Raw genomic sequence first — 69,171 nt, 5'->3', positions numbered from 1 at the left:
ATTTTTGTTTGTAGTTTTTATAAGAACACAGGAGTAGGTGACTGAATTCCAGGTCTGTCATGCCTGTCTGGCCCCATTTATTTAGGGCCCCTGTAACTACACTAACATTTTCTTTTTTTTTTTTTTTGTCTTTTTGCTATTTCTTGGGCCGCTCCCTCAGCATATGGAGGTTCCCAGGCTAGGGGTCGAATCGGAGCTGTAGTCTCCGGCCTACGCCAGAGCCACAGCAACGCGAGATCGGAGCCGCGTCTGCAACCTACACCACAGCTCACGGCAACGCCGGATCGTTAACCCACTGAGCAAGTGCAGGGACCGAACCCGCAACCTCATGGTTCCTAGTCGGATTCGTTAACCACTGCGCCACGACGGGAACTCCAACACTAACATTTTCTATGTTCTTTCCTTAGGAGATTTCGTAGTTTTACTTTCTCTTGAAGGACTGTTTTTATTTATTTTCTTTTCTTTTATTATTTTATTTATTTTACTTTAGTCTTTTTAGGGCTGCACCTGCGGCACGTGGAGGTTCCCAGGCTAGGGGTCTAATTGGAGCTACAGCTGCTGGTCTACACCACAACCACAGCAACGCCAGGCAATGCCAGATCTGAGCTGCATCTGTGACCTACATCACAGCTCATAGCAACGCCGGATCCCTAACCCGAAGAGCGAGGCCAAGGATCGTTTCTGCCGCGCCAAGACAGGAACTCCTCTACTCTCAAAATTTTTTTTTTTTTTTGAATATCCAAGCTATTTTCCATAGTGGCCGCCCCAGGTTACATGTACCCCAACAGTGCATGAGGTTTTCCCTTTCTCCAAATCCTCACCAATGCCTATTGTTTGTTTGTTGTCTTCTTTTTTTTTTTTTGTCTTTTTGCCATTTCTTGGGCCACTCCCGCCGCATATGGAGGTTCCCAGGCTAGGGGTCGAATCGGAGCTGAAGCCGCTGGCCTATACCAGGGCCACAGCAACGCAGGATCCAAGCCGCGTCTGCAACCTACACCACAGCTCATGGCAACGCCAGATCGTTAACCCACTGAGCAAGGGCAGGGATCGAACCCGCAACCTCATGGTTCCTAGTCGGATTCGTTAACCACTGCGCCACGACGGGAACTCCTGTTGTCTTTTTTTTTTAATTTATTTTTATTTTTTTGTTTTTAGGGCGGCACTGGCGGCATATGCCACAGCCACATCAATGCAGATCCGAGCCTTGTTGGCGACCTACACCACAGCTCACGGCAACGCCGGATCCTTAACCCACTGAGTGAATGCCAGGAATTGAACCCGAATCCTCATAGAAACTAGGGGGGTTTCTCCACTGAGCCACACGGGAACTCCCATTCTTTTCTTATTCCTGATCTTAGAGGAAATGCTTTCAGCTTTTCACCATTGAGTATGATTGTAGCTGTGACTTGTTGTATATGGCCTTTATCATGTTGAGTTATGTTCCCTCTTAAGCCCACATTTTTGAGAGATTTTATCATAAACAAATACTCAATTTTGTCAAAAGGTATTTCTGCATCTATGAAATGATCATAGTATTTTATTTTTCAATTAGTTAACAAATAATTTTGTCAAAAGATATTTCTGCATCTATGAAATGATCATATTTTATTTTTCAATTAGTTAATGTGGTGTGTCACAATGATTAATTAACAGATATTGAAACATTCTTGCCTCCCTGGGATAAATTCCACTTGATCATGTTATATGATCTTTAATCATATAATTGTTGAATTAAGTTTGCTAATATTTTGTTGAGCATTTCTCCTGTGTTCATAAGTGACATTAGCTTGTAATTTTTTTGTGTGTGATATCTTTGGTTTGTTTTCAAGGTGATTCTGGCTTTGTAGAATGAGTTTGGAAGCACTCCTCCCACTGCAGTTTTTGGGAACAGTTTGAGAAGTTTAGGGTTTTTTTTTTGTTGTTTTTTGGTCTTTTTGCCTTTTCTAGGGCCGCTCCCTTAGCACATGGAGGTTCCCAGGCTAAGTGTGTAACTGGAGCTGTAGCCACCGGCCTACGCCAGAGCCACAGCAACACGGGATCTGAGCCCTGTCTGCAGCCTACACCACAGCTCACGGCAATGCTGGATCCTTAACCCACTGGTCAAGGCCAGGGATCAAACCCACAACCTCATGGTTCCTAGTCAGATTCCTTAACCACTGAGCCACGACGGGAACTTCTGAGAAGTTTAGGTATTAACTGTTCTCTATTTGGTGGAATTCACTTGTGAAGTTATCTGGTCCTGGGCTTTTGGGCTTTTGTTTGTTGGGATTTTTTTCTATTAATGATTCGGTTTCATTAATGGTATTGGTTTGTTGACACTTTCTATTTTGTTCTATCTCCATCTTGGGATATTGCACATTCCTAGGAATTTGTCCATTTCTTCTAGGTTGACCTTTTAATTGGAGTGTAATTGTTCATAGTACTCCTTATGATCCTTTGTATCTGTGTGGTGTTCATTGTGACTGCTCCGTTTTCAGTTCTGATTTTATTTCTTAGGGCTCTCTCTTTTTTTCCTTGATGAGTCTGGCTCAAGATTTATCAATTTTATCTTTTCAAAGAACCAGCACTTAATTTCACTAGTATTTTCTACTTTTTTTAAGTTTCTATTTAATTAATCTTTCTCTGTTATTTTTTGTCTTTTTGCCTTTTCTTGGGCTGCTCCCGAGGCATATAGAGGTTCCCAGGCTAGGGGGTCTAACTGGAGCCGTAGCCACTGGCCTACACCAGAGCCACAGCAACTCAGGATCCGAGCCACGTCTGCAACCTACACCACAGCTCACGGCAACACCGGATCTTTGAGCAAGGCCAGGGATCGAACCCTCAACCTCATGGTTCCTAGTCGGATTTGTTAACCACTGAGCCACGAAGGGAATTCCTCTTGCTCTGTTATTTATGATTGTTTCCTTCTACTAACTTTGGATTTGTTTGTCTTTTTACTAGTTCCCTTAGGTGTAATTTTAGGTTGTTTATTAGAGATTTTTCTTATTTCCTGAGGTAGGCTTCTATTGCTATAAATTTACCTCTTACAGGAGTTCTGTTGTGGCTCAGTGGTTAATAAATAAGCTTACCTCTTACAACTGCTTCTGCTATGTCCTATAGCTTTTGGATCATTGTGTTTTTGTTTTTTCACTTGTATCCAGATATTTTTTTGATTTGTCAGTGACCCATCAGTTGTTTAGTCTCCATGTAGTTGTCTTTTTTGCAGTTTTTTCCCCTTGTAGTTGAGTTCTAGTCTCATAGTGTTGCGGTCAGAAAAGATGTTTAATACGATTTCAGTCTTTTATTTATTTGTTTATTTATTGTCTTTCTGCCTTTTCTAGGGCCACACCTGTGGCATATGGAGGTTCCCAGGCTAGGGGTCTAATCGGAGCTGTAGCTGCCGGCCTACGCCAGAGCCACAGCAACGCAGCAACGCCGGATCCTTAACCCACTGAGTGTGGTCAGAGGATCGACCTGACAACCTCATGGTTCCTAGTCGGATTTGTTAACCACTGAGCCACGATGGGAACTCCTTGACTACAGTCTTGTAAAATGTACTGAGACTTGTTTTTTGGCCATCCTGTGATCTACCTTGGAGACTGTTCCATGTGCACTTGAAAAGAAATTGTATCCTGTGGTCTTGAATAGAATTTTCTTTATATTTCTATTCAGACCAGCTGCCTAGTATGTTGTTTAAGACCAGTTTTTCCTTATTAATTATCTGTCTGGTCAATCTGGCTAAGAATATGAGTGTGGTATTAAATTCCCCAATATTTTGTGTTCCAGTCAGTTTCTTCCTTTACCTTTGCTAGATTTGCACACCTAATTTTTTCCCCCTACTTCAAACAATATTGCAGCAAACATCATGGTATATATATCCTTATAACTGATTCTTTTTTTTTTTCCTTTTTTGCTGCCCTATGGCATGTGGAATTCCCAGCCAGGGATCAGATTCAGGCTACAGTATCCTGTTGTGCCACACTGGGCACTCCTATAACTGATTCTTTTATTTCTGTAGAGTAGATTTCTAAACACGAGATTTCTTAATTAAATGTTATATATCTCTCCATATGTCTTTTTGTTGTTGTTGTTGTTGTTTTGTCTTTTTGCCATTTCTTGGGCCGCTCCCACGGCATATGGAGGTTCCCAGGCTAGGGGTCTAATCGGAGCTGCAGCCACCGGCCTACGCCAGAGCCACAGCAACACGGGATCTGAGCCATGTCTGCAACCTACACCACAGCTCATGGCAATGCTGGATCCTTAACCCACTGAGCAAGGCCAGGGATCAAACCCGAAACCTCATGGTTCCTAGTCGGATTCGTTAACCACTGAGCCACGACTGGAACTCCTCCATATGTCTTAATAAATGTTTTTAAAAGGTTTTAGCAGGAGTTTCTTGGTGGCCCAGTAGGTTAGAGATCTGGTGTTGACACTGCTTTGGCTCAGGTTGCTGCTGCAGCACAGGTTTGATCCCTGGCCCAGGAACTTCTGTATACCATGGGCATGGCCAAAGAAAAAATAAATACAAGATTTTAGTCATTCACACACCCATCAGCAAAGTTAGTACGTGAGAACTCCATCTGGTCCACCTTATTTTTTTCCTAATTTTAAAAATTTATTTTAATTTTAAATTAATTTTTAATTTTTTATTACACCTTATTTTCTCTTGCATTAAGATGTTATTAGTCTTATTAATTTTTGCCGATATGATCAATGAAAACTGATATCTCCTTGTTTGAATTTGCATTTGTCTGAAGTACTGCTGGAATTGATCATCCCATTATGTGTTGTTGTTGTGATTGTTATTTATTTAAATTGGGTTTTTTATTTTAATTATTTATTTTTGCTTTTTCTTAGGGCCGAACCCACAGCATATGGAGGTTCCCAGACTAGGGGTCTAATCGGAGTTACAGCTGCTGGTCTACACCACAGCCACAGCAACACCAGATCCAAGCTGTGTCTGCAACCTACACCACAGCTCACAGCAGCGCTGGATCCCTTAACCCACTGAGTGAGGCCAGGGATCCGAGCCCGCAACCTCATGGCTCCTAGGTGGATTTGTTTCTGCTGTGCCACTGCGAGAACTCCTGTTGTTTGTTTTTAATCAATGACACTTGCTTTTTCTTTTGTGATTTGTCTTTGCATGTGTTTTGTATTTATATTTAATTGTTCACTTATCCATTTATAGAGCTCTCTGTATATTTGTGATATAAACCATCATCTTATCTGTCATTTTAGTGGTAAATATTCATTCTCGTGCATTATTTTTTTAACTTTTAAAATTCTGTCTCTTGCTATCTGAAAATGTGTTTTATGTAATCAGATATGTTTAATTTTTCTCATGTTGCCTCTGAATTTCCTTTCTTTCCTAAAACAGAATATATGTCATGTAGACTAGAATGAGAATGAAATATGTGGAATTAAGGACATATGAAAATGAATTTCTTCAAGGTAGTTTCAAGGGGAAAAAAACCTAGAGACATGGCAGAATTACCGTTTTGAGTGCTGTCAAAGACAAATCCAGACACCAGCTAAATTTTAACCTTTATCAGAAATTTTAATGGAGAAAAGTCCAATGTGAATAAAAAGTAGAACCCTTATCAATGGTTAAATTTTAGTCAACAAATACACTGTTGTAATAGGGAAAAGTTCATTGTGAACTGTATAAATCAATTTCGATTTGTTCATAGATCACCTCATGTTTCACGGAGAATAACCATGGAATTCTCTTATGGCCCAGCAGGTTAAGGATCTGGCAATTGTCGATGTGTGTCTTGGGTCAGTTCTGTGGTGTGGGTTTGATCCTTGGCCCAGGAACTTCCACATGGTGCAGGCATGGCCATATAAATAAATATATAAATAAAAAGAGAATGATGGAATGGGAGTGGGGAGATGAGCAGGGGCATGGTAGAGTCAGGGAAGTGACAGATTATAGAAATTGAGAAGTAGTGGTCAGGCAAGTGAAACCTCTCTGCTTATCAACTTACAATTTGCTGATTATTGAATTTAGTCTCTTGTCCTCCCACAAAGACTAGGAGGTAGGGACTCTATCTTATTTGTTAGCTGGAATGAACACTAAATTTTTTGACCGCCTTGAGTTTTCTCAGGCACTTTAAGAGAAGCTAGGCTCATTCCAAGGATGCGGCTTTGAGCTGTTGTTAATTATGTTAGTGTTTGTTCAAGTCTTTTTTTTTTTTTTTTGTCTTTTTTAGGGCTGCACCCATGGCATATGGAAGTTCCAAAGCTAGGAGTCCAGTTGGAGCTTTAGCTGCTGGCCTATACCACAGCTCAAGGCAACTCGGGATCCTTAAGTCACTGAGTGAGATCAGGGCTCAAACCCGCATCCTCATTACTAGTTGGGTTTGTTACCTCTGAGCCAAGATGGGAACTCCAGTTCAAGTCTTTATATACTAAAGTTGAGGCCTTGTTGAGAAGAGGACTCAGAGGAACTTGGCTAGAGTTTGGTCAAGGAGAGACTCTTAATCAGTGTTTAGCTTCCTAAAGGGACTGTTTTTATTTAATTTAATTAATTAATTTATTATTTATTTTTATGGCCATAGCTGTGACATATGGGAGTTCTTGGGCTAGAGGTCCAGTCAGAGCTGCAGCTGCAGGCCTATGCCATAGTGATGGCAACACCAGATCTGAGCCACATCTGTGACCTACACCACAGTTTGCAGTAACAGCTGAATCCTTAACACACTGAGCAAGGCTGGGGATAAAACCTGCATCCTCACAGAGACTAAGTTGGGTCCTTGACCTCCGAACCACAATGGGAACTCTGGGAACTGCTTTTTTGAATACTTCTTTGAATAAATGTTTCTTATATTACTTTATTACTACACTTCACATAGATGGCAACATTTCCCCTCAATGATTAAAAAAGGCCCTTTTGACTTTCAGTGATAGTATTCTTTTGAAGAGGCAAGAGTGCAGAATGAGAAAGCCTTCAGTCCCACTCCACTTAGCATAAAGTCTCTTCAGCAAAGGATTTTTCCTTTCAGCAAAATCCTTCCTAATGTTTCAGAAGCGGAAATGAAAGTTTCCACCTATGACACTTTTGTCAGGGTCACTGACATGGTAAATTCTAATTAACCAACATATTTATTGAAAGCCTTTTAGGCTTAATATACTTAGCTATTGTGAAAAGACACACAATTTAGTTCTTTCTTTGTAATTTGTAGAAAAAGGAGACAATATTCATATTTTTATGTTCTTACGTGTTTATTTCTTGTATGACTTGCATCTCGTTCCATTAACACCTCCATTCCCTCTTTCTTGCTGTGCTCCACTGGCCTCCTTGCTTTTCCTCATATATGCCAGGCATTTTCGTTTTTTAGAAAGCTCTTTCTCCAAATATTCACCTGGTCCACTCTCTCAATTATTGCAAGCTTTTGTTCAAGTGCCATCCTGCTCAATGAGGCCTGATCTGACTATCCTATTTAAAATTGCAAGCCATTCTCCATTTTTTTTCCTCCACTCTATATTATGTCATTTGCTTATTTATTCTAATTGTCATTTGTTTCCCTTCACTAGAATGTATACGTCATTAGGATAAATATTTAAAAAATTGTTTTGTTCACTGGTTTTTCTCAAGTACCTATAATAAATAACATTGCCTGCCACGTGGAAGGAGCTCAATAAATAATTGTCCACCAAATAAATCCTTTATTTTGCAGTAGTTTAAACTTTCTTTTTATTTAACTTATTTTCCTTCCATCCATATACTGTTCTTCACATTCACGTACTAGTTTCTCTCCCCCCCTTTTTGATTGGGTGTGATATATGTAGATATAGATATAGATATGTATTTTAAGGGCCACATTTAGAGCATAGGGAAGTTCCCAGGCAAGGGGTCAAATCTAAGCTGCAGCTGCCAGCAACAGCCACAGCCACAGCCTGGCCAGATCTGAGCCCCATCTGTGACGTACAGCACAGTTCAGAGCAACGCTGGATCCTTAACCCATTGAGTGGGGCCAGGAATCAAATCTGAGTCTTCATGGATACTAGTCAGGTTCCTAACCTGCTGAGCCACAATGTGAACTCCCTGGGTGGGATATTTTAATTACAGAAATAGTATCATATGACACCCATCACTTTCTCAACAGCTTTTATGACCGAACAATACTGGGACAATAGATGCAAAGCCTGCAGTCTTTTAAATGTTTGCCTAATGTTCCATATGATACGAGTACACACACGACTTTCTTTTATATCTGTTACTATTTTTCCACTTCCTTCAGTTTGGACCACCCCATCCCTGGTCTCTGTCATTTTCCCTTTCACCTAGCACCCTTTACCCAGTCATCTTGTACACAACAAATCTCGAACATAGTGAACACGGTGATCACTCAGTAAGTATTTGGGGCACCCTTGTCCGTTTCTAACAGTGGTTTGCTGTGTGCATTCTTTGAGCCTGAGCGATTGAATCGACAGAAGAGGGCAGTATTGATGAAATTAAAAGCTGGGGTGAGCCTCCTCTGGGGCCTTTGGCAACTCCCTGAAGCAGCCTGGGCTTCAGAGGTGCAAGGAGGACTTGGGGGACCGAGAGGATTGCGTTGTAGCTTCTGGAGGAAGGGTGGCCTTGGGGTATCAGGTGCCTGAGCTGGGGACGGGCCTGGGCGCGGCTTGGAGGGGCGAGGCCAGCTAGGGGGCGGGGCGAGCGGAGAGCGCAGGCTCAAATGCGGGCAGAGCGCCGGGCGCTCTAGTACGACTGCAGCACTGGGAGAACCATGAAGCCCCTCGCTGGCGGGCTCCCCTGCTTCTTGACTTTCGGGCTGTGGCTGGGGCTGCTACTTCTGTGCAGCTGGGGGTGCCCCGGGAGCGCCGCGCCGCGGTCCCCGCCAGAGAAGATCGGTAGGCGAGAAGGAGGCGGCGCAGGGCGGAGGTGGCGAGAATAAGCCCGGTGCCTGGCGGCGGCAGCCTGATACACTAGGCCCGGCACCTGTGACACCCGCCGGGCAGCGCCGAATGAACCCTCCGCGCAAGCGGAGCCCTTTCTGGCTAGCGCCCCAGGGACCGCACTTTCTCGAGGGTGAAGACATCTCCGTTTGAGGAGTTGGCTGTAGAGGGGTAGACCTGGGGCGGGGAGCCGGAGCCAAGCGTCCCTGCGGCCCCTGTCTCGGAGGCCTGGGGCTCCGAGGAGGCTGAGGCCCCTCCTGCCGACTTCTCTTGCTGCAGTTGCGGGAGGACAGTCCCCTGGTTGGTCCGGGAGCTACAGGCCGCTTCCGCTCTGCAGCTGAGAGGCCCACGAGGGCACAGCACACCGAGCAGTGCAAACAACCTGACCGCGCTGACCGCGTCTCCTTCCCTTGATGGGCTTGGGCGCCCTCGCCGCCCCGCCCCGCAGCTCTACCCATTCCCCAGCCCGGCCCGGCTGCTCCGCTGAAGTTTGCCTGCTCACAGAGGCCACTGGCTTGCACAGTTTTCTGCCTAGAACGACTACACAGCCGAAGCATTCACTCTTAGTTTCAGTCTTTTTGGTGTTTTGCTCTGTTTTTTTTTTTTTTGCTTTGCTTTTTAAATTCCCCTTAAAGCTGTGTTCTTTGGGATCATTAACCTGTTCACATTAACGAGACAGAGCAAATCTAGGCAAAAATGGCGGCCACTTTATTTAAAATGCGTGCTGGAAGGGCCCACCTCCTCTGTTCCCATGTATTGGTCACAAAGAATGGTGTGCGGGCCATTTGGTGCCTCCGCAAAGAACTGTGAGAATCTTGGGGCATTGGGGGAAAAAAAATTAGTGTCAGTTTGTAAGTTTATCTACTATCACTTTTGCCTGGAGGCAGTGACTGTCCAGATTCAGAGTTCTATCTTAACAGCAGCTGTCACTTGCCTCCCTGTCCCCAGGCTTCCCTAAGTTGTTAATAGCCTAAAGTAACGTCTGTTAACAGTCTTTCAAAAAACGAAACCTACAAAGCTGATAAGAGGGAAAAAACTGTTTCTTTTTTCCCCCTCTAGCGGTCATTGGAGCTGGAATTGGTGGCACTTCAGCAGCCTATTATCTGCGGCAGAAATTTGGGAAAGATGTGAAGATTGATGTTTTTGAAAAAGGAGAGGTGGGCGGCCGTTTGGCGACCCTGACTATGCAGGGGCAAGAATATGAGTCAGGAGGTTCTATCATCCATCCTTTAAATCTGCACATGAAGCGTTTTGTCAAGGACCTGGGTATGTGATTTCTTCTTAGAGCTAAGCAGACTTCAACATCCATGGATGTTGTTATTAGATAGGGATCTGAAACTTTTCTGCCTTGTTAATTGTCTTTTATAGAGAAGCTGGTAAAACTATTTTGCTCACTTTTCTGCTAGCAATTTGTCCTGCCTTAGGAGCTGTTCTGCTGTAATGGGACACTAGTTATCTGTATCTTCAGGTATCTGGAATTACAGCCATGGGGCACAGGGTGGGGATGGTTGCTGTTGCTGGTTTTTAAATCTCTGGGTTCATGTTAAAGAATCAAAGAATAGTTTGAGTTAGGAGAAAACCTAGTGTGCTCATTTTACAGCTGAGGAAATGAGAGTTGAAATATCTAAGGTCATGCACATGTGTCTAGAACTTGGGACATCTGACCATGTCCCTACCAGCAGAAGTGTTGGATAGATCGCAGGGGAAGTCTGGCAGGCCTCTGCAGGATCCTTCCTCAGGGAATATTGTGTAATTTTGGCCTCTTTCCACTTAGCCGAAATATCTAGTTACACAAAGTAGGATTTGCATAGGAATGGGGCTGCCTCCTTTTCCTTAGCTGCTTTCCATGGTTCCTGTGGATGCTTCCTGAGCCTCTTTCCTCCATGAGGGCAAGAGTGTACTGGGAGCAGTTTATCCTGCAAAGATGACTGTCTGACATTTCTGTTTTTAAGTTGAATTCAGCTAGTACTGTGACTTTGTCTTTTGACGTTTTAGTCCTTTGAGATTCAATATAGCCAGTCTAATTTTGAAGTGTCTGCATGACCATCCAACCCATCTTTCAGAGAAGCTGCTTTTGGACAGCGTGGTGAGTGTCTAGTGTAGCACATACTGTTCTAAAGATAGAGTCCCTGTAAGGTGCCTCTTGAGAACTGGAGGAAGCCAGGATTCATTCCCTTTAGAGTGTCCCCAACAGCTTCCGATTACCTTCTTTCATTTGATCACAGAAACCACTGACTTAGCTACCCTTTCTTTGTTTTTGCAGGTCTCTCTGCTGTTCAGAGCCCTAGTGGCCTAGTGGGGGTGTATAATGGAGAGACTCTGGTGTATGAGGAGAGCAGCTGGTTTATAATTAACATGATTAAACTGATTTGGTACTATGGATTTCAGTCCCTCCGAATGCACATGTGGGTAGAGGATATATTAGACAAGTTCATGAGGTAATTTTTTTCTCTTCCATTTAACCTAAGACCTTTGATTAGATGATCTTTAGGAATTGTAGTTTTCTTGGAATAGTTCTCTATCTCTAACCATAAGGCCTATTTGTAAGATCTTTAGGCAAAATGTTTTGTATAAAATATGTAGACCATTTATCCACTCGGAAATTGAAAGGGTAGTTAATTTTTGCTTCTGAAGACATATTGTGCAAATGCTTATTTAGTGTTGGCAGACACTTTTCATGGCTCTATAGATGTTAACTTCTTGAAATCTCATGACAGTTCTCTGAGGTGGGTACTGTTATTAGCTTCTTTTTATAGATGTGGAAGGTGGAGGCATAGAGAGTTTTCATCTGTGCAGATACACCCACCTAGTAAGTGGTGGAGCTGGAGTTCCTACCCAGGCAGTCTGGCTCCAAAGTCCTCACCCTTAATCTCTTATGTGTGTTAGTTTTGTGTGTAGATGAATAAAGTGAAGTGTACAGGAGCTTGTAGAAAGGGTCAGAAAACTTAAATTAGCTTTATTTAACTGTGACATGTTGTTTCAGTGAGCCAGCAGCCTGAAAGAGCATATCAGTTCTGTGCCACAAGAATTTAAGATATTAAATTCCAGTACTGTCCTGGGTAGCGAGAATACAGGTGCCTCTTTTCCGTCTTTGTATTTTTCTATATTTCAACATTTTTTATGTGTATGAATGCGCATTGCTTTGGTAAGTAGGAAAAATAACAAAATAATGAGGCTAACTTTGGAAGATACAACCTATTTTTTTTAAGGCTGTTGGCATGTGCTGATTTTTATGCTGGTTTATAGTTTTAGATGTTGGAGAAATTCATTCAGCTTGTAAATGCCAATAATATTTCATTTCTATGGCTGTTCCAAAGTAATAAAATAATTGCTAAAAAGGTAAAATTACATATCATATGACCAAGTATTGACCAGAACAAATGTAAGAGTTGAGCAGAACAAATATACTCTAGTTTCTGTAACTTATAGCAGTTAGGGATTTCTTTCTTTCTAAAAATCATTCTGAGGTCAATTCCTTGAACACCTTTCCAGTGGATATGTTAAGTTCAGCTATAGTGCAGCTTGTTTTAAAAAAGTCATTCATTTATTTATTAATTCACCAAATACTGAGTACTTTTTTTTTTGGTCTTTTTGCCTTTTCTAGGGCTGCTCCCACAGCATATGGAAGTTCCCAGGCTAGGGGTCTAATTGGAGCTTTAGCTGCCGGCCTACGCCAGAGCCATAGCAACGTGGGATCCGAGCTGTCTGCAACCTACATCACAGCTCATGGCAACGCCGTATCCTTAACCCACTGAGCAAGGCCAGGGATCGAACCCGCTACCCCATGGTTTCTATTCGGATTCATTAACCACTGAGCCACGACGGGAACTTCACCAAATACTGAGTACTTATTATGTGCCAGGCAGTATCCTAAAAATGTGGGACCTAGGACATGTCCCTGCCTTTAAGGGATATATATTCTAGTAGAGAGACAAGTAGTTAACTAAGAAAATAAATAGAATTTGTGGGAGTTCTTGTTGTGGCGCAGCGGAAACAAATCCGACTAGGAACCATGAGGTTGCAGGTTGGATCCCTCGCCTTGCTCTGTGGGTTAAGGATCCGGCGTTGCCATGAGCTGTGGTGTAGGTTGCAGATACAGCTTGGATCTGGCGTTGCTGTGGTGTAGGCGGGCAGCTGTAGCTCCTATGGGACCCCTAGCCTGGGAACCTCCATATGCTATGGGTGCAGCCTTAAAAAGACAAATAAATAAATAAAATGCTCATATCCACTCTCCCCTTTTTTTTTTTTTTTTTTTAAAAAAGAATTTGTGTAGAGACATTCAGTCACATTTTAAAAGAAGATGGCATGTTGCTACATGCTTAACAGGAAAATCAAGTTCCCATAGCATCAGATGCAGCCCTGCCTGTGTGTATCAGTTTTTTGGACATGTAGAGAATTGCCCTTTGAGAAATTAAGAAATCACTTTTGAAGTGAATCCAGGGTATTACGGAACTGTGAAAAAGACCCAGTGAGGAGATACAGAGATTATACTATTTTTGATTTTGGAAAACAATGCCCAGGAGTTCCCGTCGTGGCTCAGTGGTTAACAAACCTGACTAGCATCCATGAGGACTCAGGTTCAATCCCTGACCTCACTCAGTGGGTTGAAGATCCAGCTCCAGATCCAATTCAACCCCCAGCCTTGGAACTTCCATATGTCGTGGGGTGTGGCCCTAAAAAGACAAAAAACAAACAAAAAACCCCAAAATACAAACAATGCCCAAACTTTATGGAATTACTTTCCCTTCCAGTGTATCTTTGATACTGGATTATATAGCACTGACCTTTATGTTGTTTAAAGGCCCATGCATCATACATTTCTATTTCTTTCAATAAATTAAGAATAGGCAAAAAAAAAAAAAAATAGGCCTATCTTATTTTGATAATTTTATCATACCCTATGAGATAGTTGGAGAAAGGGCAGATATTGAGCCAGCATATTACCAGTTGCTTAAGTAGTGAAGTATTGCTAGAATTGTGAAAAAGCTGCCTGCATGTTTTCTCTTTCCCAGGAATCTCCTCTTCTGACCCCAATGGGAGTCTTGACTCAGTTACAGTGCTGTAGTCAGTCTACTTTCTTTTTAATGCTGTACCAGTTGCTAAATAGTTGCAATATCACTGATGTCCCGAAAACCAGGGTTGGGAGACCTACAGAGGTTGTCCAAGAGGAATCTGGAACAGTGAATTCCCCTAGATTTCAGTAAAGCAGAAGTTCTCAACCTTGGCTGCCCATTATATTCACATGGAGATCTTTTAAAAATAAGGATGCTATCTATGTTCTACCCCTAGAGAATTTTGGAGTAGGAATCTGGGCATTATTATGGTCACCTCAAGTAAATCTTACCTATAGTCAGAGTTGAGAACCACTAGGTTAAAATGCACAACTGGAAAATGTTCCTGAGTTTTTTTCTTTCTTTGAATGGTGTAAGAAATCTAATGGTTCAATCCCTGGGCCTTGCTCAACATCTTGTCTCCCTTTTTTTGGATCTGTATGACGGATCCAGTTGTCTCCTTTGGAAAGTGGCTTGTGTGATCTCCTGTAGAAACTTTTTGGGGTGCGTTCCCTTTGTGGCTCAGTGGAAATGAACCCAACTAGTAACCATGAGGATTCAGGTTCCATGAGGACTCAGGTTCAATCCCTGGCCCTGCTCAGTGGGTTAAGGATCTGGTATTGCCCTGAGCTGTGGTGTAGGTTGCAGACATGGCTTGGATCTTGCATTGCTGTGGCTGTGGCATAGGCTGGTAGCTACAGCTCCGATTCAACCCCTAGCCTGGAAACTTCCATATGCCATGGGGACAGCCCTAAAAAACAAAAAAACAAAAAACAAAAACAAAACCAAAACCCAAAAAACAAAGCAAACAAATAAAAAAGGCTTTATAACACCCTCTTTTCCCTAAAACAAAAAAAGTTACTCCTGGCGTCCCCATCATGGCACAGTGGTTAACAAATCTGACTAGGAACCATGAGGTTGCGGGTTGGATCCCTGGCCTTGCTCAGTGGGTTAAGGATCCAGCGTTGCCATGAGCTGTGGTGTAGGTTGCAGATGCAGCTCCGATCCCACATTGCTGTGGCTCTGGTGTAGGCCGGTGGCTACAGCTCCGATTCGACCCCTAGCCTGGGAACCTCCATATGCCGCGGGAGCGGCCCAAGAAATGGCAAAAAGACAAAAAAAAAAAAAAAGTCTAAGAGTCATCACATTACTTCTCTGCTCAGACACTTTCAGTGGCTCTCTATTTCATGCAGAGTAACAGCCAAAATCTGTACCATGGCTTGGAAGACCTGATAGGATGTAGATGATTCCATTCATTATTATTATTATTATTATTATTATTATTTCTGGCTTTGCCTGCATAATGTGGAAGTTCCTCTGCCAGGGATTGAACCCGCATCTCAGCAGTGACAACACTGTATCCTTAACTCACTGAGCCAAAAGGGAATTAATTCCCTATTCATTGTTTTTTTTAATTTCCTGTTATGGGCAGAATTGTGTGCCCCCCTTTTATATGTTGAAGCCCTAAGTAGCCTGTATTTCAGAATGTGACTACTTGCAGATAGGGTTTTTTGTTTTATTTTTCCTCTTTTGGCCACACCCATGGCATGTAGAAGTTCCCTGGCTGGGGATTGAACTGGTGTTGCCACAGAGACAATGCCAGATCTTTAGCTTGCTGCTCCACTAGTGGGAACTCTGAGATTGGGTTTTAATAAGGTAATTAAATTAAAATGAGGCTTTTAGACTGAGTCCTATCCAGTATGACTATTGCCCTTATCAGAAGAGTAGATTGGAACACACAGAAGAGGCAACAGGCATGCATACACACAGAGGAAAGACTAGGGACACAGCAAGAAGGTGGCCATTTGCAAGCCAAGATATAGGAGTTCCTGTTGTGGTACAGTGGGTTAATGGTCTGGCTTGTCTCTGTGGAGGCACCGGTTCAATCCCTGCACCAGTTTGGTGGGCTAAGGATCTGGTGTTGCTGCAACTGTGGCATAGGTCTTAGCTCTAGCTCAGATTTGATCCTTGACCTGGGAACTTTCATTTGCTGCAGCCAAAAAAGAAAAATCAATCAATCAATAATAAAATAAAACATTGGAGTTCCCATCATGACTCAGCAGTTAGCGAACCCGAGTGGCATCCACGAACCTGACTAGTAACCATGAGGATGCGGGTTTGATCTCTGGCCTCTCTCAGTGGGTTAAGGATCTGGCATTGCCGTGAGCTGTGGTGTAGGTCATAGACATGGCTCGGACCTGGTGTTGCTTGCATCCTCACCTTCAGGCGTTTGGTCACATGTCATCTACTCAATGAGGCTTTCCTTGATTACTTTTTGGACCATCTTACTTAGTGTAGCAACCCTGTCATCTGCAAACATTTCCAATCTTGCATTTGATTTACTTTCCTCCTTAATAATTATCATCTTTTAAACTGTTATGTAATTTGCTTGCATTTATTTATTTATATTGCTTGTTTCCCCTAATCCATTAGGGCAGAGTTTTTTTTTTTTCCCCCCTATGTTTTATTGACCTCTGCATCCTCAGCACCTAGAACAGTGTCTGGCTATAAGCTGATGCTCCATATTTATTGAATGAATAAATGAATGAGTGAATAAATGGTTAAAGGTTATATAAATGTAGTTTTAAAAAAAGGCTGTAGGAGTTCTTGTTGTGGCTCAGTGGTAACGGACCCAACTAGCATCCATGAGGATGTGGGTTTGACCCTTAGCCCTGCTTAGTGGGTTAAGGATCTGCCATTTCCTTGAGCTGTGGTGTAGGTCGCAGACACAGCTAGGATCCCACCTGGCTGTGGTGTAGCTTGGCAGCTGCAGCTCTAATTCAACCCCTAGCCTGGGAACTTCCATATGTTGCAGCTTAGGCCCTATAAAGACAGAAAAAACCTAAAAAAGCTTTGGGAAAAAAAAAAAATTGGAGTTCCCGTTGCTGTGGCTGTGGTGTAGGCCAGCAGCTGTAGCTCCAATTTGACCTCTAGCCTGGGAACTTGCATATGCCATGAGTGAGGCAAAAAAACAAACAAACAAAAAAAAAACTGTATAAATAATCTGATTACCAGAAACTACTTGCTACATCTTTTTAGTAAATATATATTCTAGTGCAACTAGTGTTGTAAAACAGTTGTATTGTCTCACATCACCCTTGAAGAGACCTTTACTTAGGAGGCTTGCTTGAGTGGGGTTGGGGCTCAGTGGGAGGAGGCAGGGAGTAATTGCTTTATAACATCATATATAAGTTGTGTGATTGGCTGCTACTATGCCATGTTGATCATTAGCAAAAGATTACCCATCAGTGTATGAAGTATTCAATGTATTATTTTCCTAAGAACTCAGTGTTTTCATCCTACTTTTTCCAACTTCCTAGGGATTGGAAGCCAAATGATATGGTTAGAAGGAATTATTTTAATTTCTCAGTTTGGGCACTGAGAATTTTCCCACAATTTATTCAACATTGTTAGACAGTGGGCAATATTGAAATGGATATGACATTATCCATTTAATGTCACTTTTAAAAAATTACAGCTTGAGAGAAGAAAGTTGATGTAAAAACTCTTCTCTGATCACTGAGAGAGATTTTTCTTTGGCACTTATTTCTTCCTCTGTTTCATACTTATCTATGCATGTGCCTTATTACCTGTCCCTAACTGTAAGTTCCTTGAGAGAAGGGAACTATGTCTTTCTCCTTTTTGTATCACTTGCAATCTGAAAAAATACATATTGAACTATTGTATGAACTAATTTATGTGGACAGTTTTTCAAGTCCATGAAGTGCAGAGAAATATCAGGTGATATTTTCTAAAAAATAAAAAATACAAAGCAGAATCTAAATGCGAAGCATGAGTGCTAACTTTTATGGGACTTTTGGAGATGATGACATCACTGGGGATTAGAAAGTTGGGCAAGACTTTGCAAAGGAAGTGGGGTTCAAGCTCTGAAGGAAGTGTAGCTAGCTGTTCCATGATTAGGAATGGGAAGTGTATTCCAGGTAAAGAGAAAAGTTGGGAGCAATATATAGAGCATGCTTAGAGACAAGTGAGTGGATTCAGCTTCAGGTGTGTGTGTGTGTGTGTGTGTGTGTGTGTGTGTGTGTGTGCGCGTGTGTGCGCGCGCGCCAGGGGTAGGAGTAATTCAGGGGCAGAGGGGAAATGTGACTCTTGAGCCCTCTCCTGGCCATGTGACTTTCAGACAAGTTCTTTAACTTCTACTTTGTTTCTTTATCTATGCTTAGAGCAAAGGAGTTAGACATTTTGAGTTTGGCTCTAAAAATCCCTGACTTAAAAAAAAAAAAAAAAGTCAGACCCTTATTTTGTGGAGTAACAAGCAAGATGTTTTTCGAGTAAGTAGATCAATGACAAATTAAAAAGGGTATTTTAGGGCTTCTGAGCGATTCATAAATGTTTCAAGGAAGAGAAACTAGAGGTAAATAAGTTATTCATTTTAGTAATTTGAGTATAAATCCTGACTTAAGGTCAGAGAGATGAGAATGAAGTAACAAGAGAGATATTAGATTAATAAGGTTTTCTTCTTAGGTGGGAGAAGCAGAAAGGAGAAATGAAATGTTTAAATTTGAAACTAAATGAACTGAGGATGACATGTAGGATATTAGGAATGAACCGTTAGTTTTGGTTGGGCTGGGGGTAGGAGGAGAGGATCAAGCCTAGTGGAAAGGTAAAATTTAATTTTATTTATTTATTTATTTTTGGTTGTTGTTGCTGTTGTTGTTGCTATTTCTTCGGCCGCTCCCGCGGCATATGGAGGTTCCCAGGCTAGGGGTGGAATTGGAGCTGTAGCCACCGGCCTACGCCAGAGCCACAGCAACTCGGGATCCGAGCCGCGTCTGCAACCTACACCATAGCTCACGGCAACGCCGGATCGTTAACCCACTGAGCAAGGGCAGGGACCGAACCCGCAACCTCATGGTTCCTAGTCGGATTCGTTAACCACTGCGCCATGACGGGAACTCCAAATTTAATTTTAGATATGTCTAAGTGTGCTGGAAGATAAGAATGAGAACAAGATATACCCACTTCTTTAAAGGTGCTCCCAGGGGGTTCCCACTGTGGCTCAGCAGTAATGAATACAACTAGTATCTATGAGGATATGAGTTCCATCCCTGTCCTTGCTCAATGGGCTAATAAGGATCTGGGATTGCTGTGGCTGTGGTGTAGGCCAGCAACTGCAGCTCTAATTCGACCCTTAGCCTGGGAACCTCCATATGCTGCGTGTGCAGCCCTAAAAAGCAAAAACAAACAAACAAAAAGGTCCTCCTAGTGACCATATTAATGCAGAAGCGGGTATGCAAAGAACAGTGGGCTTCCAGAGGAGGCAGAGTGAGACGGAGGGCCAGGAGCTTCTTCGGTACCTGGTGAAGGTGGTGACTGAGGTGCATCTCTAGGAATAGGTAGGGACTCGTCAGAAGGAAACATGAAAGTCAGTTTAAGTCTTTTTGAGTCTTAGGATGCTGTTTAGGATGCTATTTTCCTTCTTTAGGTACACCCTTCTCCCCATATTGTTTGATTTTTTTTTTTTTCTTTTTGGTCTTTTTAGCCTATGGAAGTTCCCAGGCTAGGGGTCGAATCAGAGCTGTAGCTGCCACCCTATACCACAGCCACAGCAACTTGGGATCTGAGCCATGTCTGTGACCTACACTGCAGCTCAGGGCAATGCTGGATCCTTAACCCATTGAGCAAGGCCAGGGATCAGACCTGTGTTCTCATGGATAACGAGTTGGATTTGTCACTGCTAAGCCACGATGGGAACTCCTGATGTTTTTTTTTTCCTTTTTTCTTTTTGTTTGTTTGTTTTTCCCTTCTTAAAAATCTTGTTTAGTGTTTAATGGCTGTTTCTCTTCTATTCAAAAGGATCTACCGCTACCAATCTCATGACTATGCCTTCAGTAGTGTAGAAAAGTTACTGCATTCCCTAGGAGGGGACGACTTCCTTGGATTATTTAACCGATCACTTCTTGAAACCTTGCAGAAAGCAGGCTTCTCTGAGAAATTCCTAGATGAAATTATAACGCCTGTCATGAGGGTCAATTATGGCCAAACCATGAACATCAATGGCTTTGTGGGTAAGTCAGGGCTTGAAATAGTTATGGACATTAGTTCACAGGGTGGTTTACTTGATACTGTGGTGGCTTCTTCCTTTAGTCTATGATTTGGAGACTATCTTTCTTTATGAAACCTCAGACGCAGTAAAAATGTTGGCGAAATCGTGTATATGTAGATGTGCATTTTAATGAGAACAGAGTCTTTAGCTTTCATGAGTTGAATGGTTCTCTACTGGGGGAGATTTTGCTTGGGGCCATTCGGCAATGTCTAGAGACATTTGGAGCAGGGCTCAGCTAATTGGGGATGGGCAAAGGGTGGATAGAGGGCCTCTGTATTACCCAGTCAGGATTAAAACATTTTTTCTCCTACTGCTGACAGGAGCCGTGTCAATGTCCTGTACTGATCCTGGCCTTTGGGCAGTAAAAGGTGGCAATAAACTTGTTTGCTCACGGCTCCTCCAGGCTTCCAAAAGCAATCTTATATCAGGCTCAGTAATGTCCATAGAGGAGAAAACGAGGACCAAGCAGACAGGTGAGCTTGAACTTCTATTGTATTGTTCCTCATTTCCCCTGTAGAAGATAATTGCTCAGGGAGGAAAAACTTCTTTCACCATCTCTCTCAGTTTCAAATGATGGAATTTTATTTATTTATTCATTTTTTCACTTTTTAAAAAAATTGTGTTTTTTAAAAATTTTGGGATAGGAGTTCCCGTTGTGGCTCAGTGGTTAACAAATCTGACTAGGAACCATGAGGTTGCGGGTTTGATCCCTGGCCTTGCTCAGTGAGTTAAGGATCCAGCATTGCTGAGAGCTGTGGTGTAGGTTGCAGACACGGCTGAGACCTGGTGTTGCTGTGGCTTTGGTGTAGGCCGGCGGCTACAGCTCCGATTAGACCCCTAGCCTGGGAACCTCCATACGCTGCTAAAGTGGCCCAAGAAATGGAAAAGACAAAAAAAAAAAAGTTTGGGATTCCTATCATGACTCAGCAGTCACGAACCTGACTAGTAACCATGAAGATGCGAGTTTGATCTCTGGCCTCACTCAGTGGGTTAAGGATCTGGTGTTGCTGTGAGCTGCAGTATAGGCCACAGACAAGGCTCAGATCTGGCATTGCTGTGGCTATGGCTGGCAGCTGCAGTTTTGATTCAACCCCTAGCCTGGAAACTTCTATATATAGCCCTTGTGGCCCTAAAAAGCAAAAAAAAAAAAAAAAAAATTTGTTAGTGTATAGTTGATTCATATGATGGAATTTTAAATTGGATATGTTGTTATGTAGAAGTATTCACAAAAGTGTTTGAGTATAGTGGCATGACTCCTTGGATTTTAAAAAAACAATCTTGGGAGTTCCTGTCATGGCACAGTGGAAACCATCGGACTAGGAACCGTGAGGTGGCAGGTTCAATCCCTGGCCTTGCTCAGTGGGTTAAGGATCTGGTGTTGCTGTGAGCTGTGGTGTAAGCCAGCGGCTACAGCTCCGATTAGACCCTTAGAACCTCCATATGCCATGGGTGCTGCCCTAAAAAGACAAAAACAAACAAACAATCTTGGAATTGTTGCTGTGGTTCAGTGGGTTAACGATCTGGCTTGTCTCTGTAGAGGCGCTGGTTTGATCCCTGGCCTAAGAACTTCTATATACCATAGGTGTGGTCATAAAAAAGAAAAAAGATAAAACTTCTTTCTAGAGAAACTGCTAAGAAGGTATAGAATTATTTTTAGAAGCTAATAAAGTATAGTATGTTAGAAATACTAAGAAATGTATGGTTCCTTATTTCCTCTAGGAAATCCTACAAAGGTGTATGAAGTGGTCTACCAAACCGGACCTGAGATCCATTCGGACTTCTATGACATCGTCCTAGTGGCCACTCCACTGAATCAAAAAATGTCCAATATAACTTTTCTTAACTTTGATCCCCCAATTGAGGAATTCCATCAATACTATGAACCTTTAGTGACAACTTTAATTAAGGGGCAATTGAATTCAACTGTCTTTAGCTCTAGACCCTTAGATGAGTTTGATCTCAGTACAATCTTAACCACTGATAATCCAGATTTGTTCATTAACAGCATTGGGCTTGTGTCCTCTGTAGAAGAAAGTAATAATCCTCAACCAAAAGCGGAGAGGGCACACGTTTGGAAGGTCTTTTCAGCAGGACCTCTTACTAAAGAACAAATTTTAAAGCTCTTTGTGTCCTATGATTATGCTGTGAAGCAGTCATGGCTTGCATACCCTCATTATACGCCTCCAGAGAAATGCCCCTCCATCATACTTCATGATCAACTTTACTACCTCAACGGCATCGAGTTTGCAGCAAGTGCCATGGAAATGAGTGCCGTTGCAGGTTACAATGCTGCTCTTCTTGCCTATCACCGCTGGAATGGACATACACACATGATTGATCAAGAGGACTTATATGAGAAACTTAAAACTGAGCTATGAAATGCGGTTATCTTTTTTTACCCCCTCTCCTGGTTCCAAGTGGAATATCACTGGCAAAAATAAGAACATAACCTGAGCAGATAATTTTGAATCAATATATTTTGCCATTATCATTAACAAAAGTAATCCCAGTGAGACATAAGAAAATGCAAGGTTCTAATTAAGCGTGAAGGCATAATTATGCCATCTCCAATATTTCTTAACTCCTTTTTAATATCCATCAGCAGTGTTTTGCAAACTTGTCTGATCATAAGAATCATCTGAAGTTTATTAAACATGGATTCTGTAGCTCCTCTGGAGATTCTGGTTTAATAGGTCTGGGTTGGGGCCCTTGGGTTTTGATTAAAACCTTGGAGCATTATAAGCTGAGCACTTGAAGACATCTTTTTGTTGGGGCTAGTTCATTTGTGCTTCACAGCTGGATGTGATCTGCAGTCAGATAGATAAAACTATGGGAGCTGGTACCCTATACCTGCCTTTAGTAATTTTATATTTTTCAAAGTAAATAAGCCCAGGCCTGAAGCCTTGATTTTCAGAATGTTCTTTTGATTGCTTCTGTTCTCATTTGTATTAGGGCTGAAATTCAGAAGTCTAGTAGTATAAACTTAAGATGTCATACAAAAATTTCAAGTAAAATGAAAAGCAGACTATTGATTTAAGGGAAATTGACGTTCCATTTTCAAACCCTCACACGAGGAGCTTTTAAAAATGCTGATAAAATACTGACAGAGCCCCACAACAGAAATTCTGATTTAATGGATTGAGGATAGGAACTCAGCTTTTTGTAGCTTTTCGTAAGGTGCAGCCTGGGTTGAGAATCACTGATTTGGGGGTATATGAAGTCTCCAAAGGGTTTTCAGTGCCTTAAAGATCCCAAGAAACCCAATCCATTATCAAAGCAGATCCATATTGCAAAGCATTTTCTCTCTCGAAAACTCTAGTATTAATCTTGATAGTAAAAGTATTGACAGTCTAGAGGCAACCACATTTAGAGAACCATTTCTATAATTCAGCTCTACATAGTTGCAAAAAACATGAGCTTGTCAAAGTTGGTGATTTAAAAAGAGCTACTGGAGGAAAATGAACAAAAATGTATTCACGTCAACTCTAGTTAATTTGATCTCTCCTGCTACTCTTTTGCTGTAAACATTTCCTAGGAATAGGAAATAACATTCTGCCATCCATTTTGTTCTATTTTACAAGTACTTCACGTATACATTGTATACCATTCTCTACACTTCTAGAGAAAATACAACTTGTAGGCATTTTACCAGACCACAAAAATAAGCTTTAGCATTTGCCTGATAGGTTTCTTAAAGTTGGGTCTATGATACGATCACCTGTTCGCTCTCATATAAATTTGCGCACCACAAAATTTATGAACAAGGTGAATATATTATGGGCAGCATTATCACTATCCTCTACTCCACAAAGACCACAATCATTGCAATGTTTTTCTCCAAAATTACATTTCTACCCTTGTATTCAAAAATGTGCCTCACTTCTGTTCAAAATAAAACAATGACATTATTACTTTCTGTGTTTTATTTGTTATACTACATGGTTGAGCCTTCAACAATGTGAGCCTTAAACAAAAGTCTGCATATAACTCTAGCAGGCCTCTGCATATGTGGTTCCTCTAGCCAGTTCTGAATCCATGGAGTCAACCAACCATGGATGGTGCAGTACTGCAGTATTTACAATTGGAAAAAAATCTAAGTGGACCTGCGCAGTTCAGTGTTGAATGTAACCATACTAGGAATGTCGATGTACTTGGAAAAGTCAGAGTACATCAAAGTTACAAGAATTTTGAAAATTCCAGTTAATGTTTCAGAAGAAACCCACCCAGGTCTGTAGCTTATCTCTGTTCAGTGATATAAGACAGAGAAAAAGAGTATCCTTACCATGTTTCACATTTAGGAAGATTCTTCTATTTTATTTTTATTTTTTGTCTTTTTGCCTTTTCTTGAGCCACTCCCATGGCATATGGAGGTTCCCAGGCTAGGGGTCGAATTGGAGCTGTAGACACTGGCCTCCGCCAGAGCCACAGCAACTTGGGATTGGAGCCGCATCTGCGACCTACACCACAGCTCACGGCAACACTGGATCCTTAACACACTGAGCAAGGCCAGGGATTGAACCCGCAACCTCATGGTTCCTAGTTGGATTCGTTAACCACTGCGCCACGACAGGAACTCCAGATTCTTCTATTTTAATGCATAAAAACCTTTGAACAAATCAGTCTCGACAAGGAACAGGTCGTGATAGAAAAAGTCAGAATAAGAGCTATTTTCCATGTTCAGAACATCTAAGAAATCATTTTTGATTATTACAAAAGTTTATTTAACAAAAGAATTCAGTAAGAAAATGTATAAGACTTGGCTTTCATTGCAACAAATGCCGGAGAGAGGGGAGAATGTGGAAGCAGTTGATTTCTCTGGTGAGCAGAGCCACTGTTCATACTCGTTCCAAGGCTTCTAACATGATGATACTGTTTCCTCGTATTACCTAAGAAAGTGAATTTGAAAAGAACAAATTCATATTTAACAGACATAACAGTGATGATTAAAGAATCTTCACCAAATCTTTAATGGTTTTTCAGTTATTAAATGTTTGTGAAGCCTTTTTTCCCTAGCCACAGAAACACGAAATAATCTGTCTTTTAATAATAACATGAAGCCACTAAGCTCTTCATAATCAGATGCACATTGATTGAAGGCTTTTTGAGATGCCAAGTTTCCAGTGGCCCATTTCACCTAAATGGCAAGACTCAAATGAACATGCCCATTCCTGCCCACTAAGGGATCCATAAGTTGATAGGAAAAATAAATACGTAGGATATGTCTATCAGTTTAGGGGTGTAAGACCACTTCAACCAGGATGGAAGTTGGAAAGAAGCAGACTTTCTGAAGATGACATTTTAGCTGAGTCTTGAAAATTGGGTAGAATTTTGTTAGGAAGATAGGAATTTCTAGACAACTGAGATTAAAAGGTGTTAAGGGGATAAGGAAAGAACCTAATTTGAATAGAGTTAAAGGTTACGAAAGGAAGCGGGGAACAAAGTTTGCACCTGATCTTATAAGGCTTCAAACACCAATCTTAGTGTTTGGAAAGCATCATGAAACCAACAATGAGCCAGTGACAGTTTTACAGTTGGGAGGAGGACCACTGTTTTGGCAAAAGCATATATAACAGAACGGGGAGGGGGAAACCTAGAGGCAGGAAGAGAAGTTATAAAAAAATGGCCCCAGGAGCCCAGTGCCTGACACAGTGGCCCTTTCATAAAAGATAAGCGAGGGTACTCATGAAAGCATAGGTGAAATGCTAGTAATGAGCTCAAGAGGGATAGAAAAGGAGTTCCCGTCGTGGCGCAGTGGTTAACGAATCCGACTAGGAACCATGAGGTTGCGGGTTCGGTCCCTGCCCTTGCTCAGTGGGTTAACGATCTGGCGTTGCCGTGAGCTGTGGTGTAGGTTGCAGACGCGGCTCGGCTCGGATCCCGCGTTGCTGTGGCTCTGGTGTAGGCCGGTGGCTACAGCTCCGATTCAACCCCTAGCCTGGGAACCTCCATATGCCGCGGGAGCGGCCCAAGAAATAGCAGCAACAACAACAACAAAAAGACAAAAAAAAAAAAGAGGGATAGAAAAGACAAAAGACCAAAAAAAGAATACAAATTTAAAATGGAGCTATAGAAGCACAGAACCAGCAAGAAAACCCAAATCCTAAAATATGCAGCAACATAAAGTACACAATTTTTACTACATTCTTAGGGGAACCCTGGGGTGGAGTGGAGTCTTAAGAAAATAAGATGAGGTGGGGCTACTGACAACTCTGAGGATGTCTCAGAAGAGGCTAGTTGAGACATCATTAGGTAAATAGCCACTGGACAGATCTCTGAAACAAATTATCTAGACTTCAGAACACATTCTTTTTTTTTTTTGTATTTTTAGGGCCACACCCTGGGGCACATGGAGGTTCCCAGGATAGGGGTTGAATTGGAGCTACAGCTGCCAGCCTATGCCACAGCCACAGCCACAGCCACATCAGATCCGAGCCGTGTCTATGACCTACACCACAGCCACGGCAACGCTGGATCCTTAACCCACTGAGCGAGGCCAGGGATCAAACCCACAACCTCATGGTTCCTAGTTGGATCCATTTCCGCTGCGACATGATAGGAACTCCAGAACACACATCTTAATACTGTCCTTAGAGTATTAAATAATTTCGATGGCCTCAATGAGTCACTGAATTGGACAAGGGAATAATGAAGCCAATGTAACCTGTCTCCATAGCCAAGTAACCCATGAAAAGGCAAAACCATAACTTATCTACTTTCCCTTAGAAAAGCCACTCTTTTATTTTCTTTAGAATTAAAAAAAATTAAATAAAGACAATTGATATATTATCATTATTTCATTTTCTAAGTGTTAACTCAGGTGTAAGAATTAGTACCTACTAATACAAACTTTAATTTCTAGTCACACAACAAGCACCAGAACTGGAACAGCAGACTGTCTACCAACAAGTGCTCATAATTTGGTACTACTTTTAACCAATTTCCATGTAAAGAAAATGGAAAAATTTAAGCCTGTCAAAATTTAAGGGGGAAATGACACAATCCATGATCTAGGCTTAATTCCTTCTCTGATAAAATTCTGAGAAGTGCCGCACAATTCTCTAAAAAGTTATCTTTCTAAATTAGAACTGACTTTTAGATGTCAAATCCTTCTTGAATCTTTTTTTTTTTTTTTTTAGCAAATCTGTTGATATGAAATCAAATCCTAATCTACCCTCTATGAGAATGAAGATTTCCTAATCTGCAAGAGGAAAGGCTAGAGAGAAATCGTAGGGTATGAAAAAACTGTTTTTTATTTATTTATTTTTTTGTCTTTTTGCTATTTCTTTGGGCCGCTCCTGCAGCATATGGAGGTTCCCAGGCTAGGGGTCCAATTGGAGCTGTAGCCACTGGCCTACGCTGGAGCCACAGCAACTTGGGATTGGAGCCGTGTCTGCAACCTACACCACAGCTCACGGCAACGCCGGATCGTTAACCCACTGAGCAAGTGCAGGGACCGAACCCGCAACCTCATGGTTCCTAGTCGGATTCGTTAACCACTGCGCCACGACGGGAACTCCTGAAAAAACTGTTTTTATAAGAAATACTGCTAATGATTTGCCCATAGTTTTTTTTTTTTTTCTCTTTTCTTTTTTGGCCGCCATGGGGCACATGGAGTTCCCTGGCCAGGGATCAGATCTGAGCTGTAGTCTTGACCTAAGCCGCAGATGCCACAGCTCTTTCTCTTTAAGCTGGGTCCTTAACCCACTGTGCCAGGCCAGGGATCAAACCTGGATTTGCCCATAGTTTTAATCACTTTCAACAGAAGCCTAAGGAGCTTGATTTACATGAAATGTGTAGGGACAGGCAAGGAGCCTCATATTTAGAGACTCTAAGCTGGCTTTTCCAACCCTGACCACTGATTTGCTTTTCAAAATGCAGTAACAGAAATACACTTGAAACAAGCAATAACACAAACCTTGGAAAGGGTGATTAAAAAATTACACCTCTCCACTGAACGAACTTAATGAAATAATAGCATTTGTAGCAAAATGGATAGACCTATAGTTTACCATACATACTAAGTGAAGCAAGCCAAAGACAAATACCATATGATATCACTTATATGTGGAATCTAAAATAAGATACAAAAGAACTTTATAAGGCATAAACAGACTCAGACATGGACCACAAATTTGTGATTGTGGGGGGACATTCAATTTTAATGTATATCATTGGAGACAAACTGGGAGTTTGGGATTGGCAGATGCAGGTTATTACGTGTAGAGCAGATGAGTTACAGATGGGGTCCTGCTGTATAGCACAGAGAATTGTATTCAATATCCTGTAATAAACCATAAGGGAGAAGAGGAAAAAGAATATATACATATATCTGAATCATATATATATATATTCTTTTTCATATAAGTACTCTGGATCAGTGATTAATCTCTGCCTTTTGTTAGAATCACCTGGGAACGTTAAAACCTCTATGCTGCATCCCAGACTAATCTGATTCTAAAATATGGCTAAGACTGAGAAATACTGCTTTAATGAAGGAACAAGTATGGGCCTCTATTATAGAATAAAGCTCAAAAATGATTTTCAACAGCTCTTTCAAGCCCAATGACCTCAGTGGGTTCTGTGTAAGATTCAGATCTAATCTACAGATAATTGCGATATTATCCACAGTTGAATAACTGCCATATGTTAAACTCAAAAGGAGATGGAATGTCTAATCTTACCTGTAATTTACCTAGCTTCAATTTAATCCAAGAGTTTGGTAGAAGGGAAGCTAATACTTACTCCAAAAGAAAAATCTCTAAGAGAAATTTTACTATCTCTACTCACCACCATTCCAATATTATTCTGTTGACCACTTGTTGCCATCTCCACACATTCATCTATCACAAGGTTCATAAAGGGGTCAAATCCTCGCAATATTCCTTGGACATGTCTGCCACCATTTAATTTCACTATATGAAAGGAAAAAGAAACTTTAATAAAATAACCATTAACTATCAACTAAATGATTCATTAAAAATTAGGTGAGATAAAGCGCAAGTATCTGAGATGTATAATCTATCCTTACTATATGCCAGGCACTGGGCTAAACATTTTCCATTTATTTCCATATTTAAACTTATTAGAACCCTATGAAGTAGAATTATCCTAACTTTTTATGAGGGAACTGAAATACAAAGCTTTTAAGTAACTGGTTCAAGATTATAGAGTTACTGTACAGCAGAGCTGGAATTCAAACTGAAGACTGCTTAAAGGAAAAAACTTAAATTTACAAATATCATAAAATGGGAAATCCTGTTCATTTGTTAAGGTGAGAGGGCTCATATGAAATAATGAAAAATCTAAAGTATTGCAAAACTTACTAAATATAAGAAGTAAATAAAGTTGTTTAGATAGGATTTTGATACACCTGCTTAATTAATGGATGTGAATTAGAGGTTCTGTGCACTTTGAACTTTTATAAAGTTGCTCCAAATACTATATACTGTCAAGAGACATGTAAAAAGCAATTTAATAATAAAAAAACACCCCAAAATAAAAAACCAAAAAAACTTACATGATAATTTCTTGTCCATAAATCTGAAAAAGCAAAACGGGCAAAGATTATGCAACTGATTTAAAAAATTTAAACATGAGTAAGCACAAAAGTAGGTATAATCAATATAATCTGCTAAAATTTACACAATAGAAATAATGCAATTTAAAAGAGTAAAAACCTTGTAGTGATGTAAAGGATAAGAGAGTGATGGGCTACCTTAGTTAGCACTAACTGACCAATGTGATTTAGGAAGGGGAAGATGATGATTACAAATGGAATAGTTTCAGAATATTTTAATGTAGATTGAGTCTTCATACTGATGTGAGTTATAAAAACATTCTTTTTCTTTTTTTTGTCTTTTTGCCTTTTTTAGGGCCGTTCTCGAGACATATAGAGGTTCCCAGGCTAGGAGTCTAATCCGAGCTGCAGCCACCAGCCTACGCCAGAGCCATAGCAACACGGGATCTGAGCCGCGTCTGCGACCTACACCACAGCTCACGGCAACGCCAGATCCTTAACCCACTGGGTGAGGCCAGGGATCAAACCCGAAACCTCATGGTTCCTAGTCGGATTTGTTAACCACTGCACCACAACGGGAACTCCTAAAAACATTCTTGTTGTTCGATACTGATTCTTTTTCCTTCATCTTCCTTTTTTTTTTTAGGGCCACACCTGTGGTATATGGAAGTTCTGAGGCTAGGGGTCAAATAAGAGCTGTGGCCTTTGGCCTACACCACAGCAATGCCAGATCCAAGCTGCATCTGTGTCCTATGCTGCAGCTTGTGGCAATGCTAGATCCTTAACCCACTGAGTGAGGCCAGGGATCGAACCCACATCCTCATGGATGCTAGTCGGGTTCTAAACCCGCTGAGCCACTATAGGAACTCCCTGACCCAATATTCAATGACAGAATCTTACGACCAAAACAGAAAAACAAAGATTTTGTTATATTTTGGTTATTTTTAAAACCAAACAAAGTTGTGAAGAAATCAGAAGGTAATCAAACCATATCCAATCCAATGGATATTTTATTTTATATTTGAGACAATACATAGTGTTTTATTTAATATTAAGCAACAATCTTAAATGTTCAGGATATTCTCCAACAACCAAGTATACTTTAGCAAAATAAATGCATATTGAAATTTTAAATAATTTGAATTAAGCAACAAAATTCCATATCAGCAGGGTAGTATGAGAATATGAAGCCAAGGGCGTTCCCGTCATGGCTCAGCAGAAGTGAATCTGACGAGTATCCATGAGGATGCAGGTTGGACCCCGACCTCGCTCAGTGGTTAAGGATCTGGCATTGCCATGAGTTGTGGTGTAGCTCACAGACACAGCTCTGATCTGGTGTGGCTGTGGTTTAGGCCAGGGGCTACAGATACAGCTCCCATTTGACCCCCCACCTGTGAACCTCCATATGCCGTGCGTGCAGCCCTAAAGACAAAAAGAATATGAAGCCAACAAGTCAAACCAGTTTTTACCTCTTTGCTGTAGGCTAGAAAATATGAAACTTCATTCAATTTTAATGTATATAATGGAGAATTCAAAGATAAATAAGACATGAGGCCTGAAGAAGGTGTAAGAAGACAGGTTTTTACAAATAAAAATATATAGTATGACATGTAAAACAATCAATTTTACTAGGATGTTATAAAAAAACACAAATATAACACATATGAACTTATTTTATTTAATCCTTATGAAAGCTTTTTAAGTTATGCATTGTTATTACCACCAATTAACAGATGGGGGAACCAAGGCCCAGAAAGGTTAAGTAAAATTTCCAAAGTCACTCAGCAGTGAAAAAGTTTGAGCAAAATCAAATGGTTCAGTTTGGCCCAAGAACATGGTACTCAAATATTAGTGTGTGTAATATTTGGTGCTTGGATTTCAAATGGAGGAGCATTACTGCTGGTTCAAGAAGTCTGGACTTTATTATGCAGATGGCAATAAGTTACTGCAGCAGCATCAGGCATGGCTAAGATTACTGAAGCATGTGTAAATCAATCCATTACGCTGTACATCTTGAACTTACGTAGTGCTGTATGTCAATTTTATCTCAAAAAAACTGGGGGAAAAAAAAGACTACTTTGGCAATGATTTTTAAGAGGGGTAGGAAGAATATGATTGGGCCAGGGTATCTCAACCTTGGCATAATGACATCTGGGACCAGATAATTGAGTGATGTCCAGTGCACTGTAGAATATTTAGCAGGAACCCTGGCCTCTACCTACTAAACACTGGTAGAACCAGACTCTCTACACCACAGTTAAGAACCACAGAATTGTATTAAAAGCAGACGGAGGATATAAAAATGCAAAAAAAAAAAAAAAAAAAGGTTTCGGGCCTCGTGGGTGGCATGCGGAAGTTCCTGGGCTAGGGACCGAACGTGAACCACAGCAGTGCCATGTTGGATCCTTAACCGGCTGAGCCACGAGGGAACTCCAAAAAAAGAGGTATTTGCGATAAAGGAAGAAAAAATTAAAAGTCATTTTGGAGGCAGACCTGGCAGGATCTCACAATTATTGAAATCTACATATAAGAAAAGAAAGGTAATTAAAAACTCTCATTAATATCTTAAGAATCAAAAAGGAAATCTTACCAAGAACACCCCCCCCAACAAAAGACCCTTCTCTAATTAGAGAAAAATGAATGTTCTCACGCATTCCAGTTAACAGAGCAAAGTATCACACATTCAAGTTTAACCTAAGTACAAGAAATTAAGAAAAAAAGAACGGGATTTCTTTTTTTTTTTTTTGTCTTTTTGCTATTTCTTTGGGCTGCTCCCGCGGCACATGGAGGTTCCCAGGCTAGGGGTCCAATCGGAGCTGTAGCCACCGGCCTACGCCAGAGCCACAGCAACTCGGAATCCGAGCCGCGTCTGCAACCTACACCACAGCTCACGGCAACGCCGGATCGTTAACCCACTGAACAAGGACAGGGACCGAACCCGCAACCTCATGGTTCCTAGTCGGATTCGTTAACCACTGCGCCACGACGGGAACTCCCAAGAACGGGATTTCTAAGTTAAAGCTCAAAGGAACCACAAACACACTAAGATGAAGGCGGCTTTTGAATTTCTCATATACTATCAAAACAATTCCATTCCATCCACCTCCTTAGTTCCTTACAGAATTACTGTCCAACCACCTTACCTCGAACGTAATGCTACTCAAGGCGTTCAGCTAACTGTGGTATTCAAGACCTTTAAGTAACGAAGGATCGAGTGCCAGAGACCCGGCCAGGAACTCCGGCCTGGGAGGCAAACCTGCAGACGGAGGGGCCTTGACGCCTTTGAAAAGCATGCCCACCAGGCCGAAATACAACATTTGCGCAGGATGAAGGCCCGGAAATGCGGGACGGTGGCCCGGATCGCGGCGGCCGCCAGTGGCAATACGCACGGCAGACACACTCTCGGGAAATGGCTGGGGATCCAAGGAACTCAAGGCCTACAAAGAAGCGGCCATTTATGCGCGGCCCTCATGCATACTTACTTCTTCAACTCCGGCGGGTGAGCTTTGCTCATGATGCCTACTCCGCGAACTCAAAGAAACCTCCAAACAGAATTCGTGTTCTCCCTCACGCTCCAGCGGTAGGCCCGGCGCTTTGCGTCTGACGTCACTGATCCCGTTAGCCAATTGATTGTTGGCCGCTTTCACGTTTCACGTCGCGATACTTAGGAAAATCCTGAGCTCGCAGATCAGTCCCAAGCTTCCGTTGTGTCGCCAGGGATTGGCTAGAGCGGAGGGGTGGGGCCTCCAGTCTTTATATTCCTCTTTGTAATTGGGTTGCTGTTCCTGCCTCTAGCATTTGAAGGACGCTGGTTAACTCATTGTCTTTGTGGGTTGCAAAGTTTGTCTTGACGCTACCAAATGAAAATAAGCTCTGGAGGGGTAGGCTCCTAAAAATTTTTTTGGCATGTGTGCGCATACTTCCATGTGTTGTTCTTCCCTTTGTTGTCCTCTGCAAACACTGCGGTTTTTTTTTTTTTTTGGTCTTTTTAGGACCGAACCCTCCGCATATGGAAGTTCCCAGGCTGTGGGTCAAATCTGCGCTGCAGCTGCTGGCTTTTGCCACAGCCAAAGCAACGCTGGATTCTTAACCTACTGAGCGAGGCCAGGAATCAAACTAGTATCCTCATGGATACTAGTCCGGTTCTTAACTCCCTGAGCCACAACGGGAACTCGTTTTGTTTTTGTTTTTGAATTTAGCAAATTGAAGGTTTGAGGCAGCCCAGAGTCCAGCAAATCTCCCAGCGCCATTTTCCCAAGAGCATTTGTTCACTTTGTGTCTGTGTCATTTTGATAATTCTTACAGTATTTCAAATTTTTTCATTACTGTATTCGTTATGGTGATCTGTGATAGGTAGTCACACTAAGAAAAAAAAAATCTTGTGACTTGCTTTGAGGTATTTGCTTCACTGTTGTGGTCTCCAACTGAACCTGTGGTATTTTAGTATTCCCACAGGATGTCATGCTACAACTAAGGTTCAGTTAACGACCTCTGCACCAAAGGAATAGGGTGAGGGGGCCTCAGTCTCCAAAAATTTTAATCTAGAGGTCATAAGTATATTCCCCATGGACAGTCCTGCAGTGCTTCCAAAACCCCACTTAACTGTACCTTGCCCCTCTTTATAGTATGAAGAGCAGCACACAGATGATTTCTAAAATATTGATTTTCAAGTCAAAAGGTGTAAAAAATGGTCTGATTTGATCCTAGTTAAGTTTCCCAAAAGAGGAGCAGCCCACATTTATGAATCAAGAATAGGGATTATAGAAGACTTAGACCAAAATAGAAAAGCATTGGTTGTACAACTGGGCAGCAGAAACTGACAGAACATTGTAAATAAACTATAACAAAAATTTAAAAAAGGGAAAGCATTGGTGATTTTAAGTAGGGATGGTTCTACAAGATTCAGTTCATTTCTTAGATATATAAGTAGAGACAAAATTATCATATATCTTACTCAAAAACCTCGACATTGCATTTTCTCTAGAGGAGTGATATCGGTCTTATCTTTTCCACCTCTTGCTGTTAGTGTTTAATTGAAGCTAGAGACCTGACATGAATATTGAATTTCTTTTTCAGCCTTATAGTTTGTTTTATACTAAAGGACTTAAGTTTGTAGTGCCCTAGTCTGCCCTCAAAGACTCTTCTCATTTACAAGCATCTGAACAATAGCACAAAACTAATTTTCACTCCCCTGGACCTCTTAAATTTATTTCACACATTACAAAGAGAAACATCCTGAAAAAGTTATATATTCACTGCCCAGATATAAGGAAAGAAATACAATGTGGAAGAAAAAATTAAACCTTATTTATTTTTAAAACCAAACCACTAGGAAAATATATCACGGTCTTGAAACAGCGAACAGACAGGCTATATTATCATTTCAAGTAATAAGTTGGTAAAAAGACAACAAGGTCCTTATCAAAACAATAAGGTGCCAGAACTGGGGCAGGAAACAAAGGCCCTGACAAAATTGATATTTGGTAATGAGGGGCTGTCCCTCTTTTCCAAGAAGTCACAGCTGACCCCTGAGTTGCTTACTTTTTCTCCCTTGACCTTCATGTTGCCAAGGGATTGTCTCAATAGAGCCTTGTTATTTCAGGTGGCAAAGTAAGCAATACTGGGTTTAGGCTTTCATTCTGTTTTATGAAAACCAGATTTTTCCAAATCCAGTACTTCACAACTCTCTTAATTAAGAAGATAAAAGTTTCTCTTTCACTGTTCACGCCTAAGTCCTAGTATACAGCACAATCAAGATCCCCTTCAAGGGTGAGTGTCATCGTAAGATTGTTCTGTCCCTCTGCTAAAGCCTTAGGGCCCATGGTGGCTACCCGTGAAAGGGAAGATTTGCTTCCCATACCAGTGTGACATCACCTCTCATATTTTTGCAGGGTCTTCAGGCTGAAAGATGTAAATGTGTGAGCATTTTAAATAAGGCACATCTACATCTCAATGGTCAGAAATGAATACTCACAAGGACCCTTTCAAAGTTCTTATCCAAACTACCGCCCAACTCCACGTCTTAAGCTAACTTCATGCCCTTGTGTATAAAAGAAAACCAAGCAAAACAAAACCCTGGAAGCCCCCTTCCACCTCCTAAACTGGTGACCTTGCGAATCTTGTTTTACTATAGTCTGTGGAAAATGGCGTGTTGGATCAATGTGTTTTGATCCTTCTGGTAAACAGGAGGTTGGCTGGCAATAAACAGAAACACCTCTCACACTCCACTGGACCACAGGCAGGTTAGAGGAAACTGCCAGCCTGTTGGTACCTGGGTACCAAGAGAATCTGGTACCTCGGAGGGCTCTGGTTTGCTACAAGGGAGGCTCCCCACTGCCAGGATAAGCACTGGCCACATGAAACTGAGGCTCTCAGAAACTCTCTCATGCAAACCCTGACCCAAATTTTAGCACCAGTTTCTTTTCCATTTCACTTTCTAGGACTGAAACACAAAGGAACCAATATCCAGAGGCAAGTGACAGAGGCCTTAAACTTGCTGCCATCCATAATTTTCTTCATTCATAAACTTTGCTTAAAAGACCCAAAACCCCCATTCCTCTTTTTAAATAGATTCCTGCCCTCTGCCCCAGTGGCCAACAGCAGACTTCTATTTCCCCATGGACGAGAGTGATTCCTTCATCTTCTTGGTCATGGTTGGGATGAGGTTCATGTGGTCATCCACACACTTGGTCACACAACACTCCAGCTGCCGCTTCACCTGGAGCTCCTTACTCCCTGCGTCTATTGAATCTTTGGCTTTGTCGTTGCAGTGCAAAGTGCACCGGGCCAGGCGGTCCTGGGACAAGAAGGGAAAGAGTAGAGAAGCCTGAGAGACTGATCTTTATTTGCCAAGTGCTTATCCCGGGCCAGGCTCTGTGCCTGTGCTGTATTTTGGCCTGATACGTGTTACCTTGATTAAAGGGACCCTATGATGCAATTAACTAAGACTGTCCTGACTGAAAGAGATGGTGGCACCGTAAGGGCCTGGACAAAGCATTACTAGAAAGCAGATGAATGACAGAATTAATTGTACAGAAGCTCCTTCCAGGAAGTAACTAGAGGCTACTGTTACTCAATTAGAGTTTCAAACATCTTGATTTTTATAAGGTCTGTCCTTGCTATAGAAAAACACTCAAGTTGGAGTTCCCATTGTGGTTCAGTGGGTTAAAAACCCGACTAGTATCCATGAGGATCCCTGGCCTTGCTCAGTGAGTTAAGAATCTGGTGTTGCTGCAAATTGCCGTGTAGGTCACAGATGCATCTCAGATCTGACATTGAATAGGTGTAGGCCAGCAGCTGCAGATCCGATTTGACCCCTAGCCTGGGAACTTCCATATACCGTAGGTGTAGCCCTTAAAAAAAAAAAGAAAGAAAAAAAAATCACTCAAGTGAACAAGATTTATTGAATATCTCCTATGTGCCAGGGCTCTTCTGATGTTGGGGAATATAGCAATAAGTAAAAGAGATAAATTCTGGCCTTCACTTGATATATTCCAGTGGGAAAAGATGGAGAAACAAAGTAAGTAAGTAGAGATGTTGAAGTGACAGCTGGATATGACTCTGGAGATCAGAAGTGAAGCTGGTGTAGAACTATGAATGCAGGAGTTGTCAGCCTTTAGTTTTTTTTTTTTTTGTCTTTTGTCTTTTTAGGGCCGCACCCACGGCATATGGAGGTTCCCAGGGCTAGGGGTCGAATCGGAGGTGCAGCTGCTGGCCTATGCCAGAGCCACAGCAACTTGGGATCCAAGCCACTTCTGCAACCTACACCACAGCTCACGGCAACGCCGGATCCTTAACCACTGAGCAAGGCTAGGGATCGAACCTGTGTCCTCATGGATGCTAGTCAGATTCGTTAACCACTGACCAACTACAGGAGCTCCGAGTTGTCATCCTTTAGACAGTAGTTATAGCTGTGAGATTAGAGAACTAGATGGAAAAGGGAAAAGGTCCAAGGCACTCTAATGCTCCTCAGAGGTTGGAGCGGGGAAAAGCCAGTAAACGAGAACAGGAAAGGAGGGCCAGGGAGAGGTGGAAAACCAGGAGAGTGAGGCATCCTATCCTGGTGGCCAAGTGGATAAAGGTTCTGAAGGAGAGCAATCCACTGTGTCAATGATGCACGTAGGCTGAGTAAAATAATGAGAAATGACCCCTGGACTCAGCCCCATGGAGGAACGTGGCAAGAGTGGTTCCGGCACAGAGGAAGAGTGAGTCTGATCGGAGAGGACTGTGTAGTGAATGCAAGGAGAAAGTTATATAGTAATTCAAAACTCACATTTTGAAAGACCTCTCTGTAAAATGAGGTGTCAAACACAAAGAAACCCTTCAGCGTTCCATGATCTTGGAGAAGTTATGCTTTCATAGTGTCAGTTATTTTGAAGAATTTTATATGAGATGTAAAAATGTACCACATTAGAGATAATTTTTCCATGTTAACAGAATCCCAGGCTATCAAAAACTGGGTCAGAGGTAGGCCCTGCTTTCCCCAAGGTCCAGAAAACTATAACTTGAAGGCAATAAAATGAACTTGTCGCTACCCTTTGCTCTGGAGAGGGATACCGGTGTCTCTGAGTAACCTCAAGAGAGGCTTATGAGACAGGCATCATCGTATCAACAATAATAATGCTTCATATAAATTGAAGTTCTTTGGTGGTCCATCGGGTTAAGGATTTGGCATTGTGGAGTTCCCATCATGGCTCAGTGGTAACCAACCTGACTAGTATCCATGAGGACACGGGTTTGATCCTTGGCCTTGCCCAGTGGAGTACCTCACCGCCTCCTTGCATTGTGGATCCCACAATGTTGTCGTGGCTGTGGTGTAGGCTGGGAACTGCAGCTCTGATTCAACCCCCAGCTCCAGAAACTTCTTCCATATGCTGCAGGTGTGGCCCTGAAAAAAAAAAAAAAAAAAAGGATCTGGCATTGTTACTGCTGTGCCTTGGGTTGCTGCTGTGGTGTGGGTGCGATTCCCTGGCCTGAGAACTTCCATATGCCCTGGGCACAACCAAAAAAAAAAAAAAAAAAAGCCCTCATGTAAATGATTGTTCTTCACTGACACAGGAGCTGCCCTCTGCCCTCTGCGCACTGCAGAAAGGGGCATTTGGGTGGGTCAATCCACAAAACGATAGCAAGATCTTGCTCTAATCATACCTTTTTGACTGGCCTATTCCACTTTTCTGGGGATTCTGCTATTGTAAGAATGAATTGTTATGCTTTAAAAAGCTTCATACTGTACAGTATACATGCCATAGTTAGTGTCTATGGGGGAAAAAAGCATAAGCCTATTGGTCATGAACTCCCTTTTACATTGCTTTTATGGAAAATTCTTGTGGTGCTCTACCTCCAGGACTTTTTCCAAAATTTTTTTTTCCAAAATTTAAAACCCTGTGAAGTCTAATGGTCATAGGACTGTCACAAATGTTAACACGGAGCCAAGGCACTAAAGCCAAGAGTTTTGAACAAATGCTTGTCATCTCCTGCAAAAGAGCAACCTCAAGGGCTAGAGTACTCTGATTGGGATATTGCTCACCTGGAACTTCTCCAACTCACTGGTGACCAGGGCCTGGGCTTGAGCCAGAGGTGCATGGCAGCGCTCGATGCACTGATGCACCTGCTGCATGGATGCCTGGCTGTCCTCACAGCAGCCAGCACTGCACCGGAACATGAGGCCCTGTGGAGGGAGGGCAGAGAGAGATTAGGTAGGGAAGCCTCCAGGGCAGAGATGACCAAGGAGTGCAATAGAGACCAGGAGTGTCTATACCTGTACCTCTCCTTATAACAGATTTCAGGGCCTTAAAGCCATGAATGGAAATATTATCCTTGGTGCCCAGTGGAGTACCTCACCGCCTCCTTGCTGCTAACTCATTGGCACTTGTGGTATTGAAGGCTGAGTGGACAGGAAAGGTGGCGAAGGTCAGATAAAGCCAAGTTCTGAAAACGAGGAGCCTATATCACAGGATTCAGAGGTCAGCAACCTAGTAACCTACTCCCACCAGGGGGCAACTGGTCTACTAATTGACTCCAGGGTCACCTTTACAAGGGAAACTCAAAATTCAGTTAGGAAAGAAGGACCAACAGCCACAAAACATTTAGGGGATCAAAGCAGAACAGCATATAAGCTGTGGAGCCGGGTTCGATGCAACAGAACCGGGCATGACCTGGCCATTGAGAAGGCCTAGCGCTTTCGCCTTTCCGGTCTTTCGCCTTTGGCCATGCTCTTTTTCCGGCCTCGGGCTACTCACCTGCAGAAGGGGCCACGAAAAAGGGGAGGTGCGGGAGGCCGAACGCCTCACATGAGAGACTTTTAACCCTGGTCCTGGAACACCCCTCCCCCCGCCTGGTCTAGGGGACAAACGGCCCTGCGCGTGGCAAGAGCGCACAGATTTCATCCGCTCAGTCGAAGCTTCAGAGGTTTTGTCTGAGGACGCCGCGACGACCCCAAGGACATCGCGACCCGGGTGTGCGGGGAGGAAGGCACTGGTGCTGGATATGGCGCAGCGGCTGCGGGAAGGGGCCAGGAGTTCCGGACCGCTGGGGCTCCCCCCTCGATCGGCCTCCGCCCGGCTACCTGCATCTTCCGGATGTTCTCTCTCTCCAGATTCTTCACCATGGAGTCCACTGCCTCCTGCACCCGGAGCTGCTGCAGCTCCGCCATGGCGACCCCAGCTGCTCCCTGCCGCGCCGGCGCCCACATGGAGTCAGGCGCACCGGCCCGCCCGCTCCGCGCAGCTTCGCGGGTCACAGCGGCGCGTCCTTCCAAGAGCTCACGCCGCCGCCTAGCGTCCGAGAGGAGCAACTGCACGCCAGGAGGCCTGCTCCAGCCCCACTCCCTGGCCCCGCCCCCATGCGTCAGCGATGCTCGCGGCCCCCCCCCCCCCCTCCCCCGGTTATTTGGGCTTCTTCATTTGGCCCGCCCACCTCTGTCCTCTGCGAGAGCTCAGGGAAGGTTTTTTTCCTCTTTCTCTGCCTTCTGTCCCTCTCCCTTTCCATTAAAATTCTTTAAAGATATTTAATGTAAGTAACATATAGTAAGTGCGAAGGTCTTAGGTGTAAACAGCTTGATGAGTTTTAGCAAATCTTGCCCTTTCCTAACCTCTGTCCGTTCTCTCCCTATTCCCTCACTCCTGACCCCAGGCAGCCACTGATCTGCTTTCTATCACTAGGGATTACATTTTCCCTTTCTAGAATAATTTATATATATATATAAATTATTATATATATATATCTCATTCATATGTACTTTTTGGGGGCCTGGCCTCTTCGCCTAAACATAATGCTTTTTATTTTTTTTATTTTTTGGTCTTTTCTGGGGCTGCACCTGCAGCATCTGGAGGTTCCCAGGCTAGGGGTCCAATCAGAGCTATAGCTGCCACCTACACCATAGCCACAGCCAAAGCCAGATCTGAGCACATCTGCGACCTACACCACAGCTCATGGCAACGCCAGATCTTTAACCCACTGAGCAAGGCCGGGATTGAACCCTCAGCATCATGGTTCCTAGTCGATTTGTTAACCACTGAGCCATCATGGGAACTCCAAGAGTGCTTTTGAGATTGAACCATATCTTCAGTTCCTTTTTTGCTGCTGAATCCTGTTGAATGGACATACTACAATTTGTTTTTCCACTCCCCTGTTGGTGGACTTTTGGGTCTTTACCAGTTATTAGCTGTTTTTTTTTTTTTTTTTAATTTTTAGGGTTGCACCTGCAGCATGTGGCAGTTCCCAGGATAGGGGTCAAATCAGAGCTACAGCTGCGGGCCTACACCACAACTCACAGCAGTGCCAGATCCCTGATCCACTGAACGAGGGCAGGGATTGAACCTGCATCCTCATGGATACTAGTTGGATTAATTTCTGCTGAGCCAAAAGGAACTCCCAGCTGTTCTGAATAAAATGGTGACTAAGAACATCCTTGAGCAAGTCTTTTCTAGGCATAGATTTCCATTTCTCTTGGGTCAATATCTAGAAGTGAAATTGAAACAGGAGGAAAGGGGGATGAGGCATAACCTTTGAGAGAATGGCCTAGCCCTTGAGGATGTTGCAGGAACCTATTGGAACCAACTAGGGCCAAAATGGTGGATGATTGGACTTCCAATGGACCTTAAGCCTCATTATTCGGTCACTGTAATACACTGGCTTGCTAAATGACATGCTCATAGGTGACATGACAGTTCCAAGGCCCAACATAAAAGGCCAAAAAGTGGGCGGTGGCCTAATTCCTGGAAATCCTCACCCCTCTTCCCCTAATAGTTGAAATAATCTTTCCACTCATTAGCCTATGAAGTTACCCAGCCCATAAAAATTCACTACATAGGACTTCCATTGTGGCACAGCAGGTTAAGGACCCAGTGTTGTCACTGCAACAACTCAAGTCTCTCCTGTGGTGCAAGTTCTATCCCTGGTCTGGGAATTTCTACATGCTTCTAAAAAAAAAGAAGAAATAAAAACTGGCTACTCCATATTTTAGGACCTCTTGAGTGTGTTTCTCCCAGGGCTGAGCTCTCACTCCCACCCTTACTTCCACACCCCAGGCATATGGAGATTCCTGTGCTAGGGATCGAATCCAAGCTGCAGCTGTGACCTACACCACAGCTGGGGGCAACACTGGGTCCTTAACCCACCGGGCCACAGAGGGAGCTCCTCTCACTTTTTTTTTTTCCCGTCTTTCTGCCTTTTCTAGGGCTGCACCCGTGGCATATGGAGGTTCCCAGGCTAGGGGTCTAGTCAGAGCTGTAGCCGCCAGCCTACACCAGAGCCACAGCAATGCTGGATCCGAGCCGCGTCTGTGACCTACACCACAGCTCACAGCAACGCCAGATCCTTAACCCACTGAGCAAAGCCAGGGATCAAACCCACAACCCCATGGTTCCTAGTCGGATTCGTTAACCACTGTGCCACGACGGGAACTCCTCCTCTCACATTTTTTGAGATCGCCCACACTTTGTTTATCTCTCTCAATAAGTCTACTTCTTACCTATCACTTTGCCTCTCACTAAATTCCTTCTGCAGTGAGACATAAACAATCTGAAATGCAGTGAGTCCTAAGACCAGGTGTGTGATTTTAATTAAAAGACAATGCGTTTGAGTCCCAATCTGTCTTGGCTGGGTTAAAGTCCCAACCTATGGATTCAAGTCTCAATCTAAGTTGTGTTGTTTCAAAATTTTTGGGTTGTTGGTGGATGTATGCTTATGCATTTATTTCCTTTTTTCTTTTTTTTTGTCTTTTCGCCTTTGCTAGGGCCGCTTCCTGCAGCATACAGAGGTTCCCAGGCTAGGGGTCGAATCGGAGCTGTAGCCGCCGGCCTTCACCAGAGCCACAGCAACTCGGGATCCGAGCCGCGTCTGTGACCTACACCACAGCTCACAGCAACGCTGGATCCTTAACCCACTGAGCAAGGCCAGGGATTGAACCTGCAACCTCATGGTTCGTAGTTGGATTTGTTAACCACTGCACCACGACGGGAACTCTTATGCATTTATTTCTAATAAAAAACAATAGCCTCAAAAGTGCAATGCAGGGGCTACAGATATTCAACCAACAATGAAAATTTTTGGGTCAGCAACAGGGAGATATTTCTGAGCTCCTGGAACAGTTCTATCTGGGAAGCCCCACCCACCACACCTCCAAGTTTACTATCCCATGCATTCATTTATTATTTATTTTTAATTTTTATTTTTGGCTGCACCCAAGCTTTGTGGAACTTCCCAGGCCTGGGATTGAACTGGAGCCACAGCAGTGACAATGCCAAATCTCTAACGGCTAGGCCACCAGGGAACTCCAATGCAATTATTTATTAAACACATACTGTCTGCCCTCTGTATCCCTGGGTTCTGCATCCATGAATATGAAGTACCAACTGTGGTACCTGAGCATCAGCATTAAGGACTTTGTATGGCTTTGTATGGGTCCTAGAACAATCCTCCCGCCCCCACCCCCACCCCCACCCCCAGCACCACTTGGATACAAGTCAACTGTATCTGGTGCATGCTAGGCCTGGGGCATTGTGCTAGGGGTGAGGGTCTAGACGGGAGCATCGGTCAAGGTGAAGGGGCCAGGCAGGCAGTGTTGGAATAAATATGCTATAGGGGGAGACATGGGCTGGCGAGAAGGAAGTGAGGTGTCCAAGTGCCTCGGGACATCTTTCTTAGAAAATATGACAACTGGGTGTTTTTGCCTGGCACACAAGAGAGTGAAAAGAATTCCATGCCAGGCACAGGGAGCTGCCTGAACAAAAGAGTGTGAAAGAGCTGAAAGCTTTGGGGAAACCGAGTGGGTTTGCTGACTTGGAGCCTGGAGTAGAAAAGAAGACTAATGAGTGAAGATGCATGGAAAGGGGCCCTGGATTTGGAGTTTCGGTGTTTGCTGCCATTGGACACTAGATGGCAGGAGAACTCTGGTTTGAAGGCAGTGGGCTGGTCGAACCCAAAGCATCAGGCGCTCGCTCGCGCGCGCTCTCTCTCTCTCTCTCTCTCTCTCTCTCTCTCTCTCTCTCTCTCTCTCTCTCTCCCTCCCTCCCTCCCTATCTCCCTCTCTCTCTCTCTCTCTCTCTCTCTCTCTCTCTCGTTGTTCCCATGGCATATGGAGGTTCCCAGGCTAGGGGATGAATCAGAGCTGTAGCCGCTGGCCCACACCAGAGCCACAGCAAAGCGGGATCCTAGCCGTGTCTGCGACCTATACCACAGCTCACAGCAATGCTGGATCCTTAACCCACTGAGCAAGGCCAGGGATCGAACCTGCAACCTCATGGTTCCTTGTTGGATTTGTTAACCACTGAGCCACGACGGGAACTCCAGGCCCTCTCTAGATCCTGTGCTGGTAACTTCTACGAAACCACTGTTGAGGGTCTGAGACAGCCTTTATACTTCAAGCCAGTCTAGTGGTGGCTACCAACAGCCTCTGGAATTAGGGAGATGCCCAGCCATTACTTAATGTGACAGATTCTAAGTGCTTTCTATGGATTATCTCATTTAATTCCCACAACAATCCTATCAGGTGAGAACTTTATTACCCACTTTTCTTCTCAGGAGGTGAAGCAACTTGCCAAAGCTTGAATATTTAGAAGCTAGAACTGGTGGAGCTAGACTTCCAACCTGCATAAGTTGACTTCAGACTATGAAGTAGAAAATCAGTCATGACTGGCAATGTTTATATTTTATGTTTCCATATTCCTTGGAGAAATTCTTACTTCTTTATATAAAAATCTGAAATTTCTCACTTTTCTCCCCTTATTTCTGAAATGTGAGACAATCTCTGCAGCAAGTCCTACTTGTGGGAGCTCAGTTAATCATGTAAAATGAATTTAAGGAGTTCCCTGGTGGCCTAGCAGGTTAAGGATCCAGTGTTGTCTCTGCTGTGGTGCAGGTCTGATCCCTGGCCCAGGAGCTTCTGCATGCTGTGGGCGTGGCTAAAAAAATAAAATGAATTTTTAAAAGCCTTTGAGTATCACCACAACATTGTGAATCAACTATACCCCAATAAAACTTTTAAAAAATGAAAAAGAGTCCTTGAGTAATGCAGCCTTGCTAGTTTGTGCATATGAAATGAATAGTTCTTTAGTATTTATGAAAAACGCTTCCTGACTTCAATTGGCTTTGGAAACCTTGTAGTGGAATTAGTTTAATCTCATTTTAGGAAGCTTTGGTACCTGTTTGTGTTATTATCCTTGTGCTATGGGAGTAGGAAATGAGGTTTCACGATTCCAGATCTAGTCTGGCCCCAGCCTTAGCTGACTCACAAGGTCCTTTTAAGGTCCTAGTTGGTCAGTTATGTAATCGTGGTCCCTTTCCCATCTCTCCTGCATATGATGCTCTGCGCTCAGACCCTGGCGGTGGCCCAAGAGTGACTGAAATACTTTCAGCCACTCTGCCAAAGACAAAGAATAGTACTAGATAGACCAAGACTCTTTCTTATATTCTGATGAGGGTGGGATAAAGGGGCCCTGGAGGTCTGGGATGATAGGAGGAGGTGAAGTTTGCTCATTGCTGCCACCTTGATTAAACTTCGTGTTAACAATGAGTGACAGACAGAAGCTCAGCTATGACCAACCTTGGTTGAAGAGCTCCAGATGAACCTCTATGCATCCAATTGATAATTGAAAGAGCAATTTTTTTTTCAGGGTTGCATCTGCGGTATATGGAAATTCCCATGCTAGGGGTTGAATTGGAGCTGCAGCTGCCTGCCTACAGAACAGCCACAGCAACGTAGGATCTGAGCTGTGTCTTTGACCTACACCACAGCTCACTGCAACACCGGATCCTTAACCCACTGAGCGAGGCCAGGGATCGAACCCCTGTCCTCATGAATGCTAGTTGGGTCCATTACCGCTGAGCCACAATGGGAACTGCCATGACTTGTGTTTTGGCAGAGACTCAAAGGCAGGCAAAGGAGTAGGAAAACTCTATAGTGGAAAAAAGAGAAGGCTTCAGGTATGCTCCAATAGGAAGCTGATGGCCTGGGGAAGCCGTTGGTGGGCTAAATAGAAGCGGGGCATCCTGTGTGATTAGTTAGGGGTGCATATTTGGCTTTCTGTAGGCTATCCTAAATTTGAAGTGGGGACAAAATTGAGAAAAGCTGTCCAAAATTAGGGATGCTTAGAAATTGATCAAGTTCTGGTCATTTGGGGCTGATCATTGTAGAAGTTACTGTTTACCCTCCTGGATTGTCACTGGAGATAGCAGTCTGGCTTCCTACAAATCTGACTTCCAGCAGGCTGGCTTCCTGGGTTGTTTATTGGCAATAAAGGGGTTGATTTCCCCGGACAGCTTGCTGCAGATTGTGGGTCAGAGTTTCATTTTTAGACATGGCCTGGCCATTGTCCTTTTATTTTAGTTTTGCCTTTTTATTTTATATTTTTAAAATCTTGGCCATTGTCAGAGTTCCTGTCGTGGCTCAGCAAAAACGAAACTGACCTGTAGCCATGAGGACTCGGGTTTGATCCCTGGCCTCGTTCAGTGGGTTAAGAATCCAATCCTGCCTTGCCATTAGCTGTGGTGTAGGTTGCAGACATGGCTTGGATCTGGCATTGCTGTGGAGATTTAAATGATGTAACTTGTCTATAGGGCAAGGTATAGGCTGGCAGCTGCTGCTCTGATTTGGCCCCTAGCCTGGGAACTTCCATATGTTGCACCTGCTCTTGTAAAAAAAAATAAGTAAAAATAGAATCTTGGCCATTGTCCATTTACATGGTCAGTGTCTCAGAAGTATTCTGACGGGCCATAGAAGGAGCAGCAGGGTAGGCCTCCTTCCCCAAGGCAGTTTTTCCCTCTAGAGAGGAGAGTGGTTGAATTTTGGGGACCTGTGGCAGCGTTTTCCTCTTCTCAGCTTATTGATGTGAAGGAGGCTGGGAAGACTGCCTGGAAGGAAGGAGCATGGCAAGATAAAGCTTAATTGGCTTCATTTGAGCTTTCTCTTTTTCCCCTGGCCCTGTGGCATATGGAGTTCCTGGGCCAGGGATCAGTTCCGAGCCCCAGTTGTGACTAAGCTTCAGCTGTGGCGATGCTGGATCCTTAATCCACTGCTCAAGGCTGGGGATCGAACCTGTGTCCCATGCCTCCAAAGACACCACCCATCCCATTGCACCACAGTGGGAATTCCATCATATAAAGTTTTTAAAGGAAAAGGAGTTTCTTTTCTTTTCTTTCTTTCTTTTTTTTTTTTTTTTTTTTTAAAGAAAAGAGCCTTTTTATTTTATTGTATTATTTTTCTTTTTAGGGCCTCATCTGTGGCATATGGAAGTTCCTGGGCTGAGGGCTGAATCAGAGCTACAGCTGCTGGCCTACGCCACAGCCACTGCAACACTGGATCCTAGCTGCATCTGTGACCTATGCCACAGCTTGTGGCAATGGCAGATCCTGAACTCAGTGAGTGAGGCCAGAGATTGATCCTGAATCCTCATAGATACTAGTTTGGTTCCTTAACCACATGATGGGAACTCCATTTCTGTTGTTTTAAGCCACCCCATGTGTCATACTTTGTTACAGTAGTCCTAGGAAACTAATGTACATGTAAAATAATATTCAGCTTCACTATATATGTAAGAAATCAAAAATAAAATGCATCACTATTCTTTATACCATGGTTCAACTTGTTAGGTAGTAGGATAAGATCTAGTGCAGGTGAAGATGAGGGGAAAAGGAACATTTATACAATGGTGGTGGAGATTTAAATGATGTAACTTATCTATAGGGCAAGGAAGAACACTTGACAATGTATATCAAAAAGCATAAATACATGAAAACTCCTTGACCCAATAATCTTTCTACAGGGAGGAACCTAGGGAAATAATCAGGCATGTTTGGAAAGATATGTGAACAAGAATGTTTAGTACAGCATTTATAGCCTTCCATTTTTTTTTCATTTTTTTAATTACTCAAATGAATTTATCATTATACAACTACAGATGTGATAAATTCATTTTAGCCTTCCATTTTTGGAAGCAACTAAATACATAACTGTAGAAAATTGGCTAAATAACTAGTGAAAGGAGGAGTTCCCATCATGGCACAGCAGAAATGAATCTGACTAGGAACCATGAGGTTGTGGTTTTTGATCCCTGGCCTTGCTCAGTGGGTTAAGGGTCCGGCGTTGCTGTGAGCTGTGATGTAGGTTGCAGATAAGGCTCGGATCCCACGTTGCTGTGGCTGTGGTGTGGGCCAGCGGCTACAGCTCTGATTCAACCCCTAGCCTGGGAACCTCCATATGCTGTGGGTGCAGCCCTAAAAAGACCCCCCCCCCCAAAAAAACAAACCAAAACAACCTAGTGAAAGTACTATACAATGGAGTACCCTGAAGACATGAAGGTCCTGTGTGAGTGGTTTCTGTTGACATGGATTATATTGAATTGATCGAGTTACTTGAGAAATCAAGTAACAAAAGAGCCTGTACAGGATGATTTTATGTTTATAAGAAACAAACAGGAGTTCCCATCGTGGCGCAGTGGTTAACGAATCTGACTAGGAACCATGAGGTTGAGAGTTCAATCCCTGGCCTTGCTCAGTGGGTTAGGGATCTGGCATTGCCAGTGAGCTGTGGTGTAGGTCGCAGATGTGGCTCGGATCCTGCATTGCTGTGGCTCTGGCATAGGCCAGCAGCAACAGCTCCGATTCGACCCCTAGCCTGGGAACCCCTAGAAAAGGCAAAAAGGCAAAAAGACAAAAAAAAAAAAAAGAAAAAGAAAAAGAAACAAACACGTATATATCCACAGAAAGAAGTTTAGTGAGTTACACAATAAAATGTTAAGCTTTGTTACATATGGGTGATGGGATTACAAATGATTAGAATTTTCTTCTGAATGTTTACACAGAGTTTCCATGTTTTCCTCAATAAATATGTCTCCCTCGGTTACACAAATATCCTCTCAAGTTAGAACATCCCATCATAATTAAGGAGCAAGAGAGTGAGAACTGGTCAGCTCTTGTAATACTGCAACTCACTCAACAGCAACACTTTACAATTATAATTTTTTATTCTTCCCCACAAAGCCTTAAGGCCACATCACTGCCCAGATAGACTAGGTGGACAAAAGGAGCATGGGAAAGTTCTGGCACACGGCAGGGAGCTGGCACTGTGGATTTTTGTTTTCATCTTGATTTCGTCTGTAATCACAGCTCTGCCCACATGGCTTTAATGAGAGCGTCTCCTTACCTGGCTTCCTGAGCAAGGCATTCCTTCCCTCTTGGATCACAGAATGCCTGCTGCTTCTCCAGGACATGACCCATCCTAGCTCAGCGCCTCCTTGCCAGTAAGTCGCTCTATCTTTGGTACCAAGAATTTCTTTGCCATAAAGCGGTGTTTTTTTTTTTTTTTTCCCCCGCTTCTCACCTCCTTCGACTTGAAGTAAATACCCTCCTATTCAGTCTCCTGCTGTCCTGACCATGTCAATCATTTTAAGGGTTAACAGAATTATCTTTCCTCTGTCTGTAGCTTTGGGAAAGCAGGTGAGCTGAAGAAAAGGGACACGATGGAGCTTTGACTTCTATTCTGACGGGCTTGCCAGAGGATGCACAGTCCTGACCAAGAGGCATCCTGATAATGTGTTTAACAGGAGTTAATCATAATCAGAGGATCTGTTATTAACCTCTCCATGTACATATGTATATGCACATATATACATATTAGGATCTACGAGGTGTTCTATAATTGTTATTTATTTTAATATTGAGGATGCTTTTGGTTGGGCTGATTTTTTTTTTCCATTTTGGGCTGCCCCCCAGCATACGGAGTTCCTGACCCAGGGGTCAGATCCCAGTCACAGTTGTGACCTATGCCACGGCTATGACAATGCTGGCTCCTTAAGCCACTGGCAGGGGATTGAACCTCTGTTCCAGCACTCCAAAGACGCTGCTGATCTGATTGAACCATATCGGGAACTCCTTGGCTGCCTTTTTGCTTTCATTCTTCTGAGCTCATCAGTGAAGTGGAACTTGGATGATTAAGGACAGACATTGGAGTAGCTTTTCCTTTGAAGGACAGATTTGTGATCAGAGCTTAAGCCTGTCAAATGGGACTGGTCCTGCCTTGTATTCTTTGTTGTTTAAGACCACTGGCATGCTGGGGAGAGGAGTGACTCTGGGTATGTGCCCAGTGCCCTTATAACCACTTTGGTTCCTAAAGAGCATATTCAAAGACCTTGGATTACTTATTTATTTCTCCAAAACCTTTCTGGGCTGTTCTGAGGAGTACACGAAATAACCACATGCTTGGGACTGGCATATCTTTGGTAGTAAATAAATAGTTTATTTATTTATTAAAGGTTGTATATTTATCAGTTGACAAAAATGTTGGAACCAGAGGCTGGCAGGGACCCAACTCTGTCTTTTCCCTGGGCGCGGCAGTTTTTTTTTTTGTTAATTCAATGTTCCTGGAAAATTTAAAAAACATTGACTATTGTGAATAATGAAATTGGATGTACTTTGCCTCACCCAAGAGAGAGGATCTCTGCCTCTGAAGATTCCCACGTGCCTAAGGAGGGTGGGAGTGGTGAGCTGACAGCTAGAGGACATCTCAGTGTCATCCCTCCAGCTCTTGGTTTGTGTGGCTCAGAGTCAGGCCCTCCCTCTCCTGCACCTTGACGTCCAGGCACCAGCATAAGGCAGCAGCCCGCTTCTCCAGGTGCCCAGAGATGCCAGTAGAACCTTATGGCTTAAACTTTTTTTTTTTTGTCTTTTCTAGGGTCACACCTGTGGCAGGTGGAGGTTCCCAGGCTAGGAGTCAAATCGGAGCTGTAGCCGCCGGCCTATGCCACAGCCACAGCAACATGGGAACGGAGCTGCGTCTGCGACCTACACGACAGCTCACAGCAACGCCAGATCCTTAACCCACTGAGCGAGGCCCGGGATCAAACCCCCAACCTCATGGTTCCCAGTCGGATTCACTAACCACTGCGTCACGACGGGAACTCCATATGGCTTAAACTTGATTGCACTAGACGAGCGGGATGAACTCTTTAGTCACTTCCGGCGCTGGATAGAGGTAGCTGTTTCCGGGTCAGGCTGGGTGGGAGCAGAGAGGACTGTTCGCCTTTTGGATAAAGCAGAGAAACAGGAAGGAGGTTTCATTTTATTAGAGGAGAGAAATGGCTATGGACACTCTGCAGGAGGTGCAGAGAATGTAAATTGAATTTGAGGTTAGAGGGTGGTGGGCCTGAGAGTAAATTAGGATGGAGCAGATGAAACAGAAGATGTTCAGTAAGGGAGCACCAAGGAGATTAACAGTCGTGAGCAAAACAGATGTGGCTCTTGAAGTGTCCATCCAGGGGGGCATACAGGCAAGAGAATGAAAGAGTCGGAGTTCCTACTGTGGCAGAGCAGGTTGAGGATCTGGCGTTGTCTTTGCGGTGGCATGGTTTCAGTCCATTGAAAAGATCCCATTGCCGCAGCTGTGGGGTAGGTTGCAGCTCGCATTCCATCCCTGGCCCGGGAACTTCTGTATACCTCAGGTTCTGGGGGGAAAAAAAAAAAGTGTATCATTGTAGATTGGGAGATGGACCATTCAGAAAAGGTAGAAGGGTTGGGAGTGAGAATAACGGAGGGGTTTTAACCGAGGTGGTGGTGAGGAGGTCAGGAGAGACCCAGAACCAAGATCTGAATTTTGAGAGGATGTGACCCATGCTGAGAGGCTGCCAGAAACACGTGGAAAAGCAGAACAGCCCATCCTAGGACACTGAGGTAGGGAGGGCGTGGTGCCTTCCAGGACAAGCAGAGTCTAAGTGGGGAGAGAGGCCAGTGGGTCGGGGAATGAGACAAGGAGGCATGCAGGATCCCACCATGCCAGCCTGTAGCACAGGGGAAGGGGGTTTGGGCTTATTCTCGATGCGGGAGCGCTGCCCTGGCCATGTGACTTTTAGGACAATGAAGCATATTGGATGGACTCACTCTAACTTTGTTAATAAAGAAGTTCCCTCCAAACTTGCAAGTTTTGTAACAACTTGAAATATAGTAATACATTTGCAGAATTGTTTTAAAGGTAGAAATAGGTGAAATTGTGTGTTCTTCTCTACTTTTCAGTATTTTGCCAAATGTTCAAGTTTTTTCATCGTCGTACACATCTAGCTTGACATTCAAACCTCACTCAGGACACAAGACAGTTCATCATTGTAGGGCACTGTCCTGCATTTTGTGGCACGTAAGACCCCTGGGCCACCCACTAAGTGCCAGTAGTGCCTCCAAAATATTGTAGCGATCAAAACAGCAATATTACCAGGACAATGACAAAACATTTATTTTTTATTTTATTTATTATTTTTTTTTCTTTTTGCCTTTCTGGGGCCGCTCCCGAGGTATGTGGAGGTTTCCAGGCTAGGGATCTAATCAGAGCTGTAGCCACCGGCCTATGCCCGAGCCATAGCAATGCGGGATCCCAGCTGCATCTGTGACCTACACCACAGCTCACGGCAACGCCAGATCCTTAACCCACTGAGCAAGGTCAGGGATTGAACCCACAACCTCATGGTTCCTAGTCGGATTCGTTAACCACTGAGCCACGACGGGAACTCCAAAACATTTATTTTTTAAATGAGAGTTGCAATGTTTATTTCAGGCTCTCTCTTAAGTTTTTTTGGCACTTTTTTTCTTTTTTGCCACACAGGCAGTATGTGGGAATTCCTGGGCCAGGGATTGAACCTACACCGCACAGCAGCAACCATTGTCACAGCGGTGAGAACGCAGGAGCCTCAACCCACCAGGCCATCAGAGAACTCCCATGACAAAACATTTTTGAAATGCTTATGAAGGTGGTAAGTCAATATAATTCCACTGGGAACAATTTCATTTGTCTCTTTAGTCAGCACCTCCTCATTCCAAAATAAAAATGTTTGGAAGTGGCCAAAAAGAATATGTGAAGGAAGAGTTAATTTGCAAAAGATGTCTAGAAGAGGAGCTGAGATAGAATGTGTTTCTTTTCTTTTCTTTTTTTTTTAGGGCCATACCTATGGTATATGGAGGTTCCCAGGCTAGGAGTCAAATTTGAGCTGTAGCTGCTGGCCTACACCACAGCTACAGCAACAAGGAATCCAAGCTGCGTCTGCCACCTACACCACAGCTCACGTCATCACCAGATCCTTAATCCACAGAGGGAAGCCAGGGATCGAACCTGCATCCTCACGGACGCTGTGTCAGGTTCTTAACTCACTGAGCCACAGTGGGAACTCCTGTATTTGGTGTTTTGCCTGAGAAGGTCTACTTCACCTCAAGGGCATAAACATATTTTCACTTACTTCTTCTAATACTTTTGTAGCTTTTAAATGAAAAATATTTATCTTAGGAGTTCCCATTGTGGCTCAGTGGTAAACAAAGCCTACTAGGATCCATGAGGCTGCGGGTTCGATCCCTGGCCTGGCACTGCAGGTTAAGGAGCCAGTGTTGCTGTGAGCTTTGGTGTAAATCACAGACGTGGCTCGGATCTGGCGTTGCTGTGGCTGTGGCGTAGGCCAGTGGCTACAGTTCTGATTAGACCACTAGCCTGGGAACCTCCATATGCCGTTGGTGCGGCCATAAAAAGACAAAAAAGAAATTTATTTTACAGGGTATGATGTGAGGTAGAAATGTAGCAGCTTCCCTTTTCTCCAAGCAGATAATCCAACACCATCTACTAAATTGGCCATTCTTTTCCTACCATTTTGAAATGCTCCTTTGTCATACACTGTTTCCATTTATACTCTAGTCTACTTCAATGCTTTTATTTAGTTGCATTGTTTTACTTGTCTATTGATTTACTAATCCCACTATTGCCATAGTTTGTAGGACGATTTGATAGCTGGTAGTGCAAGTCTACCCACATTGTTGTTCTTTCCCGTTTTGGCTATGGTTACACATTTTCTCTTCCAGCTGAAATTTCAGAATCAGTTTATCAAGTTTCATGAAACATTGTTATTTTGATTGGGATTACATTGAATTATAGATAATAATTTAGGGGTTATTAACTTTTTAAATGATATTGAATCTTTCCTGTATTTGTTTTCTATTGTTACTCTAACTAATTACCACAAATGTAGTGGCTCAAAACCACAAAAACACACACTTATTGTCTTACAGCTCTGGAGGTCAGACGTTTGACACGGGTCTCACTGGGCTAAATCAAGGTGTTGGCAGGCCTGCGTTTCTTTCTGGAGGATCTGGGGGAGAATCTGTTATTGGCATATAGGTAGTCTAGAGATTTTCATTTCTTTTTTTTTTTTTTTGTCTTTTTGCTATTTCTTGGGCCGCTCCCGTGGCACATGGAGGTTCCCAGGCTAGGGATCTGATTGGAGCTGTAGCCGCTGGCATACGCCACAGCCACAGCAACACAGGATCCAAGCCGCATCTGCAACCTACACCACAGCTCACGGCAACGCCAGATCCTTAACCCACTGAGCAAGGCCGGGGATTGAACCTGCAACCTCATGGTTCCTAGTCGGATTCGTTAACCACTGAGCCACAACGGGAACTCCCAAGAGATTTTCACTTCTTGATTTTGTGTCACTTGCCTCAGTGAAGTCTCTTTTTAGTTTTATTTGTCAATTGATTTCCTTGGCTATCTTCATAGATGGTTGTCTGGTTCCATCCCTGACTTTGGAACTTCTACATCTCATGGGTGCAGCCAAAAAAAAAAAAAAAAAAAGGACAGTTCTACATTATAAATGCTATTAATATAATTTGTTACATTTACATTTAGGTTAAGGAAGAAAAGCCCTATGATCATCTTAATAAATGATTAATAAATAAGGAAAATAATGATGCTCTCTTTGTGTGCTTTTTTTTTTTTGGTCTTATTGCACTGGTCAGGACGTAGGCACAGTGATTATGGTAGAGTGTATCTTTGTTTTCTCTCTGGTTTTAGTGGGAATGCTTCTAGTATTCAGTTCAGGTTTTCTTTGGTTAAAGGTAAATCAACTTCATGAAGTTAAGGAAATGCTCTGTTTTCCTCGTTGGCTGAAAGTTCCCCCTCCTTCCCGAGAATGAGTATTGAATTTTACCAAATTCTTTTCCTGCATTTATTAAGATGATCATAGGGCTTTTCATCCTTAACCTAAACATAAATGTAACAAATTATATTAATAGCATTTATAATTAGAACTGTCCTTTTTTTTTTTTTTTTTTTTTTTTGACTGCACCCATGGTATGTAGAAGTTCTGAAGCCAGGGATGGAACCAGCGCCACAGCAGCAACTGAACCTCAGCAGTGACAATGATCCTTAACTGACTGCACCACCAGGGAACTCCACTGTAGAGCTGTCTTTACATTCTTGAAGTTAAATCATACTTGGTTATAATACATACTTCTTTTATTATTTATTTATTTGTCTTTTTGTCTTTTTTAGGCTGCACCCACAGCATGTGGAGGTTCCCCTGCTAGGGGTCTAATCGGAGCTGTAGCCGCTGGCCTACACCACAGCCATGGCAATGCCAAATCCAAGCCGCATCTGCGACCTGCACCACAGCTCATGGCAATGCCAGATCCTAACCCACTGAGTGAGGCCAGGGATGGAACCTGAAACCTCATGGTTCCTAGTTGGATTCATTTCTGCTGTGCCACAACGGGAATTCCCGTACTTCTTTTAAATACTAAGTTCAATATTAAGTCCATGATACTAAGTCCTAAATACTAAGTCCATGAGGACTCGGGTTCAATCCCTGCCCTCCATCAGTGGGTTAAGGATCCGGTGTTGCGCTGAGCTGTGGTGTAGGTTGCAGACACAGCTCGGGATCTTGTGTTGTTGTGGCTGTGGTATAGGCTGGCAGCTGCAGCTCTGATTCAACCTCTAGCCTGGGAACTCCCATATGCCTGAGGTGTGGCCCTAAAAAAGATGAAAAAAAAATACTAAGTTCAATTTATAGATGTTTTATTTAGGATTAAAAAAAAATCTGTTCATAAATGAGAATGGCCTATATAATTTTTTCCCTTGTAATTTTCTTGACTGACTTTGGATTCCACATTAAGTAAGATTATGGAATCTTCCCATTTCCCATAGTCTACATTTATTTATTTATTTGCTATATTAGGACCACACTCAAGGCATATGGAGGTTCCTAGGCTAGGGGTCCAATCAGAGCGTAGCCAGTGGCCCACGCCACAGCCACAGCAATCTGGGATCTGAGCTGTGTCTGTGACCTACACCAAAGCTCTTGGCAGTGTTGGATCCTTAACCTACTGAGTGAGGCCAGGGATCAAACCCGCATCCTCATGGATCCTAGTCGGGTTTGTTACCCGCTGAGCCATGAAGGGAACTCCCACAGTCTATCTTTAAATGTAGGGTTTTGAGGAGAAAGTCTCTGATTATATTGCATTGATTAGTCTTTGCCCAAACAGCAGTTACTGTATCCATGGGTAGATTAGTGAAATTATCACTGGGGGCCTAACTTGCTTCTGCCTGCGTACTGTCACTTAGTGGGTCACTTTTTGGGGTCTTGCTTCAGCTTGTGTCCCTGACCTCAGTGGCCTCATCCCATTCCTCCTTTATTTAGGGCCAGCTCAGCTCTCCTGACCTTCTTCTCTTTTTCAAATGGATGCAGGTGTGTGGGCCTTTGAACACCTTTCTCCTAGGACTGGCTCACCCCTCATGGCTGATGGAGCAGGCAGGGCAGTCCAGTTAAACTCATAAGACCCGATTGTCCAGACATGAGACCCAGTGACTTCATTACTTATCAGTCTAAGTCTGGTCTTATTTAGGGTGGGGGAGACTAATTTTTTTTTTCTCCTATTAGAAGCAAACTGCTCTGTGAGCCCTGCACACCCACCTTGCTTCTCTGGATTACAGCCATCTGTCCAAGTCCAAACTTAGCCCACCCAGGGTTTCTCCAGCTTGGGACCTCAGGGTATTCTTAGAGTATGTGCATTCTATACAAATTTTCATTGTATTTTATTTTTATTTTGTTGATAATCTCACAATAATACAAGCACATTTTATACTATCCAAATGACAAAATTGTGACTAGATCCTCCCATATGATTCCAGGGCTCATGTTTGTACCTGTGTTTACCTGGCTCTACATCACTGGCTCTAAGTGATGCCCCCAAGTGATTTTTTAAAACACTTATAAGCTGCAGTATTTCCTCTGATCATAGCCTTGGATAGGCCAGCGGACAAATCTGCAGAAAACAGGCTCAGGCCTGGAGTTTTCCTTTCCTCAAAAGAAGTCGGAGTTCCTGCTGTGCGCGGCGGAAACAAACCCGACTAGGAATCATGAGGTTGGGGGTTGGATCCCTGGCCTTGCTCCTCAGGGTAAGGATCTGGCTTTGCCATGAGCTGTGGTGTGTGTTGCAGATGTGGCTTGGATGCCGAGTAGCTGTGGCTGTGGTGTAGGCCGGCAGCTGTAGCTCCAATTAGACCCCTAGCCTGGGAACCTCCATGTGCTGCAGGTACAGCCCTAAAAAGCAAAAAAAAAAAAAAAAAAAAAAAAAAAGAGAAGTCTACACATTTTTCAAATTTGAATATAACGGCTCTAGATTGCTCTGTCTGTGCCCATCTCCATACCTCTCTAGCTAGTCCTTGCCTCCCGGTCTTCTCTTCAGTGTTGTCTCCTAATTTACAACTGGAATCTGTGCGAACACCTGACAAGCATGGGCTTTGCTCTAGACCAGTGTGGGCCTTGGGCAAGATCTTTGGGTATGAGGAGAGCAGAGGGGCCAGGGCTCCTCCCAAGTTGGCATTCTGGGCATCTCCAGGTCCCAGCAGCAGGGGGCACTGCATGAAAGGTTATAACAGGTGGCAGCTTCCCACCAGCCTCCCAATGTGAACCAAGGGGAACCATGGCAGCTGGGCACCTGCTGTTTATCCTGGGGGGTCTGTACACCTATGCCAGTGAGCACTGCGATACTGAATGGATCTGACTTCCTGTGGCTTCTGCCAGCATTGTCATAGCAAGTGGGAGTGTATCCACTTCCAGAGTCTTGCTGAAACTAAGGACACACTGACAAATTAGACCCCCTCCACCCCCCCACCCCCCACCCCCCGCCAATCAGATTGCACGTTATTTCTAAACTCACTAGATGGTCATGCATCTCAGGAAAATAATACAATCTCTAAGTAAGGTCCAAGGACCAGATCTCCATTTTAAATACTTAATGTCTTGGAAATTCCAGCAATAGCTCCAGTTCTGACTGACCATGACTCCCACAAGTCCTTGTGGGCCCCAGAGTCCCCTCAAAATTGGAGACCAGGAGGTACTTATCATGCTTGAGAATCTTCTCTGAATCTTTTCTTTTTCACTAAATGTTCCTTTTAGTTGATTCTCTCTCTCTTTTTTTAAAAAATTGAAGTATAGTTGGTTTACAATGTTGTGTTAGTTTCAAGTGTACAGCAAAGTGATTCATATATATATATATACACACACCCATACTTATATTCCAGATTCTTTTCTCTTATAGATTATTACCAAATCTTGAGTGTAGTTCTCTGTGCTATATAGTTGGTCCTTGTTGTTTATCTATTTTATATTTAGAGTGCGTATGTGTTAATCTCAAACTCCTAATTTATCCCTCCCTTGCCTTTCCTTTTTGGTAACCGTAAGTTTGTTTTTCTGTCTGTGAGTATTTCTGTTTTGTAAATAAGTTCATTTGTGTCCTTTTTAAAGATTCTCCCTATAAGCGATATCATATAATATTCGTTCTTCCCTGTCTGGCTTACTTCACTTAATATGATAATCTTAAGATTTCATCCATCCACATCTTTTTTCCTCCTGAGATCGGAAACAAAACCCCTGCCCTCATGGTCAGGTCATTTCCCCTTCTTGGACTTAGTTTACTCCATTGAAAATGAGGTTAAATCAATGTTTCTAAATTTCTCTTCTGTGAGGTGATTATAAAAATCCTAAAACCAACCAAATGCACAAAATAAATGTATTTAAAAACATGTTTTAAAATAGAAACAAATATATATTATAATTATTATTACATAATAAACTCTCTTTAAGGAGTGGTGAGCCAGGTCTAGGTACACCAGACGGAGGGTGTGGTGCATGGATAGGCAGCAATTACCAATGACGATGGTGGGGTCAAGACCCATCATCTACTTGTTGACCACTGCTCCATGCGAGGCATCTATCTTGTTTTGTAATTCTTGTACAATTTTATCATAGTTGGTGTATTTTGTTCTTCAGGCAATAAAAACATTTAGTTTTTCTTAATATTTTCATTTTATTGTGATAAAAAAATATGAATACATTTGTGTAGCATTTAACTGCCCTGTGAGACCATTTTGGCTGCTTCGTTGAATCCAAGTGGCCCCACTTACATTCCATCAATGGATGATGATTGAAAAAAAATTATGGTCAAATTTCTTAAGAAAGCATTGGATTGTAGGATCTCTAAATTTCCTTTTAGACCAAAGAATCTATACTAATATGGATATAATTCAAGGAATGAAAGAAGAAAAACTGTTGGGAGGCCCCATCCATTAGGAACTTAGGGATCTACCAAAAAAAACTTAAAGCTTTTTATATTGTTCATAGGAAGCAATACATTTTACTTCTTGATCCTGTATAACACACACACACACACACACACACACACACACACACACACACACACACACACACATTTATTGAAAAGTATTTCTCAACAATACATACACCCTTACTATATTTTCCATTCTATACTGTTCTACTTAGGTTTTTTTTTTTTTCCCTTTTCTTTTTATGGCTGTACCCAAGGCATATGAAAGTTCCTAGGCTAGGGGTCAAATTTGAGCTGCAGCTGAGGTCTGTGCCACAGCCATGGAAACTCTGGATCTGAGCTGCATCTGCAGCCTACCCCACAGCTAGTGGCAACGGTGGATTTTTAACCCCCTGACCAAGACCCGGGATCGAACCTGCATCTTCATGGAGACTACATCAGTTCCTTAATTGCTGAACCACAATGGGAACTCCCTGTTCTACTTATTTTTAAAAAATACACTGGTCAGGGAGTTCCCATTGTGACACAATGGAAATGAATCCAAGTAGTATCCAAGTTCGATACTTGGATGCAAATTTGATCCCTGGCCTTGCTCAGTGGGTTAAGGATCCAGTGTTGCTGTGAGCTGTGGTATAGGTTGTAGATGAATCGGATCCCACATTGCCGTGGCTGTGCCGTAGGCCAGCAGCTGCAGTTACCATTTGACCCCTAGCCTGGGAGCTTCCATATGCCATGGGTACAGCCCCCCCTAGCCTGGGAGCTTCCATATGCCATGGGTACAGCCCTAAAAAGCATGTACACACACACACACACACACACACACACACACACACACACACACACAAACACTGGTCAGAGTTCTCTTGTGGCTTAGCCGGTTAAGGATCTGTCATTGTCACTACTTTGGCCTCAGATCACTGCTGTGGCCCAGGTTTGATGTCTGGCCTAGGAACTTCCACATGCTGCAGGTATGGTCAAAAAAAAAAAAAAATTGGTCATGATGTACTAGATTGAACTCATGACCCACTGTTCTAGTTATCTATTACTGCATAATCAATTGCTCCAAAGCAAAATGTCTAAAGACAGCAAAAGTCCTTTTATTATCTTCCTTGTTTCCTGTGGGGCAGAAATTTGGGAAGGGCTCAGCAGGGCTGTTCTGACTTAGGTCCCTAAGAGGTTGTAGTCATTTAGTAGCTGGGCCTGGAATGCTGTGAGCCTGAATCAATGTTTTTCATGTAGTCTCTTCATGTGGTCTCTCTGTATGAGCTAGTTTGTGCTTCTTCACAGCATTGAGGCCTCAGGACAGTTGAATTAATTACAGGTGGCTAAGGGATCCAAAGGTGAGAACAAGGCACATGGGAGCCTAGCCTTGGAAGTCACCTAGCATCACTTCCTCCATCATCCCAAGCTCGCCCCAATCGAAGAAGAGACAACATAAACTCTACCTCTTGATGGGTGGAGTGTTAAAGTCGCATTGCAGGAAGGGCAGTTGGGATAGGAGATAATTATGTGACCATCTTTGGGAAATGCAATCCGCCACACCCTCTTAGAGGGCATCATTGCAATTTGGAAAACCCTTCTCTAGAGGGCACTGTTGTCAAATGACATTCGGTCGATTTCACTGAAGGAAATGAGGTGGAGTGATGGGTAGGGTGATGGGAAGAGAGAAAAGGAATTTGGGTGTTGGCAAGGTGGAATAATCCTCCTTTTTGAATTGATCATTGTTTCTGTTGCATAGAATGTGATGGTAGGGATGTGTGCATGGCCATGTGGCTGTCCTAGGAGAGGGGGTGCTGGTGGTCAACTTGCAGGACTTTATGTGCATCCTACCCCCTCATCTATCAGAAGGCCTTGCACATGGATCTGCTGTGACAGATAAGCCTGAAGTGCCTGTGGGTCACCAGGCAGAACTTCAAGCTTTGAGTGGGATAGTGTCCCTGTTACGGCAGCTGCCCAGCAGCCCTGCGCTGCAGTTTATCAGCTCTAGTGACAGCCCTGTGGCTGTAGTGTACCAGCTCCAGCAGCTCTGTGGCTGCAGTGTCTCAGCTCTTTTACCCAGCGAGAAACCAAGCGAGCACTCGGAGGGTTGGAGAACTCAGGTTTATTACGCCGGCGGGCTCAGAGGAGATCGCTCTCCGGAATCTGAGCCCCAAAGAAGGGTTTCACAAGGCTTTTATGGGCTACCTCTTCCGGGTCCATGCTTGGCTGGTAGGACCGGAGTGAGGTCAGGCAAGGGAGTAGATGTGGAAACAAGTTTACAGAAGCAGATGTGTGTGTGGGGGGGGAGGTTAGGGGCAGTTGTCTGGACTTTGCTTAGTCATCACAGGCAGGGTCTCTCCTTCCTACCTTTTTATGGGGACATTTTTCTCCTATACCACCGCTAGCACTCTCATGGAACCCATAGTTCCCAATAAAGCATGGTTGGCTCCACACTTCCTGCACTCAGGGACTGGAAATGATGATTTGGAAAAATTTTTGAAGATGAGTTAGTAAAGGAGCTTGTCCAGGGAGAGTGTATATAGTGAGAAGAGAAAGGGGCCAAGGAGAGAAAACTGAGGGCTGTTAACCTTTAAAGAGGTGGCAAAGGAGTCTAAGAAGGTGAGAGATGGTTCAAGAGGCAGGAGGAGAACCTGGTGAGAATGGTGGCATGGGCTGGGATAGAGTTTCCAGGAAGAAGGAACAGCCTAGAGGGTCACGTGAGGCACTAAAATCAGACTAAAAGGAGACCACCAGATTTGGCCACACGGAGGTTGTTGATAACTTTTATGATGACATTAGCAAGCAGCCAGGTGGGCAGAGTATTACAGAAGTTCAGTAGTGATGGGAGGGAGAAGTAAAAGGGTGGGAGCTGTGAGTTCCTGTCATGGCTCAGTGGTAACAAACCCAACTAGTATTCATAAGGATGCAGGTTTGATCCCTGGCCTTGCTTGGTGGGTTAAGGATCCGGCATTGCCGTGAGCTGTGGTGTAGGTCAGCGGCTATAGCTTTGATTCAACCCCTAGCCTGGGAACCCCCATATTCTGAGGATGCAGCCCTACAAAGAAAAAAAAATCTTGGCCAAGACTAAGCATGTGTATAAACAAGGAAAGGGGACAGGGAGAGAGAAATTAGATGAAAAGGGAGTACTTGATAACATCTTGGTCCAGAAAGGAGGGGGTCCAAGGTCCAGATGGATGAGTTAGCCTTGAAAGGTAGCCACTCCCTTTGAGAGAGAGAGGAACCGATAAGACAGGGGAGAGATGAGGTTTAGGGAGAAAGGGAGATGGATAGTTCAAGTGGCCTCTGTTTCCAGAGCAAGCAGTGAGGAGGAGCAAATGGCTTGAGAAGAATGCCCCAACCCATGGAGATGACCGTTTAGTTTTAATTCATGCCTGTTTAAGACCTACCCTGTATCAAGTGTTTTCACTGAGATTGCATTATCCTTCCAGCAACATATGAAATAGAAAGCATCCCTATTTGCAGGCTCTAACCCTTTCCTTGGTGAGCTCCTTGCTTCATCTAACCATGAAATGAGTATAGCTGTGAGGAGAAGAGGGGTGTGCTGTTCCAGGGCAGTCCTGGAGCTCAGAGAGCAGATTCTAGTCTTAAGCCTTTTTAATTAATTAATTGCTCTTTAGGGCCAAACCCACGGCATATGGAGGTTCCTGGGCTAGGGGTTGAATCGGAGCTGCAGCTGCCAGCCTATATCACAGCCATGGCAACACTGGATCCAAGCTGCACCTGTGACTTACACTGCAGCTCATGGCAATGCTGGATCCTTAACCCCCTGAGTGAAGCCAGTGATTAAACCTGCATCCTCATGGGTACTAGTCGGGGTTTTAACCCACTGAACCACAGCGGGAGCTCCCTTACGCATTTTAGAGTCTCCACCTCCCTTGATTCCCCCACTCCTTTTTCCCTTCCTCACCCTGTGCTCTCCAGGCTGTTTTCAAGAACTTCAAAGTCTTCTCTCATGGTTTGAAGACCAATTTACCCACCAAGAACATCCTGGATAATAAGATAACTAACAACTGTAGAGCACTTTGTAGCTCTTACTATACATATGTACATGTGGGTTGTGTGTAGTGTGTGTGTGTATGTGTATGTGTGTGTGTGTGTGTGTTTGTGTGTGTGTGTGTGTGTGTGTGTGTGTGTTGGGGGAGATTTTGGTGGCCTCTTTTGTCTGATCTGATTTGAGAACACAAAGCTCAGACCCACTTCAGCTCTTCCTTGCTTTTCTCAGGACAAATATCTAAAATAGCTCTGTGGGCCAATGAATATAAGCCTGAAGACATCTACTTTTGTTTTTGTTATTATTTTTTATATTTAAAACAATATTTTTTATATTCTTGTCTTTTTAGGGCTGCACCTGCGGCATATGGAAGTTCCCAGGCTAGAGGTTGAATCAGAGCTGTAGCTGTTGGCCTACACCACAGCCACAGCAAAGCCAGTCTGCGACCTACACCACAGCTAATGGCAATGCTGGATTCTTAACCTACTGAGTGAGGCCAGGGATCTAACCTTTGTCCTCATGGATGCTAGTCGGATTTGTTTCTGATGAGCCACGACGGGAACTCCTTGGTTTTGTTTTTAATTTCTTTTTCTCTCTGCCTGGACTGGTGGAGAGGGGAGTGTGGTCGGCGGGCCCCAGGATTGTGATCAACATAGGCAAGAAGCATGAGCAGGACAAATGCATCTATGAGGAATCTGTAAGAAGCCTCTGAAGCTCATCCTAAAAGTGGTTGGAAGCAAGGCCACTGGCAGGCAGGTCAGGACACAATTAAAAAAAAATAATAGCCACATGAGTTCCCCTAGTGGCTCAGGGGTTAATGAACCAGACTAGGATCCATGAGGATGTGGGTTCAATCCCTGGCCTTGCTCAGTGGGTCAAGGATCCAGCGTTGCTGTGAGCTGTGGTGTAGGTTGCCGATGAGGCTCGGATCCTGCCATTGCTGTGGCTGTGACGTAGGCTCGAAGCTGAAGCTCTGATTAGAGCACTAGCCTGGGAACCTCCATATGCTGTGGATGCAGACCTAAAAAGGAAAAAGAAAAAAGAAAAATAAAAATAACAGCCACAGCAATGCAGGATCCCAGCCAGGACTGCCATCATCAGTCACTGTTGACTCTATTTTATTTTTTGACTTAAAACAACAGAAATTCATTCTTTCACAGAGAGGCTAGAAGTCAGAAATCATGATGACAAGATTGGTTCCCTCTGGAAGCCTTGAGGAAAAACCTGTTCCATGTCTCTCTCCCAGCTTCTGGTACCTGCTGGCAATTCCTAGCATTCCTTGGCTTATGGCTGCATCACACCAATCCTGCCTCCATCTTCACATGGCAGCCTCTTCTGTGTGTCTCTGTGTCTCCTCTTCTTATAAGGACACTATTCATTGGTTTAATGTCCTCCCTAATTCAGTATTCAGGTCAGGGCACTTAAAACTCTTTGAGGATGTAAATGATCAGGACAATTAAGAACAGAAAAAGAAAAGACCATTTTTTGTTTCAAGGATGAGCCTATTTTGACTCATCATAATCACTCATCATTTACCTTAGGGTTTACTCTTGGTCTTGTTCATTTTATGGGTTTGGACAAATGTATACTGCCATATATCCATCATTATTATGTCATTCGCCATATTTTCACTGCCCTAAGAAATCTGTGTTCTGCCTATTCATCTTCCTTCTTCCATACTTGGCAACCAAAGATTTTTTTTTTTTTTTGGGACGCACCTGCAGCCTATGGAAGTTTCCAGGCTAGGGGTAGAATCAGAACTACAGCTGCCAGCCTACGTCACAGCCACAGCAATGGAGGGATCCGAGCCTCATCTGCAACCTACGTCACAGCTCAAGGCAATACTGGATCCTCGACACACGGAGCCAGGCCAGGAATTGAACCTGCATCCTCATGGATTCTAGTCAGATTTATTTCCACTAAGCAGCAAAGAAAACTCCAACCACAGATCTTTGTTGTTATTTCTGTAATTTTGCCTTTTTTTCCAGAAGATTTGAATCAATGGATGAGGCAATCACCGAGAAAGGACCCAAAAGCTTTTTTTTTTTTTTTTTTTTCATTTCGTATGGTTCCTGACTACTCTAAAATCATTAAACATTAGTGGTTTTAGTACCACTAAAGAGGAGGTCTAGCATAATGACCACCAGCCCATAAAAGCACTGCAGGATAACTTAGAATGTGTATCAATGCCATATGCTTCATAACAGAGACCTTTTATCACAAAGCTATGAAGAAGCTATTGCACTCTGGGGGCAAACTCTAAGCCTGGACCAAACTCAGATTCTGAATCAGTGCATAATCTTCACGGCAGGGTCACAAAAGACTGGAGAGTAAAAAGGCGAATCAGATACCTTGGAGAGAGGGGAGGACCATGGCTGCTGGCCAAGAGAGAAAGAAGATCCTGTGGGCATTGATGCCAAAGTCTTCAAAATTTCCCACTGAGGAAAGTAAAGAGATATGCTTAAAGATAAATGTAAAGCAACAGTTTAGAAAGAGGACAAGGGCAGACCTGCCCCATGGTTAAGAGCTGTGGAGGAAAGTTGACCGGCAGGTCAATGAGTTTGAAAGTACACCAGTTGGCCAACCATGGGCAAACTTCTCCATTCTGAGGAGCCCGTGGTAGGAGAACCAGGCCATTGTCTGTGGAGACTGGAGATGACACGCTCAGTGGCTTTGGTCTGGAGTGACTGTGGATGATGGGATGAACTGAATCCCATGGCACCACTGTTTCGAGACAGTGAGTAATGTCAGGGGTGTTTTGCTCTAGGATCACAATGCAAGAAGATAGGAATTCGTGTTTCCAGTGTACAGGCTGAGAAACTCAAACCAAGAGGGGTTAAGTGACTTGCTCCTGGTTAAACTGCCCAAAGTGTTGAATCTGGGAGAGGATCCCAGACATGTGTGGCTTCAGCCACAGGAGGCTTGGGGAAAAAAAAAGTTGTGACCTTGGAAGGGGTATAGAAATCAAAGAATTCAAGTGGATAGTGTGAAGGGTTAGTTTCACTAAAAGATGCCTGTCTTTGTTGAATTTGTTAAGTCATTCAAGGGATGAGGCCTGAGTCCAGCTCTCCTGCTTATAGAAAGGCCAGCCAGGTGGGTCAGGCAGCTGGGGAATGTGTGCCTTTTCCTGAGGTCAGGCTTCCTGATTCCTGGGGTGAAATTTAGCTTTCTTATTGTCTCTCTGAGAAGCATGAGCTCACTGGTGGTGACAAGAGCAGCCCTCTGTCTTCCTTTCTCTCTTCCAAATGCTGGAAGTAGTGGGATGTGAGCTCTCAAATGTCACAGAAGCCTACAAAATGCTGACTCCGGGATGCCAGGCATAACTGGGGTTGGGTTAGAACGTGGAGACGGGGCAATGCCATCATCTGCGAAGAATTCATTGTTCTGCAGCTTGCCTGGGACACAATGGCCAGACTGAAACAGGAGGAATAGATGTGGGGCAGGGTGGGGGCAGGCAACCTGGGTGTGTCTTTGCAAACACAGCTTCCCTGGGGGTGGGGGGAGGAGCAGTGGAGGCTTAGTCAACAGGCAGACTGTATGTGGGTTTAGAGCACCAAGAAGCAGGGGCACACAAAACCCTGATGGGACAAAGCAAAACAAACATAGACCCAAACAAGGACAGGGAGCGGGAAGCATTTGTCCAAAAAGATTTTGATATTCACTGCTTAAAAAAAACATGGAAGTAGTTATGGGATATGTTATTGAGTTATTCTTGAGCAAAAATATGATTTATGGTAAGAGTAAGCTAAGTGCCCTTTGGCCATTACTCTTTTGGGTTTTTTCCTTTTTTTTTTTAATGGCCCTTCTTCCTTCCTTCCTTCCTTCCTTCCTTCCTTCCTTCCTTCCTTCCTTCCTTCCTTCCTTCCTTTCCTTTCTTTCTTCCATTTCTTTCTTCTTTCTTCTTTCTTCTCTTTATTCTTTCTTTCTTTCTTTTCTTCTTTTCTATTCTTTCTTCTTTTCTTCTTTCTTTCTCTTTCTTTCTTTCTTTCTCTTCCTTTCTTGTCTTCCTTCTTTTCTTCCTTTTTTCTTCCTTCTTCCTTTCTCCTTTCTCTTCCTTTCTCTTCTTCTTCTCTTTCTCTTTTCTTCTTTCTTTTCCTTTCCTTTCTTCCTTTCTTTCTTCCTTTCTTTCTTCCTTTCTATATTTTTAGGGCCACACCAGCAGTATATGGAGGTCCCCAGGCTAAGGGTCACATTGGAGCTACAGCTGCCAGCCACAGCCACAGCAATGCCAAATCCAAGCCTCACCTACGACCTCTACCACAGCTCACAGCAATGCCGGATCCTTGACCCACTCACTGAACAAGGCCAGAGCTTGAACTCGCATCCTCATAGATCCTAGTCAGATTCATTTCTGCGACGCCGCAATGGGAACTCCTGTTTTTTTTTTTCTTAAGTCTCACACACAGCTATAGAAGCTCAAAGATGATAATCCGATTATTCTGTGTAAAAGGCTTTTTAAAAACGTAAATAACATTGGTCTCTATGTTTCTTTCTTCAACTTGTATTTTTCACTCAACAACACATCTTGTTGGCTGTTATGACACAATGATCTTTTTTACTCTTTCAACTGCAGCAGCCTATTTCATCGCATGACTTTATTACATTGATTTAGCTGTTCCCTTTTTCATGGACCTTTAGGTTATTTTTGATTTTTCACTATCGCAAGCGATGCTTCAGTCAACATTCGTGAACCCAACTCCTTGGGCATGTGTACAAGGGTCTCTCCTCAAGGCAGATATGGAAGAACACTGGGTGCTAAGATTTTAAGTTTCGATACTGACAACATGTCCTCCACAGGAACTGTAATAATTGACCTGCCCATTGCAGTATTAAAAAATGCATTTCCCACAACTTCGTCGACACTTGATCATAAGGAAAAAAATTGCCAGTCTGATGAATGAAAAGTGATGTCTCGTGGTTTTTCTTTGGCATTTCCCTGATGACCAGGGAGGCTATTTTTATTTATATATTCTTCCTTTCCTCTATTTAAAATTTTCCCCAGGAAACATATGCTACTTTCATAATATTGAAAGGAATTCTCTTTTCCTCATTCTCTTCCTCCTCCTTGTTGTTGTTGAAACAGACACAAGCTGCACAGATGAAGAGAGTTTTCTCTGAGGTCTTAAGTCAAATGTCTATTCCTAAAGCTATCACCTTTAGGAGGTGGGACAGCCTATGCTGTGGGGAGGTGAGTGCATGCCCCTGATTGACTTGCATTGCAGTCCTGCAACTGGAGAGGGGCTGAATCCCAAGTCACCATGGCTGCTGCCCAGCAGAGGAGGGCTTTGTTTGCCATGACCCTTTCAGTCCCGAGAGTCTCTGACTCTCAGAAGTACAGACATTCTGTTTGTTTGTTTTTGTCTTTTTGCCATCTCTTGGGCCGATCCTGTGGCATATGGAGGTTCCCAGGCTAGGGGTTGAATCGGAGCTGTAGCCACTGGCCTACGCCAGAACCACAGCAACTTGGGATTGGAGCCGCGTCTGCAACCTACACCACAGCTCACGGCAACGCCGGACCCTTAACCCACTGAGCAAGGCCAGGGATCGAACCCACAACCTCATGGTTCCTAGTCGGATTCGTTAACCACTGCACCACGATGGGAACTCCGACATTCTGTTTGTTTAATCAATGACCTTTTGGTTGAAAAGAATAGAGATCTACTCAAGCCAGATAAAGTGATCAATGGGATTTATTTAGAGGTGGAAGGATCAGGGGGTGTCTCCCAGTATCTGGGGCAGGAAATAGAGCTGGGATGCTGTTTTTTATCCAGGCAAATGATTCTCAGAGACTGAGATCGTTTTG

General features: G+C 43.4%; 3 protein-coding genes across 3 annotated transcripts; 1 reads left to right on the top strand and 2 right to left on the bottom strand.

Moving 5' to 3' along the window:
• The first annotated feature begins 8,646 nt into the window (after window positions 1-8,646).
• Window positions 8,647-23,909, top strand: PCYOX1 (prenylcysteine oxidase 1). The gene is made up of 6 exons (XM_047781838.1): window positions 8,647-8,835; window positions 9,940-10,146; window positions 11,144-11,318; window positions 19,749-19,960; window positions 20,319-20,471; window positions 21,718-23,909. Exons 1-6 carry the CDS (start codon window positions 8,712-8,714, stop codon window positions 22,374-22,376), a joined length of 1,530 nt encoding a protein of 509 aa, XP_047637794.1. The 5' UTR covers window positions 8,647-8,711; the 3' UTR covers window positions 22,377-23,909.
• A 786-nt stretch (window positions 23,910-24,695) lies between these two features.
• SNRPG (small nuclear ribonucleoprotein polypeptide G) lies at window positions 24,696-33,136 on the bottom strand. The gene is made up of 4 exons (XM_047781837.1): window positions 32,998-33,136; window positions 29,516-29,538; window positions 28,786-28,910; window positions 24,696-24,884 (listed from the first exon to the last, which is right to left on the bottom strand). The coding sequence occupies exons 1-4, from the start codon at window positions 33,027-33,029 to the stop codon at window positions 24,834-24,836; spliced, it is 231 nt and encodes a 76-aa protein (XP_047637793.1). The 5' UTR covers window positions 33,030-33,136; the 3' UTR covers window positions 24,696-24,833.
• Window positions 33,137-34,800: 1,664 nt separating this feature from the next.
• On the bottom strand, window positions 34,801-40,281 carry FAM136A (family with sequence similarity 136 member A). Its single transcript, XM_047781836.1, has 3 exons — window positions 40,080-40,281; window positions 39,042-39,182; window positions 34,801-36,311 (listed from the first exon to the last, which is right to left on the bottom strand). The coding sequence occupies exons 1-3, from the start codon at window positions 40,203-40,205 to the stop codon at window positions 36,123-36,125; spliced, it is 456 nt and encodes a 151-aa protein (XP_047637792.1). The 5' UTR covers window positions 40,206-40,281; the 3' UTR covers window positions 34,801-36,122.
• Window positions 40,282-69,171: the final 28,890 nt, after the last annotated feature.

Source organism: Phacochoerus africanus, chromosome 5 (assembly GCF_016906955.1).
Source record: "Phacochoerus africanus isolate WHEZ1 chromosome 5, ROS_Pafr_v1, whole genome shotgun sequence".
Taxonomy (NCBI): Eukaryota; Metazoa; Chordata; class Mammalia; order Artiodactyla; family Suidae; genus Phacochoerus; species Phacochoerus africanus.
Note: the sequence above shows the minus strand (reverse complement) of the source record. Positions and strands in the feature narration are given on the sequence as shown.

Coding starts and splice junctions, on each gene's coding strand:
- PCYOX1 (XM_047781838.1), top strand. CDS start 8,712: ATGAAGCCCCTCGCTGGCGGGCTCCCCTGCTTCTTGACTTTCGGGCTG. Junction 8,836..9,939: donor GTCCCCGCCAGAGAAGATCG/GTAGGCGAGAAG, acceptor TTCCCCCTCTAG/CGGTCATTGGAGCTGGAATT. Junction 11,319..19,748: donor ATATTAGACAAGTTCATGAG/GTAATTTTTTTC, acceptor TCTATTCAAAAG/GATCTACCGCTACCAATCTC.
- SNRPG (XM_047781837.1), bottom strand. CDS start 33,029: ATGAGCAAAGCTCACCCGCCGGAGTTGAAGAA. Junction 28,911..29,515: donor TATGGACAAGAAATTATCAT/GTAAGTTTTTTT, acceptor CCTTTCATATAG/TGAAATTAAATGGTGGCAGA. Junction 24,885..28,785: donor AGAATAATATTGGAATGGTG/GTGAGTAGAGAT, acceptor TCACTTTCTTAG/GTAATACGAGGAAACAGTAT.
- FAM136A (XM_047781836.1), bottom strand. CDS start 40,205: ATGTGGGCGCCGGCGCGGCAGGGAGCAGCTGGGGTCGCCATGGCGGAG. Junction 39,183..40,079: donor AGAACATCCGGAAGATGCAG/GTAGCCGGGCGG, acceptor CTCCCTCCACAG/GGCCTCATGTTCCGGTGCAG. Junction 36,312..39,041: donor GTGAGTTGGAGAAGTTCCAG/GTGAGCAATATC, acceptor TTCTTGTCCCAG/GACCGCCTGGCCCGGTGCAC.